We start from the raw sequence: 72,089 nt of genomic DNA, 5'->3' as shown, positions 1-72,089 counted from the left end.
ACCCCCACAGCTCCTGCGCTACCATAACCTTGCCATGTACCTCCAATGCAATAGGCTAAAATATACACAGTGTACATTGAAGGGGTCTTAGTGCAGAGTTATAGACTAGAGCTACAAGCAAATATGTGAGGAGACAGGGAAACAACAGAGAGAATTAAAATCCATGGCGGTTGTTTTCTGTGAGAAATCCAGCATGATAATGATTCATGTTCTGCCAGTGCCAGGTCGTGAAGGTCAAAGTACTTGGGACACCAGGTTAAATGCCACAGTACAGCAGACTCAGGGTGTGGACATGAGAGATGACAAGCTTGCAAATAAATGGCAGGCTATGAGTTGCAGGTGGAGGGTCCTTAACATTGCCAAGTTTAAAGCACCTTAAATGCAGTGCAACAGGTGCAGGAGTCTTTCTTTTTCCACCATGAGGTTACACTGTGTTGTTCTTCCTTGCACATCCAGAGATCTGTTGACTAGTATAATGGTTTTTATTTGGTACATCAATAATAGCATACAATTGATTTATCATTTAATTATTTTAATTACTGAAGTAGAAGTTATTTACTAATTGTTTGGCAATCTAATTATAAAATTACTTTTTAATCTGTTTTACCTCCTTCTTATTTATCTTTTTTTTGGTGCTTACTTACTACAGACTCACACATTATTTTTTTTTAACCCAGATTAAGGTAACTTTTTCCTTTCATATTCTAGGTAAGTGGATTTACAAATGAAGTTGAAAGAAAGAGCCAAACTCAGGAAGATGTAGAAACTATTTTGCCTTCAGGGTAAAGGCAGCTCCACTCTGTAGACACAGACACTTTTAGGAACTTTTAATGAGACTGCAGTAGCGTATATACATTTGCTTTCAATTTATTTTCACAGTAGTTGTGTTTTGATGCCAGTTTTTTCTGCATGCTGTAAGGAAGACGAAAGGCTTATACTACCTTTTGTGCCAGTAACAGTTACCTATTCTCTTTTTAAAATAATTTGTACATTTTGGTCTGGAGTCTTTGAAAGAATAATGTTAGCAGAACGTTAAAAAGCATGTAGTTAATGTAAACAAGCAAAATGTTTAATGTAACATTTGTGGGGAGATTTCTATGAGCTTTAGACCTTTTACTGTGCCAATTCTAATGCTTTTCATTTTATGTTGCTTTGTTTTATTGAAATAATAGGGAGCGATTAATGCCTGGCAAATGGATCAGTGCTCTTCTGAATCCTTTTTCTTCACTTCTGATACTCATATTACAGAGATGAATGCATTTCAAGCTTCATACCTCTTGGAGGGTGGGTTGGGGGGAGGGTTAAAAATGTTCCAAGGCTCTGTATAATTCTGACATCCCTTTCCAAGCTTTGATACCACCACATGCTGCTTTGGCTGTTACTTCCTGGGCTAACATCAGTCTGTATCACTCCTAATGGCCCACCTTCACTTCCCACTCAAACCAGACACCAGGCACTCTAATCTCTGCTGCTGTTATGTCTCACTGCATCTTCCTTCAGAGACCTGAAGCTTGTATTCCCTGATGCCAATTCCTCTCATGAGAAACTGCCTGCAGCAAATGACTAAATGTTATTTGACTCAAAGTCTAAATACTGGCTGGCAGGATTTTTTCATGAACTGTCTGAAAGTACTTTGCATACTATTATAGTATGGTTTGAGAATGGATATGTTACCTAGTGACTGGACAGTTTTACTTCTGTGTTTCACATCCATGCATTGGAAACTCCCAGTGCAGATTTATTCCTCACTGTATTTCAAAGTATTTGCTTCTTTAGGTTTCCCATTTCCTTCTACACTGGGTAAATTCACATAAAATACTGAAGAAAAAACCAGAAACATTCCAAGACTGATGCTGTGAATTAATTTTCAACATGCATTGCCGACTTCTGTTTTGAATATAATAAATATTTTTCTACTCAGAAAATAAAGTGTTTTATTGAAAGTGAAATGTGTTCAGAAAGACTGACAGCTGAGGCTAAAATGACACTTCAAAAGGCACACACTAAATAAGGTTAGGCTTCTCTTCGTGAAATATCTATTTATAAGGGAATAGGTTCCTGAAGCAAAATTGCACCTGTATTTAATAGTGTGGAAAACTAAGGGTTAAGCAATAGGTAGAAAACGATAACCTGAAAGTCAGTTAAAGGTGAATTCAGGACTGAAGTGCACCTGGAAAAATAAGATGTGAGTGTGGAACATGTCAAGATAATGAGGTATGCCAGCAGACTAAGTTGCTACCTGGAAGCTGTGTGAGGTCAAAAAGCCAGAATGTGGCTCCCTGAGGAGAGACACATTGATTGCCACATCTTCATTTGTGTGCAGCAAGAGGTGCAGAGAGTATTTGTAATAATGTCCCTGGAAGAACCCTTATTCTGAAGAAGAGTCTGAAGGCAAGTAATAAAAGAAGGTTAAATAGTTGGGTGTCAATGGTAGAAGAGGTTATGGCTTTTGGGGTCAGTCTAGAGATTTTATCATTTTAGGATGTTGTGTGTATTGCAGCTTGTGCTGTATAATATTTGTGTAAGTGTTGAGAGTTGAGAACTGGCACTTCCCCCTCCCCCCCCCATTTTTCCCCCCTCTCTGCTCACATTTACAGTGATGAACTGTCACAGCACTCAAAACTAGCCAGCTGCAACGAGGTCTTTTACCATCCCATACCAGGTTAATTTCAATAAGTAGTTAACACGCCTTGCCCTGGCACAGCCACCAATCCCCCACAAGGTTTCAAGGGTCCACCTACTGTTCATGCTGTTCCTTCATACTCTCCATGTCAGTCTCTCTGCTGCCTTCTCCTTGTCTTTCCTCACCCAGGTGTCTCTCTCCTCCACATCTCTCTTTCTTGGCTGCTCCCCTTAGAGCTATTTAACCACTTAACAGGAATCAGCCACAGCTGCATCTTATCTACAGCAGCCAACCTGCCACCTCTGAAGCCAGCCCACAGTTGTATATTATCAATGTTAATTAACCCAGCTTTATTCCTTTACAATAAACCTGAATTTAAAAGTATTACTCTCTGAGTTGGTACCTATAAATTGTAAACACTAGAGATAAAATTTAAACCTCAGGTCTAAACTAAAAAGATTTAAAATGCGAAATATTATTTAAAGCAAAAATTCATCGGTGTAAATAGTGATTTAAAGATGTACATCTGATGCCTCTGATTGTCTTTCTTGCTTTTAGTGACCTGAGCCACATTATTCACATCTAAGTTTTAAACATATGCAATTAAAGATGAGAATGCTTAGAACTTCCATTTTATGACTGGAACTGGGGGTTGAAGAATGTATGTATTAGATCAAATCAGAGCAGCTTTATTTAGAAGACAAATTGTAAAATCTTAAACTTTAACAATACTTGTATTCAGTAGGGCTTGTAATGATACATAAGTTACGCATAACTGTAAAATAATAAGGCTATTAAAATAAAGAATGAGCAAAGGAAAACTCAAATGTCCCGCTGTCTAGTAATAACAAATACTTCCCAGGTCATTCCTAGTTATGCTAGCGCTGTCATAGGAGACAGAAGATTGGGGAATTTCCTCAAAGTCTGTCAGAAAACTCTGGCAGTTTGTTTTGAATCTCAGTCAGGGACAGGCAGGAAGGTAGCAGTAAATGATGTGTTAAAGGAAAGGCTGTGAGAAAACCATCTGAACAAGAAAGCTTCCTGAGAACACGGGACTCTGGGCAGAAGGTAACACCTACAAAGCTCCCTCCTGTCCTTTCTCCTACCACCCTCAGTGAAGCAAGGGTCAGAAGAAGACACTTTCCTTCCTCAGAAACATCCTGTATGCCTTTAAATACCACGCAACCATTAAAGCTAAAAGGTTCTAATATTTTTACCTGTATTAGCTTTTTATTTCATATGGTGCCTCTATTATTTTCGTTTCTAAAAAAAAATCATGTGTAATATAAACTTTAATTTTGTTTTCAGCCAAAGAAATTTTCTTAGCTATTTGTAAAGCAAATTATACTCTTCTAGTTGTCTTGCCAAGTACCAAGTTCATACTGTAAAATGTTCTGTACTTTTTTTTTTAGATTAGTATCTCTTAAAAACCTTAATGTTCTTAAGAATATACATGATATATTTTTTCAACTAATTTAGCTAATATTTTTTACATATCTTCATAAAAAAACCCAACATATTTTAAGAAAACCAACATATTTTAAGTTTTGTCACTTATATACCTTAATTATCATAGAATCATACTCATAGAATCATGGAATACCAGGTTGGAAGGGACCTCAGGGATCATCTAGGCCAATCTTGGCAAAAGCACAGTCTAGACAAAATAGCCTGTCACCCTGTCCAGCTGAATCTTAAAAGTGTCCATCATAGTTAACCATGATAGCTATTTAGAAAAATTGTATGATACAATAAGAATAAGTGTATAAAATTATAATTTTACAAAAAGAAACGTCAATACGTCACTTTATACGATTAATTCATTTTCTAGCTATTTCCTGTACAACAATGAACAGCATAATTTCAGAAAATATTATAGCACTTTTAAGAGGTTTATTGTTAGAGAAACAAACTAGTTATCAAGAATTTCCATTATAAATCAGCATGAATTATTGTTCTTTTGTGCAACATATAATTTGTATCGCATTCTTCATACAACCAGTCTGCAGGACGCTTTGTAAGATCAGATAAAACAGAGAATCACAAATGTACTTTAAAATGAATGACAAAACCAGTAAGAACAAAGAAGAAAATCCAAACTTGAATTAATTCAAAATCCCCCTAAAAAAAAAAAAAAAAAAGGTTTTCCTTCAGGTAAACAGAATTACCAGTATTCTAATAATTCCAGTCTATATGTAATTAAACATGTGGTATATATTTTGAGCTTTTACTTTGCCAGACTTACAGGAATTTCAAAACATACACTGTTTGACAAACAATTATTAGAAAAGTGTTAAATATAAGTTATGCTATGCTTTTCATAATTTTACTTTTCACATGTCTGTCTTCTGAAGGCAACGTTACGTTATCCAAACACAAGACAGCAGGAAAAAAACACACAAGAGAATATGTAAATTGAATTCTTAGAAATATCATTTATATTGCACAATGTAAGTAAATATTTATGTGAAATAAAGGTGGGACAAATAAATAAAAGGGGACTATCAAGACTAGCTGCCACACACATGACTACAGGTTTTCAGAGGGCAGTTCCTACTTTATCATCATCATCATTATTATTGTCATTAATTTTTGAAACAGTAATCAATTGTAAACATGCAAAGAAAGTTTTTATATGGAGTCTGCTATGTTGATAGTAATCTGTTTAACTCCACAAAGGTAAGATATTGTGTGTGTTTTTACGATGATGCAAAGTAGCACTTAGAAACTTCCAGCTTAGCTGAGTGGAGATTTATTTTTTGCAGCATAGAATTCAGCTCATTCTTTGAATCAGTTGGTCCTTCCAGTGTCGTTAGGAAGCTGAAAGCAGCAAAAGAAAGATATATTCTATGAGGTCACTTTTCCACAAGTTCACCACCCCTTACACTCCAAATGCCCTTTTTCTCTGATTTCACACATTTTGGAAACTTGAGCTCCATGTGGTAACAATTTGTCACTTAAAACAGCCTTAAACATTGTAAAGCTTACGCTGTGTCCTGTGTTTGACATGTACCAATAAACAGTTCTAAAAAACTGAAGCAATCTTTAATGGGCCTTCCTTTGAAGTGTTAGGAGAGACTACAAGACCCTCTACAGATCCTAATGTACCACCTATGGTTAACCATACACGTCATGTTCACTTCACAAACACATCTCTTCCTTACTGTGCCAGAGCATGTTTGCTTATTGTCTGCATTGTTCTAGACTCAGTCACTTCAGTTTGCTCTGGGAGAGCAGTGAAAACTTCTAGTGATGCAAACCCCTGGCATGTTTGTTGGTGCTTGTGTGTGCAATTCCGTAAATTATTAAATACTTTTTCACTTACAAAACACTGAATGAAGACAGTTTTAGTCTTGAATGTCAGTCAGTCCAGTAAACCTCACTACTCCTTCTTCAGTGCAGATGTATGTAATGCTCATTCAGCCTCGTACAGAAAATGTTCTGCAGACACAAATAAACCTGATATGACTTATGCCCATCTTAAGAACACTACTGTAATAAAAAAAAGATGGAAAAATGCTAACTTTCAAGTGCCCTATACTGTAAAAGTATTTAAAATTTCTTGGATCAAAATTAGCTCTGTTAATACCTACTAGCCTAATGCCTTTTTTATTACTTGCAGAAAGCTAAATATCTGAGCTGCAATCTATGGCCTCAGACCTGTAGCAATAGCTAATGATTTTCTGCTATATGACGGAGTGTGGACTGCCTGGACTATGTATTAAGCTCCTCTGTCTAAAGTCCACTTTGGCCTTTTCTGTTTCTTCTTTTTTTCTTTGCCTTCTCTTTTTTCTTTTCTTTTCTTTTCTTTCCTTTTCTTTCCTTTTCTTTTCTTTTCTTTTCTTTTCTTTTCTTTTCTTTTCTTTTCTTTTCTTTTCTTTTCTTTTCTTTTCTTTTCTTTTCTTTTCTTTTCTTTTCTTTTCTTTTTTCTTTTCTTTTCTTTTCTTTTCTTTTCTTTTCTTTTCTTTTTTCTTTTTTCTTTTCTCTTTTCTTTTCTTTTCTTTTCTTTTCTTTTCTTTTCTTTTTTCTTTTCTCTTTTCTTTTCTTTTCTTTTCTTTTCTTTTTTCTTTTCTCTTTTCTTTTCTTTTCTTTTCTTTTCTTTTCTTTTTTCTTTTCTCTTTTCTTTTCTTTTCTTTTCTTTTCTTTTCTTTTCTTTTCTTTTCTTTTCTTTTCTTTTCTTTTCTTTTCTTTTCTTTTCTTTTCTTTTCTTTTCTTTTCTTTTCTTTTCTTTTCTTTTCTTTTCTTTTCTTTTCTTTTCTTTTCTTTTCTTTTCTTTTCTTTTCTTTTCTTTTTTTCCCTAATAGTACAAAACCTGAGATTCCTAGCACAATTGATATACTGCTTAATGAATATTCAGTTGAATCCCCATCGGCTTTGTGTTACTAATATGTCCACACAAGTGTGTTGAAAACAGACTTCCATGAGAGCTTCTCTAAAAATAATTTCTAGCTCCCATAGAAACAAGTATTTATATAGAATATTAGTTGTAGAGTATGAGAGTATTGGAAGTCTAGTGGAAGACACTGTATTTGAGGAGTTAGTATCCTTAAGACAGCCTTGACTGTCATTTTGGACCTTGTGCTAAGGCTTGAGATACCTGTATGTGATCAATAAATATATGTGATATAAGTGATCATGTATAATGCCAGTTACATAAGAATAAATGAGAACTTGCTGGAAGGCTCTGGATATGTACTATTTCTGGTTGCATTTCCTAGATATATGTAGGTAAATCTGCTCAGGTGGATATCAAGAAAAAGACCTGTCATGGAAGATGTATAGTTCTGTTTGTTACACTAGATATAAAAAGCCACTGTACTATGTGCGGGGGTGAACCTCTCCACAGATGGGATCTGCACAGCATGCTGTGGGTATTCATTTGGGGTCCATCTGATGCTGTAGCACAGCAGGATTTCTAGCATTTGAAGACTTACTTGCTACTATCTTTGCCTTCCTACTTTCTATCATGTTATTACTATTGTTACTAAAACAGTTTTGTTAGACTGTTTGCTGCTGTGCCTTTCTTATTGAGATCCATACAGGACCCTGAATGTCTCCTGTTGCAGAAATATGAGTGATGACTGTCTGTTACTCAAAGCCTTTCCCAACAAGTTTTCCTGGTAGGTTTTTAATCTTCCTGTAGTAAGCTGTTTTGCCATTAACAAGACTGACATAGTAGGCAATCTTAAAAAGTAGATGAAGTTAGTGTCCACACCCCAAAAATACTGTGTACTCATTACCAAGTGAAGGACCAAAGTTACTGTAGCCTACATAAGGTGATATGACTATAATCATCAAGGTCATTCTGATCATTTATGAAGGTCTTTCAAACAAACACATTTTAAGTCACTACGCCTACAATCCCCATGAATAACATGAAGGTGACCTCTGTGTCTTCATTGGGTCCGTGCTCCACAGTCTCTTGTTCAGAAAAGATAAAACCATAGCAATGCATATCTCTTCCTTCAATGGATCCTTCCAAAAAATTAGTTTCAAAGCATAGACAGTCCAGGTTCACATGCTAATGTAGTCTGTATATCAGTTTAGCCAATTATCAACACTTAAATGCGAGATACAATAGAAGTTTCAAAACCCAAAATTTTGCTTGTTTCTTATACTTTGCATCAGTGCAAAAAGTACCTTCCACTAACACTTGTTGGAAATATTGAGTAAATTCTGGTAACAGTAGGCTAAGACGCTCCATAAACTACCACTACACATTCCTCTTAAAAATACTGAGAACAAAGAAATTTGATATTTTCAGGTGAGCACTTACTTTAAATATTGCTCTGTCTGTCCTCTGTATGTCACTTCTGCTATCCAGAATGTCTTCCTTCCCTGAGCTGTTTTACAAGGCTAGGTATTTTTTGGGATCAAATCAGGAGGGAATTGTCAATATTGGAATTTCTTTTGCTATATAAATTGGTTAACCATTTTCTTGTGTCAAATCACTTGCAGAAATGATGGTCAATTTTTGTGTAATCTGTACTGTTCTGCTGTTTCAGAATACAAATTCTAATGTAAAGCCAAATCTGAGTTGTTGTATACAAAGCTTTAGAAATACAGAAATACACAACTTTGACTCAGTAACACGCTAAGCCTTTTAATTCACTGAACTCAAAAGGGACAGGATTCAATGGGAAAAGTTATGATTACTAGCTGTTCAAAATGTGTAGGTAAAGTAAGTAAAAGTTTTGGTTCAAAGAGCTATTGTAGCCCAAATATTATCACTACATTGACTGTTAGCTAGCACTTTCTTTTATCTCACCATCCAATGGTTAAAACAAAACTGAAAGTGGAAAAAAAAAAAAAAAAGTAAAACAAGCAAAAAACCCAATTATGTTGCAGTCCCTTTGAACTGATGCAATCTCAGTAAAACTATGCTGTGATAATTCTTCTATATTTATACCACTTAGACATTACTAATGACAAGAGAGCACAGGCAGTGGAGAGTCATTCTTCAGAGCATTCTTAAGGTAATCCTTAATGAATATATGGGTAGATAGGTATGTTCAGTTTCAACTTCTATTTTAACTGATCATAGAATCATTTAGATTGGAAAAGACTTTTGAGATCATCAAATCCTACCATTAACCCAGGACTACCAAATCAACCACTAAACCATGTCCCTAAGCACCACATCTATGCATTTTTTAAACACTTCCAGGGATGGTGATTCCACCACCTCCCTGGGCAGCCTGTTCCAATGCTTGACAACCATTTCAATGAAGAGATTTTTCCCAACATCCACTCTAAACCTCCCCTGCTGCAACTTGAGTCCATTTCCTCTTGTCCTGTTGCTAGTTATCTGGGAAAAGAGACCTACTCCCACCTGCCTACAACCCCCTTTCAGGTAGCTGTAGAGAGCGATAAGGTCTCCCCTGAGCCTCCTCCTCTCCAGACTAAACAACCCCAGTTCCCTCAGCCACTCCTCATAAGTCTTGTGCTCCAGACCCTTCACCAGCTTTGTTGCCCTTCTCTGTGCATGCTCCAGCATGTCTGCACCCCTCTTGAAGTGAGAGGCCCAAAACTGAACACAGTATTTGAGATGTGGCCTCACCAGTGCCAAGTACAGGGAGATGAGCACTTCCCTTGTCCTGCTGGCCACAGTTTCTGATACGAGCCAGGATGTTGTTGGCCTTCTTGGACACCTGGACACACTGCTGGCTCATATTCAGCTGGCTGTCAACCAGCAATCCCAGGTCCTTTTCTGATGGGCAGCTTTCCAGCCACTCTTCCCCAAGCCTGTAGTATTGCATGAGGTTGTTATGACCCAAGTGCCAAACCCAGCTCTTAGCCTTGTTGACCCTCACACAATTGGTCTCAGCCAATTATTCCTGCCTGTCCAGGTCCCTCTGCAAAACCTTCCTTCCCTCAAGCAGACCAACACTCCCCCCCAACTTGATGTTGTTTGCAAACTTGCTGAGGGTGCACTCGATCCCTTTGTCCACATCATTGATAAATATTAAGCAGGATTGGCCCCAGTACTGAGTCCTGGGGAACACCACTTGTGACTGGACACCAGCTGGATGTAACTCCATCCACTACCATACTTTGGGCTGAGCCAGCCAGCCAGCTTTAACCCATTGTGAAGTATACCCACCTAAGCCATGAACCATCAGTTTCTCCAGAAGAATGCTGTGGGAGATGGTATCAAAGGCTTTACTATGGTCCAGGTAGACAACATCCACAGCCTTTCCCTCATCCACTAAACAGGTCACCTTGCCATAGCAGAATATCAGGTTCCTCAAGCAGCACCTCCCTTTCATAAACTCATGCTGGTTGAGCCTGATCCCCTGGTTGTCTTGCATGTGCAGCATGATGGTGTGCAGGATGATCTGCTCCATCACCTTCCCTGGCACTGAGGTCAGGCTGACAGGCCTGTAGGTTCCCGTATCCTGCTTTCTGTATTTCTTCTAGATGGGTGTCATGTTGGCTAACCTCCAGTCTTCTGGGACCTCCCCAGTTAGCCAGGATTGTTGATAAATGATGGAGAGTGGCTTGGCAAGCTTCTCCACCAGCTCCCTCAGTACCTTGGGTGGATGCCATCCAACCCCCTAGACTTCTGTGTCTAAATGGAGCAGAAAGAAGGTAACTGACCATTTCCTTGAAGACTGTGGGGACTTTATCCTGCCTCACCCCTGTCTTCCAGCTTAGGGGGCTGAGTACCCTGAGGGTAACTGGTCTTGCTATTAAAGACTGAGGCAAATTAACTCAATAAGTACCTCAGCCTATTCCTCATCCTTTGTGGCTATGTTCCCTACTACATTCAATAAAGGATGAAGATTATCCTTGGCCCTCCTTTTGTTTCTAATGCATTTGTAATGAGGGTTAGTGATCATGAAACTTCACCCAGCTGCTTGTAGAATATTTCATCTGCTTCTTCATCCTGGTTGGGTGGCCTATAAGACTTCCACCAGGATATCCACCTTGTTGGTCCTCCCCCTGATTCTTACTATAAACACTCAACCCTGCTGTCACCATCATTAAGCTCCAGGCAGTCAAAACACTCCCTGTTTTGACAGACGTACCCCACCGCCTGTCCATTGCCTATCCCTTCTGAATTTTGTAGCCATCCACCACAGCACTCCAGTCATGAGAGTTATCCCACCATGTTTCCATGATGGCAACTATGTCATAGTCTTCCTCCTGCTTGATAATCTTAAATGTGTTATTATATATATCTTGTCAATGCAGATCAATATATAAGCTCCATAAAAATACAATTTCCCTTTATGAAGTATGGTCAACATTAAGACATCATATATGACAAACCTATTTGTTATCTCATATTGCCAGAGCACTAAGAATGGCAGTAGAAGTATCTGAATATTATAATTTCCATTTGTGACCCAAGGAAAGACTTATTAATCTGATCTGAAGATTCATTTATTTAATGAGACACATGGTACAAGTCTTAATTTCCTTACAGCTCCCAGTCTGTGGTTTATTTCTTCACTCATTCACATGCAGAGCTGTAACAATACACTGGGTTATAAAAGAGCATTCTTCAGTTGTATACTGCGTAATCTACTTGTATGTAAATTAGATGATACCGTTAAAAATTATCTCTTTTTAAAACTATTTTTTGATTTATTATGGTCTGTGCATCTGTACTTTCTATGGTAATGATTAGCAAATTCACTTAACCATTTTCTCGGTTAAGGCTTTTAGAATGCTTCAGTCATATTCACTGAAGCAGCACTGTGATGTAATAGTTCTGCATTTATGGTTCAGATAATTTAAACTCCTTTTACATGGTTATATCATGTCTTCAGTTAGATTTTTCAGTTCCATCAAGATCATAAAAATGTCAGGTAAAATAAAATTATAGATTTTGTTATAACATAGAAGATTTTATCATTGCTCTATTTCACAGTATCATCCCTCCTTATCTCTCCTTTTGGCATTGTAATGAGAACAGTTAATTTAAAAAAGAAGGGGGGGGGGAAAACCAAACCAACTTTGAAGTGTCTTGTTCCCTCCTTTGTCACTCCTAGCTTGACTCTGGAATCAATATTATACAGTTTAACCAAGTATCACTTGAAAATTGAGGAGAATATCACTTTACCATGGAAATTTGGAAACTTCTTAATAAGCTTCCTTTTAAAAATTGTTTAAGATTAGCTATTAAGCATATGACAATATGAAATGATTGCTAACATAACTTAAAACTTCTAGACTCTCTCATGCTTGCCCTCTGTATAGTTTTGGGTGAGATGAAAAGGATACTCACCGGATACGTGTTCTGTGGCCTCTAGATAGAATCTATTAAATTACATATTTGCTTTTGTTCCACTAAGTAGAAATTTGATGTCATAGGAATTTTATAACATTAACAAACATCTTCTGTTCATTGATGCATAAAAGAAGTATAAGCTACAAAGACTGTCTAGGATAGATAAAAGAATGGTGAAAATGCTCAGCAATAAAACAAAATAAAACCTGTCTTAGTTGTGAGGCACAAGCTTCAGACTGCTGGAGCAGGACTGAAGAACCTGTTTGACAAACCAAGTTGAAGCCAGCTTTCCCAAGTATCTTCTGTAAAAACAAAGAAATAATCTATATAACAAATAAGTGTAAGAATACAGCTGAAGTGGAGGAGTCCTAATTCTTTCAGGTTAGTTTCATACTGCACCACGAGGAGATGATAACTGTCTCTGTATACACTATGTGGACAGTCTCAATCCAAAAGCAAGTTTTAGAAACAGTACAGATGACAGATGCCTGGAGCTTGAACTTTACATGAGATGCTGCTTCCAGTGAGATGAACTGGGCTGGAGGAACAGCCTATTAGGAAGATAATCATGCACCATGCACGGGGTAAAATGACCTGTTTGGATGGGGGACCTAGGCAATCAGTGGGGAAACCAAATTCACATTGTGCTTCTGTTTATAAACTCTCGCAATAGAAAAATGAGGTCTGGTCTGGAAAAAGAGAGCTACTGAATTAAGACAAAGATCCTTGTAAATGTACCTAAAAATGCATGGGGATCCTTAACTACCACAATGGATATACCTAAGACTTGTAACTGTGAGCAGCTGCAGAGCACAAAAGAAACATGACTTTCTATGCAGCTTTCACAGGCTAGCTATCTCCCTGATTGCAAGGGAAGTTGAGACTGAGGGAAAGTCATAGAATCATTTTGATGATGTTGGAAAAGAGCTTTAAGATCATCAGGTCCAACCATTAACATAAAACTGCCAAGTCCACCACTAAATCATGTCCCTAAGCACCACATCTACATCTTTTGAATACCTCCAGGGATGGTGATTGCACCACTTCTCTGGACAGCCTGTTCCAATGCTTGGTAACCATTTCAGTGAAGAAGTATTTCCTAATATCCAATATAAACCTCCCGTGGTACAAATTGAGGCCATTTCCTCTTGTCCTGTCGCTTGTTACAAGGGAAAAGAGACTGACATCCACCTCACTACAATCTTCTTTCAGGTAGTTGTAGAGAGCAATAAGGTCTCCCCTGAGCCTCCTTTTCTCCAGGCTAAACAACCTCAGTTCCCTCAGCTGCTCCTCATAAGACTTGTGCTCTAAACCCTTCACCAGCTTCACTGCTTTTCTTTGGACATGCTCCAGCATCTCTGTGTCTTGTAGTGTGGGGCCCAAACCTGAACAGAGTATTCAAGTTGTGGCCTCACTGGTGCTGAGTCCTGGGGGATGATCACTTTCCTAGTCCTGCTGGCCACACTATTTCTGACAAGGTGACTGTGGTGGAGTGAGTGTGCAAAAAAATCAGTTACGGTAAAAGCTTTAACCTGATTTGTTCTTAAATAAAAACTGGTGTCCAAATCTACTATAGATTGTGAACTCGTGTCACTCATGACAGAAAACCAAAACGTTAATTTGAAAGACAGAAAGGGAGTACAAGGTATGAAGGAGCTGAATCTTGATTTGGATGGTCCAAGATTAAATGGAGAGATGGTTCATGGCAATTCCATCTGTATTTTGAACAGAACTTTTTATTTTCTTCCCAGGGGGATACCCATTATCTAGATACAACAAATGAGCTGCAGAGCTGGGCTGTAAGGAGAGGATTAAAAAAAAACCCAAAACCCCACACTGTTATTTTTCCTGTAGGATCTCTGTGTAGGCAAGAGGGAAAATCTGGGCAACAGCAGAAATGAAGAGATTATGCATATGGGCTTAGGATGTTTGTAAGGTTGTGGTTAGATACTGAAGGTGAAGAGAGAGAGATCATGCTGAAGGCGATTGTTCAGGACTGGCCCTATTTATCAGTCTTCTAAACTCTCCCATCATGATGATCTGTAATTCCCTAACTTACGTGTGTGTGTGTGTATGTGCATACACACAGATATATAAATATTTATACATGTTCTGTTGCAACAATGCTGAAAAAGAAGCTAACTTCAAACTTCAAAGACTTGGAAGATTTGTTTTAGGAGAGAGGTTCCCTGCCCCTACCAAAGTGTTTAGTTATTTTATCATTCCATTTCAGTTCAACAGATTGGGCTATAAAATGGTTTGGGACACATTCTCACTATTTCATTCCAAAACCCCTGTAGTGCTCTCTGCATGTTGGTGGAGTATCCCAGATTGTGAGAAAAAGGTTCTGAAGCATTTTGCAGAGTGTATGTATTAACTCTTTATGAGTTCATTACAGCAGCTGTGCGTTTTAAGAGCTAATAATGTTGGAGACTAAGTACACAACTTTACCATACTTCACGCTTTAAACTTCCTTCAGTCTACTTTCAGTCCTTTTAGTAACTGCCTTTCACATCTAGCTAGAACACTTGTCTTCTTTGTGGGAAAAAGTGCCTTCTTTTAGATCTATTTATTGTTTTTCATCAGTAAAAATAACTTTATAGTAGTACTAAATTGCTTGTTTATAGTCACCCAGATGTAGCTACTTATTTTCCCTTTACAAGATTAGTTGTGAAACAGCCTCCCGTCAGTAAAAAGAGAGAAGAAATGGCAAACAAAAGAAGCGGCACACATCAGAAGATACCTTGAAGTAGGGAAATACAATATAAGGAATGAAGTCTTAAGCATCCTTTGGTAACACTTGGATTACAGCTATTATTAAAGGAGGTAGAAACACACTTTAGAAGACAACAAAACAGCACCTAATAGTTTCAACATAAAAACTTTCCCTGTGAAGAACTTTCAAGTCTATATTGACAGCAGTCTGAGAAAATTCACCAAATCAAGATGCTCAAGATGAATTGTGAGATGAAGAGAAATAGTACATTGTATTCCTGGAAGATATTCTTGACTGTTAAATTTCAAATAATAACAGCCTATGAAAGAGGCAGGGAATCTACCTCTGGAGACAGTATTCTTGCTCCTAGATAAAGCTGAGTGTCAGAACAAGCCTAAAACAATACATGTATTGCAGACAGCCAAAATGAGAGAAAGGGAGAACAAGGTAAGAAAAAGCATACAGCATAGGGCACAGACCGTTTTCATGAGCAAAGCAAATGAATGGAACTGGAATCAACTAGAAATGATTTCATACTATAAAGTGGAGGACTAAAATTCAGTACCTTTTTTGAAAGAGTATGTATTATTTGAGAAATAATTCCATAAAGACTGATCCAATTTACATCCATTCTTAGAAAGATTATCACCTCTAAGACAATTTTTTTAAGGACAATGATTTTTTTTTTTTTAATTATTTTAAACCTCAGAGACTGAAGAAACAACATCTGATAGCAAAAGACCTAGTTTTGTGACGTTGTAGGAAATGGAATTTTAAAATTTATTTCAGGTTTATGTTCAAAAGACAAGTCTCAAAATAACTGAATCAACAGAATTTTTTATTCAATTATTTTTAAAAATAATTCAATCTTACTAATAGCTTTGGGTTTTCTATATTAGATCAATATTTACAGTTAGTGGAAGTAAAAATTAATAGCCTTGCAGACAATGAAGTATATCAGCAAATTTAAAACATAAATCAGCCTGTGAATACTATTTCCAGTTCTGCAATTTATATCATAAACTATTAATCTATCCCTAGACTCCTCAGAAATACAGAAAATTGGAATTAATAAAATATTATCTTGTTTAGATTTTCAAATGTTTAAGTGAAGATCTAACAATCACGAAGGACTTCTAACTGTTCTTTCAACTGAATCTGATTAATTCATAGAAGGTCACAATTTTTCTTAGTTATCTTTTTGTTGCTGGTTAACAGAAAAAGCTCTTCATACTGTCACGGTTTAACCCTAGCCAGCAACTGAGTACCATGCAACTGCTAACTCAAGCTCCCTACCCACCACCCACCCTGGTGGGATGGGGAGGAGAACCAGTAAGAGGTAAAATCTGTGGGTTGAAATAAGAACAATTGAAATAAAGTAATCATAACAACAACAACAACGATGATGATGATGATGATGATGATGATGATAATAATAATAATAGTAATAATAATAATAATAATAATAATAATAGAGAGAGGGAGAGAGGAATGAAACCCAAGGCGGGGGTGGTGGGTGGAAGGAGGGAGTGGGGAAGTGATGCACAATACAATTGCTCACCACCTGCAGACTGATGCCCAGCCAGTCCCCAAGCAGTGATCAGCTCCTCCCGGCCAATTCCCTCCAGTTTATATACTAAGTGTAATGTTCTATGGTATGGAATATCTTTTTGGCTAGTTCAGGTCAGCTCTTCTGGCTCTTGTGTACCTGCTCACTGGCATAGCATGGGAAACTCACCAAGTCCTTGACTAAGAGTAAGCATTACTTAGCAACAACTAAAACAAAACATCAGTGTGTTACCAATATTGCTCTTATACTAGAGCCAAAACACAGCACTGTACCAGCTACTGAAAAGAAAACTAACGCTGTCCCAGGACACATGCTTCCCTTGTTACTTTCAGTTTCACTGGAACTTTGATTTTCCTGTTTCTGTCCCTGCCTACTCAGGTGATGTTACAGTACTCTTTCTGGATATCCTGTCCTCACTTACACCTCCTGTACACTTCATGTTTTATATTTTATCTCAGTCAGGTGTTCACTATTCAGGCAGCCTGGAGCCCTGTTGCACTAGCTTGACCTTCTGTGCAATGGTATGGACAATTCTTGTTCTTGAAGGAGGTTGTCTAGGATCTCTCCTTCACCTCTTTACTGTTCAGGGCAGTTTCTCCTAGGAAATGCAACCAGATTCATGAACAAAATGAAACCTTCAAATTAAATTTTGCAAATTAAAGTTTGCCATTCTGTTTTTCCTTTAGCTGTCTTATTCAAGAGTGGTAAAGTCCTTGTTTAATCAACTTGTTGATCATCAATTATCAATTGTTTTTTTACATTCTCCAAAAATCTCCTGGATTTCTTGTATTCCTTTCCAGGAAATGCTGTGGTGATGAGTCTCCCATGAGAACAAGGGCTTGCGGGCAGCTTCCCTCCATCCCTCAATCCCATCCCCCACCCCCGCTCGGCCCTGTGGCTTCCTCAGGTTACACTAGGTGCCTTTGGTGAGCCAACTAGGGCGTGTGTGTGTCCTGGGGAGGGTACGGTTAGTACACAGCGTTTTTTCTCTGCTGCTCTTTAATTCTGCTCCTTATCCTCTGCTCCAGCAGGAGCTCTCCACCCCTGTTCCTTCAGCAATATCCATCTGCTCAGGCGTGGGGTCCTTCCCTAGGCCTGAATATAATTTAAAATTTTGTTACTCTACCATTCATTTTAGTTCCTTCATATATGTACTTAGGAGGTTTTTTACTTTACCAAAACCACACTAAATGTAGGTGGTTCTAAAAAAAAAAAAAAGGAGACTTGTGGAATATAGATACAAAGATAACACTTTAGCAGTAATGATTTTGGATAATAAATCTGAAGAAATAGTAGACTTATTTGGCTAATAAGTCCTAAATTCCTATAAACCAGTTTTTTTCTTAATCTGTACACCTATGTCATGCTAAGCCCATTTCATTTTCACCCTGAGGCTGCCTTCCTCACTACAGTTCAAAACCACGGCAAGTCCCTTTCAAATGTGAACAATTTTGTATCCCACAGAGTTTTTTTCCAACAAAGATTTTAAAGAAGAACAGGCATCAGGTTCTATAATTTTTCTCCCTCTCCAATTACTCGAGAAATTTACAGCTGCTAGGTTTTCAAGAGGATATCAGCGTCTTTTTTGATCTAATAAAACCAAAATAGAACTAAATGAAACAAAACTTGTCTTATAGAATTTGCATTAATTATTCCTGGTTTGTTTCCCTCCCAACCTTGCAACACATTGACTTGGGAATTCCATCTTCACTATGTCCCACATAAGGTGTTAAACACATAACTCACAAAAGGACCTGAGAGAAGCCATGCTGAAAGATTAAGCAATGTATTTTGAGTTTGGGAAAAAGTGTTTCATCATATCTGTATTTCTCACTTCCAGACCAGCACACTGTTTTCCACCTGTCTAAGTTTCCACAGCTAATCAGGCAATCTGTTTGTACATTTTTCCTCAAGTTTTCTTTCTTCTCAAACACAAAAACAACCACAATGCTGGGAAGAGGGCATAAATGTTCAGATGAATTTCAAAGTTGGTGAGTTCTGAATTTATTTCTGTAAATGCACAGTCTAGTACAGAATTTTTTAAAATTCCCCCTAGACTGTACTATTTGCTAACATACTAATTTTCTTTCATTTCTATTTACACAATTGTTTCCAATGTGGATTGGAAAACTTTGAAACTAATAGTTAGTAAAGCCCCAAGTATCTAATTTTTTTTCCTTTTAGTTGCTGGGTGTTTTAAAATTCTTTTAGGTCTGTACGACTAAGCATTTCTCAAAATCCAACTTTATGAGCAAGACTGAAGGACCAGCAGCATATTTTCCATTTTCCATTTGCATAAAAATTCTGTTTAAGCAGTAAAAAAATTGGAAGAGCTGTGGTTTGAAGTTAATCTCTTAAATCATCATGGATTCCAAGAAGGAAACAGTCACAGGATCTTTCAGAACTTTATCCATTTTGCTTTATAATGGTTATCAAGATTTTTCCTTTTGTTTACAGCCTATATCTTAAAGACTATATTGTCTGTATTATATCTGCATGACATGTGACACGGAGTATTGTAGCTGATAGTATCTGTCCTGCTGCCCTTACAGCATCTTTAACTGTATGTCTTTTAACACTTGCCATGTGCATGTCCATCACGTTTATTCCATTATTCCACTACACAGATGTACATTAGCTAGGCACCGATCTATGATACCCCTCAGTGGCCAAATACAATGTTTGAAGCCCTGCACTTCTTTTCTTCTGACATCTTTCTTCTCTAGTTCTAATGTCTCTGTTGAGACTGTAGACTTTCAGGTTGTTCATCTTCTTTCCCTTGGTTCCACAACTATCCCAGCCTAACCATCTGATAAACAGTATCTCACATAAAATACCCTGATTTTCAAAGAGGATACACAGTACTTACAAGCACACTTCTTTCAAAAGGAAGGGAATGCATGGCTCTAATCTGCCTTCTGAGCAATAGGGCCAGAGCTGGCATGAACCCAGCCTGAGCATCATTATAAACAAGTATTCTGTCTGTGCAACAAGGTTTATGAAAAAGGCATAAGGTTGATGCCTACACAGGTAGGATTAAATCAAGCATAATTACATGTAGATGCTTCAGAGGAAAAGATGAAAAGAATAAAGTGAACAATATACAGGCAGGAGCAAAAGAAAAGTCTCAAAGGAAGATGTCTAAGCAAACTTTAATTATCTGGTGTTTCCTATGGGCTAAGACTAGCACTATTAAGAACCTGAACTTAGGTTTGTATCTGTGGATATCCAGGATCACAGGAAAATGTCAGTCCTGCACTGCAGGGATAGCTATGCTTCATTATTACTAGTTACGTTAAACAATGTATTAGTAAAAAGACTTAGGATCTGTCTTGCACCAGGAGGTTCTGGTTCATTATGATCCCAGCAGAAAGGCACTTAGACATTGTAAGGCATCACTTAAAATGCTGTTTATTAGAGCTAACATGCTGCAGTAGTAGATAGTCTTATGCCACTTTAGATTCTAGAAGTCCTGAGCAGAAGAATGAAACAAGACTCCATGTGTAGCCCACCATTCTGACCCTGTCCATAGCAGAGATTCTCGCTTTTCAGCTTTAGGTATCCTACACAAATTATCTGTGGTTAGTTTCTTGAAAGTGTTTATTGTTAGTGTTTTATCCATACTCTTCTTTGTAAAAAATTATAATTTACATTTCTGTCCATAGGATATGGGATAAATGTGTCATTTTAAATATAGAAGGGACATACCTCTATCTTTTCAACATGCTGTGTTTATTTTTGCTTGTTTTCCTCATTGTTTCTACATATTCATAAAAAAATACCTCCTCCTCTTAAAAAAATCAATATAATTGAAAAACTGCCTTCTTGTTTTAAATGTATTTTCAGTCAGTTATATTAATAATCACTCCAAAAAATTTCACTGTTCATTAATCCTATTCCTAGAATGCAAAACCCATGTTGAAATGCCAATATCTTGTGGAATGCAAGATTTGTTAGAACAGGCTGCATATAATTTTCATAATAATTTCTCACTTTGGATATTCTTTCAAATTTATTTTTTCACTCAAAAAAAAATAAGAAAAGCCAGTTCTTAGTAAAGCATTTGAAAACAGCTAAAACCAGAATTCCATGGCAGCTACAGGAAGCCTCTGTTGAGGTCTGGAGTGGTGCTGCTGTCTATGTCATAATCTATGTAATTTTGGAGAGGATTCTGTATTCATTTTCTGCTACCTTAATATTGCCCAGGATTCCATTTTCACACTTTCTGAAAGACTGTTAGGCAATGGTAATGGCGTATTAGCAGACCACATTTTAATTTTACAAAATTCCTATTGGAACTCTATGATGATGGAAATTATATTGTTCAGTCCCTGAAGACTGTGATTACCTGAAAATTTCACTGCATTTTTTTGGAGAGTAGGTGACTACTGAACACATTTTATGGATGAACAAGATAGCATACAACTAGATCAAGAGTTTGTTAAATACTACACAAACAGTAAAAGTCAACCTGAGACTAGATTTCTCCTTCTATATCCCAGTACAGCACCTGAAGCTAATGGAGAATGAATTACAAATTATGGACAGAGAAGAAACTACCAAAAGAGACACATTTCCTGTCTTTCTTCCTGAAGGCTTGACGAATGTGAGTACATGTGTTTAATCATGATGGAATCAGGTAGTTTTGCTTTATGATGGGATCTTACAGTTTGAATGGCCCCACAACAGGTTTCATTGGACGCCTCATTTATTAGCATATTTCTTTTGGGTAGTGGAAGTATATTATTGATAGAAGGTTTAATAAATATGGAATATTATAGCTTTTACAGCTATAAATCTACTGTGTTTTTCTAGACCAATTTCTTAAATTTTCTTTGTCTTTATCCCTTTATCCTGTCTGTGACACCAATTTAATGTCACAGTCCACTCAGTGGACTTGTGATGGTTCGTTAACTATGATCTCGAAGCGCAAAAATCAAGGCAACCATGCCAAGGGGTTATGCTTCAATCAAGCAGCACAATTTTACTGTTTGCCCGTAAAGTGGTGTGCAATATGTAGAAAGACAGAAAGTGAAGAAAAGATAAAGTGAAAAGAAAAGGAAAGAGGATTATAGCTACCACCACAGGTCCAAGGTGTCCCTATGGTCCCAGGTCCAGGCAGTGTCCCGCCGGTCCTTCCAATTGTCATGATCCTTGGTGGGGAAGATCTCCAAAGTTCAGTTGCTAAGAAGCCATCTTTTATGCCAAGCAACACACCTCGCTCCTTCTCTGGCCCATGGATTATTGCCAGTCTCCATCTTCTAGAGCCAGGTTATCAACGCATATCCAAAGAGGAGTGCCCTGAGGCATGGTTTGCCTTAGAGCTTCAGACCAGGAAGTGTGTTTTTGTATTATTTGTATTATATTTGTATTATAATTTGTATTATAATGATATTATAATGAAGAAGGTTCACCTGAAGTTTATGTTTTCTGGTTCATGGTTATGACCACATTTGTGATCCATCTTCTGGACAGTGGTTATGTGGCCTTATTGTAATCACTCCTTTCAATCCCAGGTGGCAGGGAACGGCATAGTACTCCTCATACCGTGCAGTTCTCCTTCCCAGGGTCTTTGTGTCTTGGTGTCCATGAGGACCACATTCCATCTCCAGGTCTCTGTTGGCAGTGTTGAGACAACATTGTTCTCTTTAGACCAACTCTTACAATATATAACTGAATTATAAAAATATTAGAGGGTAAGAAGAAACACCAGTATACAATATATCTTACATGGTTAAAAGTAGCATTATTTTCTGCAATAATATGCACTATTGCTTTCGTAGTTTAACTCCAGCTGGTAATTGAGTGCCATGGAGCTGCTTGCTCACTCCCCTCTCACCCAGGGGGGTGGGGAGGAGAATCAGGAAGAAATGTAGAACTCAAGGGTTGAGATAAGAAATATTTGATAATTGAAATAAAATAAAAATGAAGGAGAAATAATAATAATTTATAACAGTTATTATGAAAAGGAGGGAGAGGGGAAGAGGAATGAAATCCAAAGGGAAGGGAGGAAAGAAAACAAGTGATGCACAGTACAGCTGCTCGCCCCCTGCTGACTGATGCTGAGCCAGTCCCCGAGCAATGATCGGTTGGCCCCAGCAAAGCCCCCCAGTTCATATACTGAGCATGGTCTCCTGTGGTATGGAATACCTCTTTGGCTAGTTCAGGTCAGCTGTCCTGGCTGTGTCCCCTCCCAGTTTTCCATGCCCCTCCAGCCCTCTCACTGGCAGGGCCCAAGGAACTGACAAGTCCTTGACTTAGTATAAACGTTACCCAGCAAGAGCTAAAAACATCAGTGTGCTATCAACATTGTTCTCACAGCCAAGTCAAAACACAGCACTGCACCAGCTACTAAGAAGAAAATTAACTCTATCCCAGCAGAAACCAGGACAATTGCCTAGAAAAGTCAATATCATGACAGTAAATGAAAATCTAAAAAAAAAATATGAAAATCCGTCAGTATTCTCCAAGAAGAGCTTTCATATTTCATGTAAATCATTTTGGCCTTTATGCCCTCTTAATGGATGTTCTAAGCTCAAAATTGAAGAGCATAGATAATTGGTTTTATAAAAAATGCTTGAATTTGAAAAGAAAGTCTGAAGTAGACTTCAGGTCAGAAGGTACATCTTTTATGTTATAAGTAGATACTATAGTTTTTCAAAGTTTATACATACTACTTCACATAACACATATTCTCTGGCAACTGAGTTTACTGAAGTTCTGTGAATGCAAAAGTTTACTGAACATAAATAACAATTAGAGAATCTAAACTATTCTATAAAGAATTACTCTTTCCCACATATTGTATTCATTGATTCTGTTGTACTGATTATGTCATTAGTCTGTTTCTTTCTTTATAACTTTCCAATAAATGTTTCAGTCTGCTAAGAGCTAGAGCCTCAGGTTTGCCACAACTGGATTTGCAATTTCTTCATAATTTAGGGCTCATCTAGTTTACTTGTCCACCACCTGCAACTTTGGGCTGTATCTTTAAATATTTGTGATTTCTATTATCATTTACATAGGTGTAAAGAACAATGCAGTTGCAAAGAAGCAGTGAGTCAAGTTCAATATCTTTCTGTTGTCAATGTCAGGTTGCTCTGCCAAACCATATTTAAAGACCTACTTTATTCATGATCATTAATCTTTGATCTTAAAGAAATATATTTGACTTCAGTGGACCTCATTTAAGGATTAACGTATTCTGTCTGTAGGGTCTGAAATTTACCCAAACCCAGATGGCAGATTATGCCATTTGAGATCCATTATTCTTGCCTAGTGTACTTTCCTTCTAAATAAACCAGTTATCAATTTTATTACCTTTTTCAAACACTCTGATCAAATTTGTGTCTTATTTTGATCCTTAAATTTCATTATTCTGGCAAACTGGGTTGTATGAACTGCTAAAAGGTGCTCATCAGTGGTGTTTGAAGAAGAATGGAAGTTTAGTCTTCTGAAAAAAAACTTGTATTTTGTTCCTTAGTAGATGTTCTGCACTGGGGGTCCGTGCAAGGCTCTTTCCAGATCTCAGTAAGAAAGGCAAAGAGGCAAAGGTCTACCATAACTGCTTTAATAAAAATATAATAGAAATAGGAAGATAAATACTAATAGCAAGTAAATCTTACATCCTTCAGATGCTGGGAACTCCACTTTCATGCAACATTGGATGATCCTGTGGTGGACATCCACTGCATGCTGTGCAAATCCCATTCATGTAGAGGTTCACCCTCCCTGCCGCCTGCAGTACTGTGCCCCTTTGCATCTACTGTACCAAACAGAACTATCCATCTTTTTTTGAAAGGTAGAACTACAATCTTGCTAATGCCCACAAGAGCATATCTAGCTATACATATCTAGGAAATGTTTCCAGGAATGGTACATATCCTAAGCTTTCCAGTAAGTTTCCGGTTATTGTTATGTACCTAGGGTATATAGTGGTCACTCATGCTAACATATAGGTATGTCAGACCCTAGCACTGGGCCAAAATGGCAGGCAGGCCTTGCTCAGGATCACTCTCTTCAAATACAGTGTCTTCCACGAGGTTCCCAATATGGTAGAGATACTCCAAGATGGCATAGTAGAAAAAGATTCCTTTTCCATTAACATTGGCCATAGCAGTTCTCTCTCCTATACCACACAATGTGGATCTGCAGAGATCTCTTCCCGTTCGGACACATTATTCCTTCCCTACCTTTTGTTTGCATCACCTTCCCTTTTATATTCTGAAAGAACACTTCTGCTGTTAGCATCTTTCTTTCCTGTGTTTGTTTTGTGTGTGTGGGCTGTTTTACTGTTCTGTGACTTCCTAGATTAGAATTTACAGGAATGTCTGTACTGCTAAAAATTGTTCGTCATGGAGAGAGCTTGGGCATTGGAAGTCTGGCTTTTTCTCTCTCTTATTACAAGCTTCCTGCCTCATTCTGGATGAACTGGTCCAAATAGGTCTCCCCATGATCTTTTGTGCGTAGTCCAAGGGATATCTTACGTCATGAACTACTACCAAAATATGGAGCGAATGAAACTGAGTTACGTTTGAATTGATTGTGCCCACAAAACCCTTGAAACCTCAAAACCACCAGTATGCTGCCATGCTTCAGGAACTGGAGTATATACTCTCAGCATTATGATAAGAAAATGCCACTTTGGTGCTTTATAAAGCACTCCTCACTTGGTTTTAGATGTTTTTACTTAATAAAATACATACTCAAAAATACTGGTTTTGTCTTAGTAACAATAGGGAAATGCGTAAGCCAGGAGGAGACACAAGGTGAAGTACTATGTTAGGTGCTAACATGTGGCTAGCAGTGTGGGCAGAAGAAAGTCCAAGACTTCATGCTGTTGAGGTTGCTGATGCCTTCCTTTTAGTAAATGCATTCAGAGTTTGAATGTAGACGTACCCAATCAGCCTTCAAAGTATACTGATTTTGCATTGTACTCAAATATGGGACAAGCAGTAATGAGATTAATGAAATAACTAGCTTTGTTTACAAATAGACCTTTACACAGAGCATAAGGGACAGTATCACTGTTCTTTTTCCATGGTGTTTGGTATCTCAGCACACTAAACATTTATTTTAGGTTCATATGCATGGGAACTAATTTGAAATGGATTTGCTTTAGTTTCATTATATTTGCCATACTTTCTGTTTCTAGTCTGCTAAGATCATTTGGTTATTCTTTATTGTGGAATTTTTTTATGTTGCACAGTGGATGTTGAGACAAGTTCACACGCACAAAGTTTTATAAAGAGTCTGTAGCTGATGACATACGTCCACTCTAATGGTGAAAGTTACTTTTGTGGAAAACTAAGAGTAAAAGGGAGGGGAACAAGACGCTACCACTTGACCAATCCAATAATTGTCCTCTGATAATAGGGTCCTCTAATATTAACATAATAGTAACAAATAGTTATAACCAAAGAGTAGGAAAAGGAGAGAGGAAAGGGTTGATTCTCATGCTGGTGGCATGTGGTCATTTCCCACAAGAACCCACTATAACATGCAATATTGGGACATGCAGGTGTAAGGCCATGAAAAAAAAGCCACATAAGGGCACCAGCATGTGACCATTAAGAGAAGAATACTGCCACATACTAAGAAACACAGCCATAGGAGATTTCTGAGTTGTTAGGGGAAAACAGCCTCCAGAGTTGCATATAAAAGGCCCTTGACAATATAAAGCTAAGGCGCCTAAAGTACAGTGCATAATTTCTGTTTTAGTATCTGTAAGTTAATGGGAGTGTTTTAAATTTACCTTTCAGATAATAAATTATTATCTTAAAGAAAGGCTAACACATTATTGACATTAAGGGAAACTCTAGATGTTTAAGCAATTTCTGTATCTAGCTATATTATATTTTAATATAGTTTATTTGGAGAATGAGGAATACTTGTGTATTACAGTAAGCACTGCACAAATAAACAAGTTTAGAGGAATGAGCAATTATGAGGAACAGATACTCAGAGTAATTCTTGGAAAGCTTTCCACTGTAGATTGCAGTGTATCAAAATAAAGTTGTGTATCAAGAATGGAGGAGCCTTATTGGCTAAGACATTGTAATAGGTTATAGGTTAATATGAGTTATGATAAAAAAAATTTTGATAGGAGAGTCAATGTGATTTTTGAATACAAAAAAAGGCAAACCCACAAACAAATATATCAGACATTATTGGGATGTTCTTGAACTTACAAATTTATCCCTGGTGTAATGATCTGTGAATCCACTTCTATATTTCATAAGGAAATAAGGATGGAAAATGTATTCAACTAAAAGTTCAAAAATATTACAGGCTTGTGAGAAATTTCAACTGTAGGAGTTCAGTCTTTTTAATCAAAAGACAATAGTTGTATGAGATGCTGTAATTTCAGACACGAAGAAATTTGCCTGAGGAGCCGAAGTGCAAAGTAGGACAGCTAAAAGGCTGAAAATTGTCTGAAAAAGACATTTTTATCATTCAACAGAAAATGCTGTGCAGAATTTTCAGACATCTTAAAACACTGAAACTCTTTACAAGACCTTGTAAGGGACTTCCCATCTTCGACAGCTTTAGTCAGAGGCTGAATACTTTGATGTATTTGAAACAAGAATTAATTCTTAGAAATGAAGTTATGCAGAAGATCAAAACTTCGTGACTTAAAAATCTCATTCATTCTTATTAAATGTGCTACTCTATACTTAAAATTATTAACTCCTGCTCTCTATACTTAAAATTATTAACTCCTGCTGCGATGGCTTGGTCAGAGTGAAAATATTTGGAAGGAATGTGATGGATGCAACGCTGGGGATTAATTTTCCTTGCCTGATTTGTTTGACCCATGCAAGTAAGTTCTAATTAGTTTGTTTGTTTGTTTTAAATTTACATAGATAAGCAAAGCTTCATCTAAGAAAGAAAGGGAGTAATATTGTTTCAGTGTTTGGCCTTTATGGTATCATGAGACTCTAGGATTTTACATAGTCATTAGATGCATCCAGAGTACTCCAACTGAAGAGGAACTTGGAAGAGTGTTTGAAGAAAGTTGTTTTATTTTTTAAAGAGCAAAGGGAGCTGGGGCTGGATGTAAGACAGACCCCCCCCCCCCAAAAAAAAAAAAAAAAAAACCAACCAAAAAAACAACAACAAAAAAAGAAAGATCACAATGAGGATAATTAAGCCCAGGGAATTTTTCCCAAGACTTGACTGGACAAAAGCCCTGAGAAAGGTGTCCTGAATTCAGTGTCCATGCTCTGAGTATGATTTTGAAGTGAGTGACTTCCCCAAGCCCCTTAAAACTTGAATGAATCTTTGATTCTCTAATGGCATTATTCACTTATTTTTCTATTAAGAAAACCATTTTATATCAACATAGGTTTGTGGGATTTTTCTCTATTGTGTTTTTTTCTCAATGCTTGTAATTTTCCCAGTATTTCCTGTTTTATTATCAGAGACAGAAAGCTGACCTTGAAGTCATATTTGAGATTTTGTAACAAAGATTAATACATTTCTGTTTGTTCTTGAATATCACATACTTTTTTAACTGAATCAAGATGCAGAAAATAGCATATACAAAGAGATTTTTCTTTAATCTTCTATATAGCTAGCTTCTATAACTTCTATGTAGCCCTTCTATCTAGCTAGCTCAATATAATATTGCATTTACCCAGCAAGAAATCTTTAAATACAATTTCATGCAAGAGTACAAAGTATATTAGATATAAAATGTTTCAACAGTCCATTCATTAGAAAGAACATTCCCAAAATAAAGTTTCCACCCCAAAAAAGAAACATAGTTCATATCCAAAATATGTCTTAACGTTCTTCTTCTTTTGCCTGTACAGATGGTTTAACTGCAGTGGCTTTTGTAGTGCATAATATATCTGCATCACAGAGCAGGTATCAGTTTTTCAGCCACACTTTCTAAATTCTGGGGATAGGTGTCTAGCACAGACTTACAGTCAGTAAATACAGGTTGAACTGATTTCTGATTTCATTTGAGATTTGTAATTCATAGAATATAATTAAAAAAAAAGGCCACTGTGTAGTCTTATGACCCGTGATATCTTTATGATGTTGGAAATGTTTTTACTTGTTTCTATAGAATAATCTCTATAAGAGAACCAGTAGATGAAAGATATACTGAATTTGACTCAACATACATTATTTGCAATCTAAAATCAATACAGGGCTCCTGAAATAATATTCTGAAGTGTCACAGACTAGATAAGTTTTGCTGCAGTGGTTTGAGGCAATTACAATTTTTGTAAGGATAAACAGCAAACAATCAAATGATAAGACTTGCATTTCATTTTGACAAGTTTAAAAAAGACCGTTCTCTAGCTTTAACTCACTTCCTCTGCTTTTTCACCATCTAGTTGCAGTGTTTTTAATTCCCACATTGCATTACATATTTTTGCCTACTCTCACTATAACCTCCCATGGCAAGCACCTGTGATCACTGCACAGATGATCCTGACTTCACAATAGAAAAGTATTTTTTGAAGAAGGGAAAAATATCAAAAAGGTAATGTTCAAAACTTCCACCAGTCTTACGAGGAAATCTCTGGATCCAAGCTATTTCAGAGCAAACATCAATGTGTTAAGAGAGAGAGAATACAGTATTTGAGTTATCAGATATTTAAGAAGTATCTTGTGTACCTCAAGCTTCCTTCTTTCTCTGCAAAACTTGTAAAAAATATTCCTTGCACCAATACAAGTCCAGTCTGTGAAAGTCAATAGTGTGTGTGTATATATATATAAAAATATATATATATATATACAAATGCAGAAATACTTTTGTTTAAACTATACAATATAATTTGCATAGTTTGGCAGCACCAGCTAAACAGGCTATAAGAGTATAATTTTTATTTTGCAGTGTCATAGAGGAATATTCAATTCTTGGGACCTGTAGTGAGAAGGGACGAACTATTCTTCAGAGTTTTCTTTAGCCATACGGAAGACTATAAGCATTACTATAAGTAAAATTAATACTTTAACTGAACTGGGGGCAGGCATGTTAACTTGATGTGCCGGTTGTTGTTGAAGAGGCAAGTCATGGAATTTTAAGTGAATTTTAATCATATGCACAATTTCACACAGCAGGCCACAGACAGAAAAGGGCGTGTATATCGTCTGTCATAATTATTTTGAGAAAATGACTCACAGGGACAGTCATAATGAGTAAATGACAGAGAGTAGTGACTGATTCCTCATAATCAGGGCTGAGGACCAATCACCAAAGTCACTCAAAAGATGGTGGTTACCATAAGGATACAAAGAGTAGTTAATCAGAAGTTGCATGTACTAACCCCATAAACCCACACACAAACACACAGACATTTAGGTTGTATAGCTGAATTTATAAAAATTATAACCTTATATTTACAAAGTCTGAAACTTCAACCTCACCCTGACAGATGTAAAAAAAGCCCTCAACATTAATGGCACAAAATTAGGATAATTAAGCTATTTATTATCATGAGAGGATTCCAAGTACCTATGTTGAAAGGGCATTATAGTATTTGGTGCAGGTACCCAGGTGCTGGCAGTATGGGGCTGCAGGGGCCTGTGAGAAGAGACTGGGGCTCTCCTGTGACTGACATGGTTTGGTTCCAGCTGGCTCCAACTGACCCACCACAGGGCACCTGTGTGGAAATACATTCAAGCAAGGGTAAAAATTGACGGACAGGCAGGGGAGAAAAGAAAAAAGAAACAAACATACTTACAAACAAAACAGAGAGAGAGAGAAACAAGAGAGGGAACACTAAGGTTAGGAGAGGAGGAAGTACTCCATAACAGAAAAGATATCCCCTGCAGTCCATGGAGGACCATGCTGGAGCAGATACCCACACTGCAGCCCATGGATAACCCCAGGCCATAGTAAATGGCTGTTCCTGAAGCACTTGTGGCCTGTAGGGTGCTCATGCTGAGGCGAAGCAAAAGAGGGAGAAGTAAGGAACAACAGAGTGAAATCATTACGTACTGACCGTAACCCACGCTCCCCATCATCCTCGCGGCACTCAGGGCAGTGGTATATCAGTCAAAGTGAAGGAGTGAATTTGAGTTTGGGAAAAGGAAAGGCATTATTTAAATATTTACCTTTTTGTTTCCCACAGTCTTTGTCATTCCATTATTCTTACTTTCTTCCCCTGTCTCACTGAGGGGTGGGGGGCAACAAGGATCTATTTAGTTAGTTAAAGTACATCATTACTGGTATCAGTTCAGTTTTTCCCTTAGCTAGCTATAAGCTCTGTCTCTTGATCAGCTCGAAATCAAGTAGCAAACCAAGCAAGACTTGTTAATAATCCTCACAAATATAGGGAAAGAACAGATACAGGACTCTGGCTTCTGTGATCAGAACTCCCAGTGTCTACTTTTTCTATTATCCCAGTGGAGCGTATGTTTAGCCATCATAGCTGATTTCTTCTCATCCAGTGTTCAAGTTTTGTGATGAAGAATGAAGACTTGATGCAAATAGGGCTAAAGGAAGGTTTGTATAGGACTTCTAGTTAGTACATGGAAGCATACAACAAAATTTAGATCTTCCACTGTAAAAACAGTTTTAAAGATGAAGGTTATGAGAAAAATATGGATACTCTTGGATTTGAACTATTGATCCAAGGTTTGTAGCTTATTCAAAAAAATGTACAACATGTTAGATATTTCTAGGACAGAACTAGAGCACAGTAAGCCTCAAACGTTTGAGAATTACATATACTGTCAAGCTGTTATCCTGCCTACAGTTGTCAGTATTCTGATCATGTTGCAGTATCTTCTTATCTTGATAATGATACTTTTCATCTGGGTAACTATTCAAGTGTGTGTATATTGTTTGTCATCTCATTATTCACTAAATGCTTTCAACTCTACTACTGTTCTCTGCTCCTAATTGAAGTGATTTGATGTTTCAGGTTTAATTTGGCTTTTCTGCTGTTTGTTCCATTTTCCCTTTAAGTTGTTCATACTAGTCAGTTGTTCCAGCCATCTGAAGCTGTCTTCATTAGTAACGATCACTTTTTGTTTCCTTCCAGTATGTGGAATCCCAGCATTATTTTAACTTGAAGAATTCCTAATAATCTTCAGCTGCTCCAATAGTCAAGTTTATTTCTCATTGGCTTGACAGTGAATGTCTCATTATATGGACCTGACCTTTTAGTCCATTTAAAATCTGCATTTCTAATCTACATGATTATGCTTCTGAGTGTATTATTTCTTGACTTAATTGTGGAGCTGAGTTGAAGTAAATTTGTTGCAAAAGTGTCATAACAATCTGTGAAAACTATTAACTCAGATAAACTTTGTTCAAATTAAGTTCAAATAAGATGAAAGAGGCAACTACAAAATGTGGAACCCAAATACATTAATAATTTCAGAAAATATCTGTGTTCACTGAATGGTATGAAGACACTATGGTGATGAGAACAGCTTGTCAGCTTTGCAAGTCTCTTTGCTACAGGACCAGAATGGGTCAACCAGTGGAAACAAAACCTTCTCCTTTATGATAAAGCACAGCATATGCCAGGCACCCACTGGTTCTCTTGCTCTCTTTTCTGCTCCTTTAGCCATTCATTTGATACCTCTGTTACTTCATCTATCCTACTACTTTATGAGATATTGCCCTCCAGCACAGGCTTTAATGAATCCTTCCAGCACTGCAGCATAAATTAAGACTTGAGTTACATCAGAACATCTCCAGTTATTTTAGTGTCCTTTTAACACAACATGCTGCCATTTTTATAGGAAATTTGGATGAATAACAGCAAACTTGGATGAATAATACTTTAAAAAAATCCCCCATGGAAATGAAACATGAGAATCTGTACCATTTATTGTCCGTGCAATTGATGTGAATCTTCTCTTTAGGATAACATAGTCACCTGCATGATATTACAAAGATGTAATATATTGACAGGAAGATACAGAAAAGGAGGAACTCAACCCTGGCTAGATTAGCAAATCCCCATCTGGCTATTTTTCTCACAAGACATCCTACTGTCAGAAAAATAATGCCGTTTGCTGAGGAGGTGCAGGCAACCTAGCCTCTCTGTTGGACAGCCAAGCAGTTAAAATCTGGCTGAACAGTCCCTTGAGTAGTTATGTACAGATCTTTTTGTAATTTTTTTAATTGTTATTTATTTATTTATTTATTGAAATGATTGATGAACGTGGCTGCAGTTTGAATCCTTACTGGGCTTCACCAGTGCTTTACATAAATGCACAAATAGGATTTTCTTAAAAGCAGGGTTACTATACTTTAAGAAATTCTGCAGCTATTTGCATTCACATGAAAAGATTATGACCACTTCTGTATGTTCAAAATTATAAAAGAGATTATAAAAGCAGTATACAGCGGTGTCTATTGTATGGCACAATATTGACAGAATAATGCTACCTAGAGTATAAATAATTTTCTGGTCTGAGTTTTGGGCTGGCAATACATTAGCCCACTGTTAAGAGATACAAGATCTAATGTGCTAAACAGAAAAGATTATGATTTATGTTCAATATAGGTTAGTCTTCAAAAGGTAGTAAGTGACACCAAATCTAATAATTCAGAACATACAGTGTATTTAATGTATTATGTCTGCTTTGGTGAAGACAGAAGATTTTCTACCACAAATTCCTTAATCACAAGCTAGAATTGTGTACACCATATCTAATAACGTTGCTCAGGAGTGTAAATGAAGCATATGAATAAGTGTTTTGCTAGATCAGTACTTGTCAGAAGGCCACAGGAAGAATATAGATTGTTGAGAGCAATTTTAATATTTAGATACATTTTGCTATCTTTTCATTGTTAAGTAAACATCACAAAGTAAATAAAGTTCACAGTGAGCATTTGATTTTTGATATGTGACTTCTGAGTTATATTAATTAGTTGTAGGGACAAAAAATCACAAGGTACCATTTTTTTCCCTAATTTGTTTTTATATAAATCTTTTAAGCAAGAGTAAAGATAAAAGCTAGACTATTACAGAGACAAGCAGTGCTTGATCTCACTGGAGACGTTCAGAAAGTGTATATAGATTATTTTTCCTTTCTAAGGTAACCATTCTTCTCTTTCAAGTCAGCAACACAAACTAATAAATAATAAATACCTGAGGAAATTAGTTATTGCACAGAAAATACAGCCAGTTTAAGGGAAAAGCTCACATGATAGTCTGGAACAGTTTACCAGTTACATTGTTGTTAGAGCGTTAGAGTCTTTGGGATGACTGATCTTTGGTTTACCAGTATGTGGTTAAATCAGCATTTTTAAAGCAAATAATAGCTTATGTTAAGATTTATGTTAAGTTTTGTTGTTTTATTTCTAAAAAGAATTATTAACGTCCTGTATATGTTGTGCTAGTTACACTTCTAGAGTTGTATCTGGAGTGAAGTGCAAGAGCATGTATGTCATAAGAACAGAAGAATCTTATCAACATTTAAATAAAGGTGTCTTTGTTGCTTACTCATGACTACTAATTCATGAGCATGCAGGCCAATTTTTGAAATGAAAATTCATTTGCAAGAGGAATACATACTTTTTATCCAAAAATATGTTAACTGAACAACTTGGGTTTAATTTTTTATGTGGGTATCCCTTAGATCCATTTGACCTGATCTACATTATTTTCTGTGGCTGGCATGTTACGTAGTGATAGTGTAGATGTGCTAACATGAAATTGGATGCATTTATCAGCATTGCCTTACACCATCTTGAGATCTATTATGTCTAAATTAATTGATATTATGATTACAATGCAGGGTTTTAATCTGAAGATAAGTGGATGATTTAAGAACATTTCAGATCTCCTCTGTTCATTTTTATGCATGTCTAGTCATAATACTGATACATAATATTTATGTGCATCTTCAGAACAAGTATTTTGTCTCCTGTTCCTGGGACATAATTAAGAACACTGGCAGCTTAATACATCTTGGCTAAGTTAGTATTAATCACAGCAGCCACATTTCAAGATTGGCCATTTTATTTCTTTTAATTTAAAACAAACAAATATCTATGCACTGTTATTTCATGAGAGCACAGAATGTGCTTCTGTCAGGGATTTGGCCATGTAAAAGTGATAGACTTGGTATCAAAGCACAATGATTGCTTTTCGTTATTGGAATGTGCTTCAACTCATAGGTAGAGTATCTCTTCGCCTTGCTGTTTTGGGCTATTTTTTTGCTAGGCTCTGAAAGAAAAGAAACAAGTTGATACTGCGTTTTGACTGTATGCATTATATTTAATGGCATGATACTAGACTACTCTTCTGGGAAGCAGGTCATCTGAGCTCATATTCACCTGGAGATGAATACAAATCTCATATCACAGAAGAAGACTTCACTAATGTTTCTGGTTTAGGCTTTTTTTTTTTTTTTTTCTCCCCTTAATTAGTTCAGTCCTAATGAGACTGTTCCATTCTTTATGGAAAAGGAGATATTAATTCAACTAAAGACTGGATTTTACAGGGTTTCCCCAAAAAGAGAATACATTTATATGAAATGGGTTTCATTGTTCATTAAGAAATTGCATGGTGATAACTAGGTACCTTGGACTGATTCCCACTGGTCGGTAAAGATTTAAAACTTCAAGAGGTCATACAGTTATATTCTCTTCTCTTTGTTTTCATGCTTCCTCCTTGGCCCTGTAGCTTTTGTATTCCAGCCTGGGGGATAGAACCTTCCATCAGAAGATGGCACATTTGAACTTTACTGGCCAAAGTTAGAACTAATCCTCAGCTTCCATTCTACTGTAGGCATTAGGCTGTATTTAATGTGAACCATCTCCCTTTCTGGCTGTAATTTTGCATTAAAGTGGCCTTGGGGTTGTTGGGTTTTTTCTTATATGGATGATATGTGCATGTAAGATATTTTTGAAAAATCTGATCAGCTTGGGCCGGTCTGCCCAGTGTCTGCCTGATTTGTGAGTGCCCACACAGACTGAGTTTGTGAATAGGCTTGAAAGCTTAGATCTGTCAACTTTGTGATATTGCTGGTCCTGAAAAACTACAAAATCTAGAGTACAAAGTCTGACAGAATTATCTACAATAGACATGTACATTTGTAAGTAGTCATTTTCTGCAGTCGCAGTCTTGGATTTAGTTACTGAAATTCTATTTAAGTTGACTTTACATAGTGAGGTCTTTTAGGTGTTTTGAGAGACACTGTTTAAGAGAGTTGTCAGATTACTTCTCCTCCATAATACGAAGGTCTTCTAGGGGTCTAAGATTCCTCATTTATATTCGCTGATAATCACAGCTATTAAAAGTATTTCATGAAATAGAAAGTGATGCAATTATATTTTATATTCAGTGACTTTGGGATAGAAGCTAAAGAATATAATTATATAAAATTAACACAAATGTGCATATTAGTTTCTTGGAGATAATAATACCCATGCCCCTACAACAAATCCAACAACATGTGTCATTGCTTTAGATTTTGTTATTTTTTGTGGGTTTAATTAAAAAATATGTAAACCCCTATAACTTCGGGAAATACTAAGGTACATGTTTATTTGTTTGATATAATGCTTATATTTCCATTTATTGGGGCTGGTATTACTGACTACTGTCACTTTTACTGTGCTAATGGTAATATAACTAACTGACCAGAAAAACTAGCACCGTTATACTGACTTGTTCAACAATCATTTATTTACGATGTTCTAATTGTATTAATATCCTAGAGAGGGAGTATATTTCTTGATAAGGTTTTTACAATATTCATTATTCTAAAGTCATTACAGTGGCTGATTCTTCATTGTAAATACACAAACACATGTATATTAAAGGCTTCCCAGCTAATTGCAGTTTTTTATTAGTATAGTCAGCTGCCCTACAGACTGAAGTATCTTCATCAATAAAGTCATACTTTCAGTGCCAGCATATGAAAGTATGAATTCCTGAAGTTATGAACAAATGTATGAAATTGGCATTTGTAATGCCAAGAAAAGGTAAGCTGTGTTAACTTGCAAGCTTCTAGTATTTGGTGCAAAAACACAGACAAGGTTGTCTCAGTTTCCCACACATGGGAATCTGATGCTATTAGACATTATAGAAGGCGTTCACACAGGGCTTGCACACATAATGCAGGACTAATGAGAGACCTGTGCATTTCTAAAGCAGCAGCTGAGAGCTCAAGGGGGTCAATCTAAGCACTGGTAAGTGGCGTTAGATGCCTGTGTGTATGAAACTAAATAGGTTCCCTGGTGGAAGTGAACAGAAGGACTCTCCTGTTTTACTGATACCATCAGTATTGGCAATAAAGCCAACGTCCACATTTAGCTCACTCCACATTTAGCTCACGTGTAGGCAGCTTAAATCTCAGAATTAATCTCCTTTCTAGTAACTAAACACGAAATATATTGGTATATAGACTCCTTGTGCCTTTAGAGATGCCCTGGGATATCCTGCTTTAGTTTCACCGGCTGGTACATGTTTACCATAAACTGTGCTGTGTCTGTCTTGCCTTGCAAATACCCTGGCAGCAATTAGAGCCATTGTGATGCATTGACCTTGACCAGATGCCAGACACCCATCAAGCTGCTCTCTCACTCCCCCTCCTCAACAGGACAGAGGAAGAAAATAATATGAAAAGCTCATGGGTCAAGATAAAGTCATGGAGATCACTTGTCACTTAGCATCATGGGAAGACCAGACTCAACTCTGAAAATTAGTTTAATTTACTGACCTCTCTGTGGGCTGCAGGTTCCTTAAGGGCTTATCCACCTGCTCCAACATGGGCTGCAGTGTGGATATCTGCTCCAGCGCCTGGAGCACTTCTTTGCCCTCCTTCTTCTCTAACCTTGGTGTCTGCAAAGCTGGTTCTCTCTCACATTTTTTTCTTGGTCTTCTCTCTTAGCTGCTGTGCCCTTTCTTCAACATTTTCCTTAAGGCGCCACCATCTTGGCTGAGAGGCTTAGCTGTGCCCTGTGGTTGGCCAGATGGAACTGTCTGTGTCTGCCATGGGGCAGCCCCATTACATTTTGTAGCATTTGGTGACTTTTTATGTCATTTGATAGTTATTATGGACTTAATTTAATCTGTAATATGTGGCTTGTATTGGATAGTTAAATGACAGAGATGCACAGACCTTGGGAAGCAGATTTTTCTAGGCTGGATAGCAGTGAAGGCTGATTGCTGCCCCTCTTGTTGGAGTATGGTGTGTTCCCTCAGCCCTGTCCTACCCACAAAGACTAAATGTACATGGAAGGTCCTCTCCCTTTACATATTCTGTCACTGCAATATTAATTCTAATACTCTCTACTTGAAATAGCCAAATCATCAGGTAATATTGACGTACGGAATTAGACTCTATAACTCGAAAGTTATAAAGTAGGTATGTTTATTGCGCGCAGATGCACAGGGGATCGCTCCTCCACAAGCGTGCATGCCTGAAGTGATGAACCATCTCACATTTATACAATAAAACAAATGAATATTCAATTAACGCCTATACATATTCATTACCTAAACCCACTTACTCTTGCTTCGTATGTTAATTAGCTTATCAGTCCTTTGCCTGGAATGTGGTGGTCTTGCAGGTTTGTAGGTGATTCATGTCCTTGTGACCATCTGATCTTCTCCAGCAAGAAGCCTTAGCACTCCCTCCCTCTAGATAACATTGGAATGTCTCTCTTCCTTTTCTCATCCTTTTTATAAATAGCCCCTTTGTCAGAGGAAGAAGGGTAGGTGTCTCCTCAAAGCTGTGTGACTATGTGACCATACACCACACCCATGACCAGTCACCATACCCACATTCCTTGAGCAGACACATACAATCACGATCGATGTCCATTGTCCCCATTTCACACTATTTCTCCATATCAATATGTTGTGCTGTGTGTGCTGAAATGATATTTTTATGCATAATTACTGTTAATACATAGTTCCTGATGAAGCAGATGGGGAAAAAAACCAAAACCCACAACTTAATGTATAGAAAGATTTATCTCTGCATGTGAGAAAAAAAATTAAAGTTAGTTTTGAATGCAGAAAACAATTAGGGGTGATCTGTATGTGTAGAAACAACAGAAGCATTCTTTGTTCAGGAATCCTTGATGGGAACGATCTTAAGTAATTTCCAAACTTGACTTTGGGGAGTAAGGTATTCAGTTATTAGTCACGTCTTTGAAAGTCAGACCTTTTACTGTGTCTTTGGCTATTCATATCATGTTATTCCCAGTTAAATTGCAAAGTACAGTTATCTGCTTTGATGACAGATTTTGAAGTGCATTTGACATTTGCTGCCACTAAATGTCTTGCTGGTCAAAAATTAGCACTTTTTATTTGTGTGTTAATTGAATGGGATTGTATTGTTTTCTCTATAAAGACTACATTTCAGCACCATTTTATAGAACTGTTTTGCTTTTAATCCCTTCTAAGTTATAGAGAACTTTGACACATTTTGTGCACCTCCACTTGTGATCAAATTTAATTAATCTCTAAAATAAACAGTAACACCTTCTACTAACTTTCTATGGAGATGTATCTATTAAATCTAAATATGGTCTTTAGTAATGTAGTATGTCAAATGAAGTCGAGCAGACCTTATTAATGACAAGGGACCTGTCTGTTTCCCCAAACTTTACTTACTAGAAGTTTTTTAAAAGTCAAGCAAATTGGGATTCTTAACAAAAAGAGTACTTGTTGAAGTTGATGCCAAAACGGCACAGAGTAACTGCTCAGAGACGAATTTTGTCTTTAAGCAATAAAGGTATTTATTTCATGCAACGTTGGGGAGCTAGCTAGCCGATTACAACCAGACAAACTAGCTCCGAAGTTTTCAGTGAAAAGTCAAGTAATTTATGCAGTTTTCATGAGAAGTTACAACATCTTTACATAATATTCATTTGTTTTTTGACACCTAATCATTCTGTTCATAATAGGTGGGATCTAGGTGGAGTAGACCTTTCAACTTCCTTTGTTCAATGATTTCCTGACTCTTGATCTCCTTATCTACTTCAGGTGCCCACCTTATCTTTTCTAATTATTCAGAGCACATTCCTTTCTCAGCACACAGAGCATCACCCAGAGCATTGTACCAAACTCACCCTGACTAATCTTTTTAAGACCTTGCTCTGTTTCAAAGTATCCCTCTAAGACAGTGGTAATAACTCTTCAGAGAAATTTCACTTTTATTAATCGGCGTATCCTGCTTAAAGGAAAATTAAAATGAGATAAGTGGAGGAAAATTTCTCATAGCATCATATTCGCGATTAAGAAAACAAAGAGGGAGAAAAAGGGGAAAAAATAAACAATTTACTTCATAACTACCTTTGGTTAAAATCCAAGTTAGAATAAAACACAGGCAAAGTCATTTAAATAAAGTGTTTTCTATGATTTTTCTGATGTGGTAGAAACAATTTTTATATATTTCTTTAATACTGCTGTGTTCGCAGTTCAGTAAACGTGCAGCTTAAGCAAAATAAGTGTGTCAGCAGTTGATTACAGATCAATATTTCCACAGTATTGCTGAGTGCTGAATTAAGAAAGTTGTCTATTTCAAAGGTAAATAATGCTGATGACTGAAAGAAAACTGAATTTATGTAGGAGAAAGTTCAGTCTTGGAAATAGCTAAAATTTGTGCAGCTTGTATCATGTAAAAATTATGGTTTACCTCTTCTATAGCTAAACAATAATACAAACAAAAGATTTACAGCATGAAGAATTTGTGGTGACGTTTTCAGTGTGTCCCTCTTAACTGCAGAGCATGCTGGACTAAGAAAGAGCTGTACTCTTACCAAATTTACACTGCATTTCAGACAATTAAAACAATACATATCCCCAAAAATGTTGATTTAAAATTAGAAGTCAGTCTGCTTAGCAGATGGAACAAAGCAAGCAATAGATTTTCCCTTCAATTTATATAGAAACGTTGGAAACAGCAGGCAAAAATCTTTTGTTAGAAAACAGAATGAATGTTCATAGTATATCTGTGACTATGTACAAAAATAGGCACGGCTGTGAGAAATACTGAAAACAAAACATGAGTGTATTTCTACAACAGCATTTCTTCTGTCTATTTTTCATTATATTTACAATATTTACTGCATAGCATAACAACCAAGACAAAAATCTGCCTGCTGCAAACCTAGAAGAGGATAAAGGTGTCTGCCTTTATCCTCAGCAGGTTTGCAAAACTTCTATCAGAGGTAAATTATGCACCCAGTGTTCAAGTGGAAGGAGAAGTGATCCATGTAATCCTGACAAAATTCTGGAAGTCATGAAAACAATGGTTTTTGTTGTTTTTTTTTTTTAAATTAAAGATAGCATCAACATCTAAAACTAATTGAGAATCCCTATAATAAACTGAATACCTCCCTGAGGAATAATTCGTAACACCACTCAGGGGACTTACTAAGTTGGCAGAGACATGTACCATTGTATTATCAAAGCAAACCTTCAGTTTCTGATACAGTGCATTGTCTACATGACAGTGTCATTCTGAATGTATAACAACATCAAATCTGTTTTTAGACAGTAGTCTGTCTTTTTCATTCATTGATATTAGTGGCAAATTATGTGAGTGAAAATACTTCAGTGTACAATGAATCGTGATATAGCTGTGGATCCTGCTGCATACATGGTAACTGGAGGCATGAGGCAAATAAACAATGGCTAAAAACACAGATATGAAAGACATTTTCCAGCTGTAAATATATGACAACAAATAAGTATATATAATTTTTATACTCTGAAGATTGTCTCCAGGTATTTAGTACTCACACGATCCCTAGGAAACCTGTATTTATAATGCAACCTCCAAAACAGGTCTTCCTCGATGATGGGCTGATATTTTAAATGCTGCTACAGGATCCAAAACTACAGACAGTTCAGCACTGGTAGTTAGAAACTACTGTCCCATGTAGCTAGCCAAGTTCAAGACTTGTGCCTGGAATATTGTCAAAAACTGTCATATACTCATTAATTTTTGTAAGTAATATGAATGTGTTTTTTACTGCTACTAAAGTAGCAATGAAGTAAAGATGTTTGGTGGCAAACTAAGAACTCCTATGTCCTGATGGGAACAAAGATTTTTCTCTCTCCCTGCCTTCCCTGCCAGGGAGAGGAGCAGCCCGTCACAGCTTTTGCTGCAAAAACCAGGGAAAGTTTGTTTTCTTTTTTGCTTTTCTAATAGGAGCTGCAAAACTTAATTGAATTCCACAGCTTTATGAAAAACAGTTGCCAAAGGCAAGAGGCAGTTAAAAGTGCGGTAAATAAAGGCTGGTGGTGTGGTAAATATACACCGAATTATGAGTCGTTATGAATGAAGCTTATGTAGTGCTGGGGGAAAGAGATATTTCCCACATGGTAATGCTCAGTGTAAGAGAAACACTCGGGTTTAACATCTGGAAACTTTTCCAAAACATTAGTATGTGCAGGCTGCAGGTGGACATCATAAAAGTACTTTCTGTATAAGTTCATCTGAATGGGTTCTACAGGTGCCAGTATATGTGGATGGGAAAACAGCTAGCAGAAAATAGGCTGAAGAGTGGAAAAATAGATGTTGAGAGGTAGTATGTGAAAGTCTGTAATATCTGATGAGATCTGGAGACTAGCAGTCCTGCTGAGTCCACAAGAGCAGGTAAACCCAGAACATCAATAGTTTGTTGCCTGTATCCAAGGCCACCAGTAAACACCAGCATTGCAATGGGTTTGTGTAATTCAGACCGCATCCAGGAAGGTGACGGCTGCTATATGTGGACAGGTTCTTCAGGGTTATATAAATACCTGATGAAAGAAGGACCTTCTTCAAGGACTTTCTGAAAACCAACCTAGCAGCCACACTGTGACTCTCTGCTGCTGCGTAAACAGCTAGGGCTGGCCTGCCATCTGTTGCTCCAAACAAGTAACAATGAGTAATTGTATGTATACATCTATGTGTGCCCGAGTGCTAGGGAAGGGATATGTGAATGTATTGTACAGTTATCTGCTCTTAATAACAGCTTAATTAATAAAAGTTGTTCTAATAACTATTTTTCATAATTAATGTCTCTCATAATTTGATCCCCTTAACAGGGAAAAGGGAATACACAGCAGGAAATGAGTCTCTCATTCTTTTTGAAGAAAGAAGGAGCAAGAGGTTGGCCTGAGATTTTAAGGGTGGGATTGTGATTAGTGCTTCTAGGAAAATGAAGGGAAAAGATGGAATGAAAAGGGAGGTAATAAAATGGTTATGAAAGATAAAAAATATCTGAGTTGTTGAACTGATTCAGCGTTCCAGGAAATGTTTTTTAACTTTTCATCCATCCAGTTCACAGACCATTGTCAGAAGTAGGGTGCTGGACTCTGGACTTTTTCCTATGAGGCTGAAATCTACAGGAGTAAGGAGGAGATAACTGAATAAGACTGAACTACTTGTCATGTGTCCTGCACATACACTTATCAGAAAGATGTTACTTCTATTTATTTGTTTATTTAAACAGAAAGCCATGTAATCCCAGCTGAACTTTTAAACTAAGCATTACTGTGCTTCTGGGTTCCATTTTATGGAGGATATTAGATAAAAGACTACAACATAAACTATATTAAAATGTAGGCCTTACGATGCATCATAATGCCTGTGTGTTTTGGAAAGAACAGTCTTTGCAAACTTTCTGTTTGGAACAGGTAAAAAGAATGAGGTTTTCTTCCAAGTAGTTGCCCTCACAGTGTCATAAAATGATGGAATGGGATTTGTACCAATCTTTCAGAAACAGTAATTTCATAGATTAGCCTGAGTAATACCGGGGTAGGGCCCATCATCGTGACTAGAGTGGAAATATCTGTGCTGTCACAAAGCATGCACTGTGATGAGAATCACTTGGAGACAGAGTATATGAAACAGATAAAAGCTCAGAGAACATATTTTGAATTTCACTCTGTTTTAAAACAGTGGTAGATGGGGAGTTCTTATGTACTTAGCAATTTCACAGTAGAAAAAAATCAATCTTATCTGACTGACTGTATTTTGTCAGCAGAATTGTACTTTAATATAAGCTTTACAAGACTGGGATTTATTCTGTTCCCTCTGAGAGTGATGTCAAAAAGTTAACATGTAATTTTGATTGGCCTTGCAAGGAATTTATTTATGCACAAATTAAGCTAATGATAAAGCATTTGCTAAAATTAACCATCAATATGCTTGAATAATCTTCATCCAAGATCCCTAATAGACCTAGCTTTGAAATTTTTGTCACTAATGTTAAAACTTTTAACAAATCTTCAAAAGTCAATGGTTTATAAAGATTAAAGGACTTCAATACAATTCTGATATTTTTAAGAGCAAGAAAGCATACCACTTGGGACTGCATTTTTTCTGTCATGGACAAAATATTAGGGTGGTTAAACCAGAACAACAAGACGTTGTAAAATGTTAAGTTTTCCTGTAGAAACCAGATCTAATTAAATTATTTTCATTTCTTTCATTGTGGGAAAGATAGATTGAAAAAGCCTTTGTTGATATACTTTGGGCTTCTCCACTGCGTTCAGTTTTGTTTCTTGCCACAGTCAAAAGCAAAGACTATTTTAACTAATCTCAAATTGTAGTAGTTCGTAAAACAGAGTTTCATTAACAATTACTTCTGAACTCTCAATCCAGTGTCATTCCAAGTTTTGTTAAAGGTTGAAATGATGTTACAGGGTGTTGTTTCCATACTTCTAGAGGTCAAAAAGCTACAGAGTATCCAAACAAGTGACATAGAAATCAACATGACGCTGTTACAGTGTGAAGTTACATTAGCTGAGCTTCAGAAGCTTGTTAGAAAGAAAGGGAAAAAACCCAAACAAAACAACAAACCCAACAAATAAACTCAACCAACCTGATTACTTTAAATGAGATTCAGTAAAGCTGTGCTGCAAAAAGTTCTACAGGTCTCTGACAAAGTCACGAGTTCTGAAAGCTGTAACTGGCACACAAAAATGTAAATCAGAAATGAGATGCAACTTCATAGCTCTAACTGTGAAAGGATTAAAGGCAGCTGAGATTGTGGCACCGTCATGACCTGAAGACTAAAATAAGTCCTTATATCTTTCTGAAGTACATCCTGTAATTTATCTCCTGAGGAAACTGTAAGGTCTGTTTACAGAGAAGATAATTGAATTGAATGATTATGTAGTTTTTACTCACCTTAAGACGTACAAATCTATTACTGTTTATCCCATATCATCAGGGTTTATTGAAGAAAACATTTTCTTGCTTTTTCTCCTAAACTGTGTTTTAGTGTAACCTTTCATTACAGGAGAAAGTACAGTTACTATTCCAAACAATGAGGTGTTACAAGCTTACTTCAGAGACAGAAATTCTCTTAAATATGTGAACATTCTTCAGTCTTAGTATGCAGCAGAACAAATTTGTTTCTGTTCCTTTTGTAAAAGTTCTTGCCAGACATGCTATAATATTTATCTATGTTACGTATTTGTTCATGCTAATTAATTGTTCTTAAATAACGTTGTTACACAAAATGTTTAGCTGTGTGTCTTACAGACATTTTCAAGGGTGTTTTAGGTTTGGGTTTGATTTTATTTACACAGACTATGTTTGTCAATACTATTGCTACAAAACAATTTCTTGAAAATGTAGTATTTTCACAGCTGTGCTGACATTGTACTCAAAATTGATTCAGGAATTTCTTTTAGAGAGGTCCTTGTCTCATTGTCCTACAACCAGCGTATTATTGAACTAACACCAAGTCTCAGAAATGCTCTGCTATAAAAATATTTTAAAATTTGATGTAATAAGATAAAAATGAAGGAGAAAAAGAAACAAAGATTACATACAGTCGGTGAAGTGATAAATGACAGTCTAAAAATGCACATGGTGGTGTAGTAAAGAATGGTTAATGGATAGGCTCAGATGGAGACAGGGCACGCTATTCCCTACTGATGGCAACAGATGCACATGCACTTCCTGGCTATGGATATGGACTGCAGCTTACTTTGAACAGTTTAATAGGATAGGCAAGCTGTGGCATGTTTCAATAGAAGTCCTGTTTCGAACAACTGGTAGACAATATCTGAAATGTGCATGTAGTAGCATACTTGTCCCACAATCAACATGCTGAGAAATCAAAAACAGTGTAGTATTCCTATCAATTAATTCATCTATTTGCTTGACTCTACTTCAAACAATAAATCCCTTATTAGCATACTATGGAATTATCAGTAGATCATTGTGACTGTTTTCTTTTTGTTTCTTCACTCAGTTGCTGAATTGAAGTAAAACAAGATGGTTAGGCTTTAACACAAATGATATTTTTTTTATATTTGGAGAGAATATAGGATTTTTTTCATTTTTGATTGAAGAAAATGCTTTGCTCCGGGAAAAAGTAAAAAAACCCCACCCATATATTTAAAAGTTATTAATATTTGTCTTTCTTAAAATTCTTCAATTTTATTTTAAAAATGCATTTTTCAAATATTGAAACATATTTTTGTATTTTTAATATTCTTTAACCACAATACTTCATTTCTATGCAAAATATTTCACAATTTTAGTATTCCAGACCTCTACTTTTCCAACTACAGCAGCCATAGCTTTTCCTTCACTTTTTCCTTTCCATTTTTTTTTACTTATACCACTGTAATTTTGAAGATCTTTTTATCCACCAAAGATACATCAAGAAGTCATAGTCATTGTGAAACTTCACTAAACAACCCTCATGTAGGAAAACAAGGTTTTACTTCAATCAGTCATTAATGATGCAATTTACCCCCAAGTATAAGGGTACAGTCTTCTTTTCTTGCACTATGTTTCAGGCTTCATTAAGTATTAAAATCCCATTCTGTAAAAAAATACATATCACTTGCAAAAATGAAACAATCATGTGTTTTAAGATGTACAAAAGGAGGTATAGGGAATCCTTGAAATATTTATAAATTTCAGATTTTTTTCCTTTCCTTCAATTAAATCAGTTTTGCTTACGAGTACTTCATCTAGTATTGAAAAAAGAAATCTTCATTCAGTATTTCTCGGCAAATTTATTTCAGTTGCCTGATGCAGCAGGAAGAGAAGTGAAATCACTCTGAGGATATTCAGTTTTAAACAGAGAGAGAGACACACACACAGAGGGAGAGGACACCATTTGTTGCCTGTGAGGAAAGTTGCTGTCCTAACAATTTTTGTACCTTGTCTTTGTGAACTGAAACACCAAATGTGGTTTATTTTACAGACTTTTATTAATCTACTTAAAGACTTTTAATTCATTGGACAAGCATTATTAAAAACTATTCAAACCAAAATAGGCTATCATTATCATTATACTAAAACACATTCTTTGTGGTTATTTTGCAATTCCATATGCTTTCTTTAAATAGCAGAATTGCAAATATGTATTTGTCCTACCCATTTTCTCTGAGATTGCTGTCTATGCAGGATCTTATATTACTCCAAATGTGTTTTCCTTATTCTTTTGCAATTGGTATGGGTGTTATACTAGAATTAGGAATTTGGGGAAATTATCTGTGTGCTGTGACGTGTAACATTTTGTTGTCCAGTGTTTCAAGGTTTATGAGTATACTTCATCGCAAAAGTGTGGTTTCTTCAGCAGATATATGAAATCAGAATTTTTTTCCTCGTTCCACTTTAATAAGTATCAGTTAAAGGTTATATTTCAACATCTCTTCTTTTTTTTTAATTAAAAAAACCCCAAACATTATAAAATATGTAAGAAAACAGTGCTTATGCAGATCGGTTTTTATTGTAGTTGTAGATAGAAACACTCTGGAAAAAGTTTATAAGTAACTGAGAAATTTTCAAAGTATTTTAATATTTATTTGCATATAGTTTACTTCTTCAGTCATTTTAAATACAGATATGTTTTTTTTCAATGTACACCCAAACTGCTAACATCATAAAACTGAGCATTTCAAACACTATGGTAGAATTTCTGAAGGAATATAAGAGAGAGAAAATTATAAAATAAGATTAAGCAAATGCCAGGTTTTTTTGTTTTATTTTTAAGGGGTTTGGTGGTGTGTTTTTTTTTTTTACTTTTTTTTTCAGAATAGTCACAGACTGCTGTTAATTGGCTTTAGCTAGCTGTTCTGGGTTTGTTTGTTCATTTTGTTTTGTTTTCTTCTTCTGAATTTCCAAAGCAGATTTCACTCCTGCTGACAGACATCTGCTGTGGCAATGTTATCATAACACTGTTTAAAATAAAAGAGCCTAATTTATTGGTAAACATCAGGAGAAGATGCATCATAGTAAATGGAATAACTGTACCTTGTTAAAATTTACTCCATGGGGGAGAGACACCTTAAGGTATCTGCCAATTAGTTATCAATAACAATGAAGGAACTCCTACTGCAGAGGTCCTGAGAAGGTCTTCCGTGAGAAATCTGGCTAGAAGTAGAACATTTGCTTGCCAAAACATTTTGTTTCACTGCTATCTTTGGGCTGAAGAGTAACTAAGTAGACTACTAAGTCTCTGTGACCAAATATGCTAGTGTTTTTCCATACAGCTTGCAATTCTGTTATGATTTAAAACCTTTGTGTTTTCTCCATAGCTAAGAACAATGGTTAGGGTTTACACCCTTGAAAATATTCTAAGTCGTATATCGTGTTCATAGAACAGTAATCTATTTAATTCCACTAAAGAAACACAGTTCAAAGGTGGGTGTTTTTGGTATACAACTAGTCTGAGAGGTGGTTTAGAAATTTCTGAAGATTAAAGACAGATTAGCATTTGGAAATCAATTCAATTTTTAGCAGCAAAAGGAGCACGAAGACATTACATGCAGTAAAAGGTGGATGATTCACCTTGGAATTTGATTATCTGTGTGGCTAACAATTTTGAAAGTTTAATTTTTACTTAATCAGGAAATATTTTGCTTTCTTTTTGAGTATTTCAGCCTTATATAATCAGGTTTCCTTTCTGTATTTTTCCCTCCTCCACTTACTGCACCTCAAATTTCAAAATCTGATCTATATTTTTGTGTGCATTAATTCTCTTTCTTGGTTGAGAAGAAGAGTAAAAGATGAAAGTTTAGAATTGTATCATATATACTCGTCAAGAAAAAAAAAAAAAAAAAAAAAAAAACAAAACAAACAAAAAAACCTGTCAGAGCTGTTGAGCAAACACAATAATCATGACTAAGGCTTATATCAGTAACAAAATCTAAACATACATGTCATCAAGTAGATGAGTAGATTAAATTCCCTGTATTGCAGTTTACAGCATCTCTAATTTTGTATTGGGGATGTTTAATTTTTTATTGTATAACACTATAATACTATAATATACATGCGTATATATACATACACGTACATGTGTGTTAGATTTCATACTGTATCTGTTTATATACACTGTTTGGCATTACTAATTTTGCTCTTGAAACTCACAGAATGAAATACAATCTTTCTTTTGAACCAGAAACTAATTGTTACAATACTGTTGAAATTTCTGGCAAATTCTCCATATATGTTGTCATAAATAGCGTAAGTTCTAAGTGAGCTATTAATTATGTATCTAATTATTTACAAGTCATATGTCTCAGAACAGGCGCAGAAAAAGATACATGCTGAGTGAAGAATACCCTAGAGCTCAAGAAATGTAATGGCACATATGTGCCATCTTCAGGGCTTTATTTTCATTATCTTCTTCAGGCTAAGCACTTCATGTCAGGTTTTGAATGGTGAAGCAGGATTTATTTTCTTCTTTAAAACACCACCAATAGAATATTTCTCATGGGATTTAATATTTCATATATATATATTCCATGGTCTAGCTGATGACTAGATTCATATTTCATTGGAAAGTAATGCAGTTCTTTGGGAGGGGGTTAGGGAGAGGGAAAATGAATTATTCCACACTAGAGAAAACTTTGAGAATTGACACTTCATTCTTTGCTTTACAGTGTGGAATATCAGGACTGATTATTATTTATGGAAAGTGAAGAGAGAAATTGGTAGTCATCAGTACCAATGATGTACTGATTTCAGTAAAAATTCAGTAAAAGAATTTCAGGATATAAGTTGAGAAAGTTTTCTGAGAAAACTGCTCTGTTGAAGTTCTAGATTATTAATGTAAATGATCATCTCTCAGATGTCACTGTTTCCCAGTGCCTGTCATGCCACGTATTAAAAAAAGAAAATAATCGGGCTTGTTTTCATAACTTACTTGCTAGTGTATTTCTTGTCTTAAATGGCTCTTGAGAAATACTTCTTATGTGAGAGATGTTGCTTCTGAAACATGAAAATGGCTTAGTAGTTATTCTGGAATCATTCCCTAATTTGATATTTTTTCCTGAGGACTTAAATATACAGTGATTAGAAGTATTAGACAAATATTTCAAATGCAGACACTATGACAATAAGCTTAAAAATATACATTCAGTAATTTAATGATATCCTCTGGTCTTGCTTTGTTTAATAAGCATATTTTAATTCAAGTTTTAATTTCACTACTACACTGATTTAAAGAAAAGAAAAAATATCCTTCCTGTTCCCCAGATATGTATCTATTTAACTAAACCTCTTTTCTTTAAAGATTATGGTCAATCAAATGAAAATCGGAGTAAATTTGAGGGGTTTAAAAATACCTAGTGATGCTACTAAAACAGATAACCAAAAATTGTATCCTTGAAGTTTTTAGATAATATAAAATAGAAGGGAAAGAAAAGAAACATCCTTCTAGCAGCTTTATGCCCAATCCTTAGTATTAAACTTTTTTTTTCTGTTAAAAAAGCATATGCTTTTTAAAATTGAAATTGGTAACTATGCTTTCCCATCTATGCAAATATGGCTGCATGACTTGGTAGAAATATCTGTACATGCATCCAATAAAAAATTCAGTTAAATCAAGCATGCTGAGATATATTCTTTAAAATTCTCTAGTAACTAGGTATACATATATTTATTTTATTATACATTTTACAGTTAATTTTTGCCAAGTAAATGTCTCAGATAAACAAATCCCAGTCAATTTCAGCATGGTTCTTTACTGGGAATACATAATCCTCCTTAGGTTTTATACATAGATTTGGTCATTTGACAGTAATTACAAAACTGCTTTCTTCCATATGAATTGTAGCCTAATTAAACTAGCCTGCAGGCAGCCACAGCAATGATGCTGGTTAAGCAGCATTCTCAACAATCCCAAATGCTACTATGTTCTTTCTGCTTTTGCTGATTTCACACATTTTCTGCCAAGTTAAGTTACTGAGGCAATGCTGTAGGGGAAGTTTTCATTGCAAATGCATCCTTTTCTAGATCTCTTACAGAAATCAGAAAAAGAGCTAGCTGACCAAATGTAATAAAATGTCAGTTAATAGGTATTATTGGTTACAGACCTTATTGATTACAGAATGAATGTGAATTTGAAATCACAAGTGAATGGATCAGTGAATGTATTTTGGAGATTTTTAATACTTTGCTTTGCATTTTTGATCCTGTGGATGACTAAGCATAAAATTCCTTCAGTACACTCTGATGTTGTTCTCTCTGATGGTATTGATCTGGAGACAGGTTACTTGCCATAGAACAGATGTTCTAAAATCAGTAGCTAAAGATTGATGTAATACTAGTAAATTACAGCATTCTTTAGCATGCTTTTAAAATTTATGATGATGATCATGAAATGTAATTTAAAATGACACCCTCAATAACTTCGTGGTAGGCATAGTTATTACGTGGCATACCTGTGATGCTTTCTCTGCTTTTTTTAAGGGCATTTAGAAAAGCGCAATTAGGAGATAGCTTCTGTTTGTACCTTTGGAAAGCTGGGCTGTATTTTCAAGACTTTAGCCATAAGGTTAAGGGTAGTGATTCTTGCTCTGTATGCAGCATGTGTTCACATCTAAATGTGTTGAACATGTCCACATTTAGATGAATCTGATCATTGGTACCTCTGCTGAAGTGGTTTCTCCCCTTTGTTTACAATAATCTTCATGCTGACCAACAGTGAGCTGTTAATTCAGAATGATACGTGCACATGTGAAGAACAGTTTATCTTCTGAAGTTTCTGCACACGCAGGTTCCCTTATTTGTGGAGCCACATGCTCCATGTATCTTCACTTACGTCACCAGAGCATCAAACACATGTATAAATAGGTATTTTATTATTCTTTCATCTGCATATGTACATGTATTTATGCTATAGAAAAAAGATGAAGGATTTGTAATTTATTTTTAACCCAGATCTTTATACTTATTTTGTTTAGGCATATTGAAAATAAATATACATTTCTTTGAGCTGAAAGCTATGTCTTTCGGCTTTGTTGCTGTGTTTTCCTGTTGCTGTCTTCTCCTTTGGATACTCTTAAGGCTATGTTTTCAGACAGCATTAACATATTTGGACCAATGTTGACCATCAGTAGTGGATCTCTATCATCTCACTTTACAACCTTAAAAATTTAGTTATATCCTGCCTCTCTGGTGCAAAAGGACAGTAAAAAATGTAGGTGTCAGATGGGCGCTTCCTGAACACAGTTTCCATTTTTCTTGGTATGGATTCTCCAGCAATAATCATCAATCTTCAATGAATGCTGGAATTAATTTTTGAAGCCTGTCTTGTGTGCTGTGCTGAATGGAGCACAGAAGACATATTTCAGTACTGCCAACATTTAGTCCTTCAGAAATAATTTCCAGTTTCCATACTAGAAACATGAGAGAATTCTTACTCTTTGGAAGAACTTGTTCTTGTTTTTTTTCCTTATATTCATTTTGCTTGTTTGTTTTGGCTTTGTTGAGGTTTTTTGGTATTTTTGGGGTCTGGAGGCTGCCGATACTCTAGCTTCTGTGGCCATTCAGGATGTTCCCCTGCCTGCCTGATTTTACTCCATAGTTTATTGCTGCAACTTGAGTGTAGCTGACTAAGGTTTCCTCTGACTCTGACTCTCCTTTTCCCCCCATATAAACAACTTGCTTTTAGCACAGAAGATCTTTCCAGATTTAGAAGTATTTAGAAAAAAATGTTTGCACCTATGTTCAACACAGTAATAAGCGAAGGCAATTACCTAGAAAGAGATGTCACTTTTTTCTCATATTGATTTATTTGCTGCTCTTTTTTTCTGATTCTGATCAGCTGAATGTGAATACTAGATAGCTATTAAGAATTTTTTGTGATTGATATGGTGTTCTGATACACTCTAAAAAAGCTAAAACATAAGAAAATTCTAATAGTACCCCCTTTGACCCTCAGCTTTAGTATCTGGGGATAATTATTTTAGATTAAACATGCAATTGAAAATGAAAATGTTAATGAAAATTTAAAATGTCAGTTTACATTGTTATCCAAAACGAACTTCAATTTTATGCTAGCTAGAGTTGCAATGTTAGAATACAATCCCACAGAATCAGATAAGTAACCTTTAGTAAAATTTCTACGGAAAAAAAGTATTTTTCAAATTCAGATAGTGGTCATAACTGTGCATCCAAGGCAACACGTTTCATCCGGAGCTGGAAAGGCCAAAAAGAACAGGAAAAAGTGACTCACCAAGATAGTATGCCAAAGGGATGTTTTATGTTTCAGATGTTACCAGAATCAAAGAACAGTTGAGGTTGAAAGGGACCTCTGGAGATTATCTGGTCTGACACTGTTGCTCAAGCAGGACCACCTAGAACAGGTTGCTCAGAACCATGCCCAGACAGCTTTTCAGCGTCTCCAAGGGTGGAGATTTCACATCCTCTCTAGGCAACCTTTTCCAGTGCTCAGTCACCCTCACAGAAAAAAAGTGTTACCTGATGTTCTGACAGAACCTGCTGTGTTTCAAGCTGTGCTTATTGCCTGTGGTCCTGACACTGGGAGCAACTGAAACAACTCTGACTCCATCTTCTTTGAACCCTCCCTTTGGGTATTTACATAAATCCCCTTTGAGCCTTCTCTGCTCTGGGCTGAAAAGTCCCAGCTCTCTCAGCTTTTCCTCATAGGAGAGATGATGTTCCAATCACTTAACCATCTTAATGTTTTTTGTGGACTTCTCTCTAGTATGTCCATGTCTCTCTTGTACTGAGGAGCTCATAACTGGACACAGCAGTCCAGATATGGCCTCACCAGTGCTGAATAGAGGGGCAAGATCATTTCCCTTGACCTGCTGGCACCACTCCTCCCAGTGCAGTGCAGGATGTACTTAGTCATCTTTGCTGCAAGACTGACATTGCTTAACCATTGCTTTTGGTGGCTCATGCTCTACTTGGTGTCCAGTGGACTTTAAGGTTCTTTTTTGCAAAGCTGCTTTCCAGCTGGGTGGCCTGCAACAACTGCTGCATAATGTTTTTCCTCCCCAGGTACTGGACTTTGCATTTCTTGTTGAACTTTATGAGGTTCCTGTCAGCCCATCTCTCCAGCCTGTCAAGGTCCATCTGGGTGGCAGCACAGCCCTCTGGTGTACCAGCCACTCTTCCCAATTTTGCTTCATCAGCAAACCTGCTGAGGTCGTACCCTGCCCCATTATCCAGATCACTAATGAAGGTATTTAACAAGATTAGACTCAGGATTGACCCCTGAGGTACTGTGCTAATTAGTGATCTCCAATCAGACCTTGTGCCATTCAACTGCAGTTGATACTTCTAATGCTATGGGACATCCCACTGCAGCTTTTGCTCTAGAGTTAAATGCAGTCAAGGCACTCTGAAGTCCTGAAGTTTCAGTTCAATTTTTATAAACTTCAAAACATGAGATGGCACAAATATTACATGCCTTGTTTCACTTCTAGACCCAAAGCTGTCAGTGACAAAATCTTATGAAAAATCATATCTATAATCCTAACATTTCAAAATGCTAAGGCTTTTTTTCCTGCCAGGATACATATATTTTTAACATCCTACTCCTTTTTGCTCCTAGATCAATTTATACGAAGTAATGTAAACTCTTCAGAAAATGTATAACCTCTTCCCTTAATTTTTAGGTCCTCGAAATATATTTCTAGCCTGATCATTTGTCAGAAGAACATACTGAAGGAGCCAGAACCGATTTTTTTTCTGCTCCACTTCTGTAAATATTTTCTAATGTGGTAGGAAATATCATTACAGTTCATGCTAAAGTATGAATTATAAAAAATAAATTAAAATGTAAGGAGAAAATTTAGAAGACATGATTGCCAGTCCTTTCTAAATAAAACACAGTTTATGAAAGGAATACCTTGTAACTATGATCAACAATGAGGAAATTTGGCATGATCTGTGACTCAAAAGATGTTCATACTTACATTCAAAGATAGACACAATCACAAAGATTTCTCTATCATTAATACAGAAACATAATTTAGAAGTAAATACTTTTCCCTATAGGGTCATTTTTATTTTAATGAAGTTGATGATAAAGAGCTTTTAGCTTATGTTGATATGAAGCTTTTGTAATAGTTAAAATTATACTAGTTACTATATGGTAATTATCATCATGTAAGAGTCAGCACCCTTCATATGAGATAGGAAATGGCAAAATATACATGCAGACTGGTTATACTTTTCCATTTTGAAATGCTTTATGCAAAGTTATGTAACAAAGATTGTTAGTCTCAGTTTTTTTCATGTTATTTATTTACCTTGCTCCCTTTTCATGTGCTCCTATAAACTGTACTTGGAATTAATCGTAATAATATAAGCTATTTGAAAAAGTACAAAGTGTATTTTTGGGATGCAGAGCTATATAGAAGGGCAGGGTATTGAACATCGTTCCTCCAGGTTTGGTTTGTTTCTCAGATCTCATTAGGAGCTCAAATACAAACTGAGTTTGAGAAAATAATTTTGAACTATGCTTATCCAGACTTTTCTAGCTGTAACATGTAGTAACAATCTAGTCCATTTTCTTGCTCAAGATTAATATGTTCATGAAAATCTGTAATTCAGCCTACCTTTGTTTTGGATAGATGTCGTAAAGGAAGGAATGCAAGTGAGATAATAATGAAAATCCAATCTAAAATCTAAACTTTCCTGTTTGTAGTTCTGACAATATACATTAGAAATAGATACTTTTAATCAAGCTTTGAAACATTTGCCTACAATTCCTAAATTGGGGTATGATCACTCTGTACAGAGCAGGAATAAAAGACAGACAATATCAAAAGGCAATATGGATCACAAGTGGATTGATTTCCATAAAAAATGTAATCTTCTTCACCTTGCCTAAATAACAGAAGATAACAACACTTCTATCTGAAGTAATTTTTTGAGGCTTTAATAACCTCTGACCTCATTACATAAAAACTTTTTGAACAGGATTATTCCATGTCATAAGTTTTAGTCTGACAAGGAATAAATGCTGAGAACAAGCTTCTTTTAGAAACTTAAGGTAAATGCATTTGAATGTACATTCTAATACTCATTTGAGAAGCACATTGTAATAGCAAGTTTTCATGATGAAATTTCTGTAAACATCTCAATGAGTTTTGTTGCAGAATATCCTATTTATCTTAGTGACAGTTAGTCATGTCCATAATAATTTTATGTCTGTTCATTTCAATAAATGGAAATTTTCTTATACTATAAGGATACTAAACTAAAAAAAAAAAAACAACCAAAACCACCATAAAATTACTAAGGAAGAAAGCAGTATTTCTTTGTTTCAAGTGTTCTGTGGGTATCATTTAGTACCTGTGCACTTGTGAGGCAAAGATGTATAGTTATAAGCAGAATATTCAGATTCTTTTACAGGAAAAAGTAGACTTTTTGTTTGTTTGTTTGAGTTTTGATGCTTCATAGTGGGGACTAAAACTTGAATATAAAGTCAGAAATGCAGATTTAAGGACTTGGAAAATATATGTGTAATAGTAATTCTGCCTCTCTAGGACTTAGAAGCCTACTGTAGATATGAACTTGCAGACATTACTTGTTCAAATGAATATCAAAATCAGTTAAGTTTTGCCTGAGCAAGAACTAAGTAATCAGTTCTAAAAATTGTTATGTTGTTGGGTTTTTTTCTTTTAATACAAAGTGAACCAGTTCAAACAGTAGAAAGATGATGGCTGAAAGATACTTTATGGTATGATTGTTGGAGTCATGGACTCTCCTGGACTTTTTTCTTTAAATGTACTAGCCATTTCAGATGACTATTTTATGTTACTTTGTGTGTAATGTTATATGCTCTACAGATCTTTTCAGTATGCATTTCCAAGTGTAGCTGTATAATTTGTTAATTTAATTTGGGTGTGCTTTATTGGCTGAGCTGTATCACCCAGATCAACATATCTGTTGCTTTTTTCAACAGTCGGGGCTTTATATACTGTGTTAATTCAGTTGCTCATATTGACAGCTTAACTGCGTATCTTACAGAAACAGCTGCTTCCTTTGATCTGGTTCAATACTTGGTATTCAGGTTTTTACATATGCTACTTGCCAATCATGCTGCGTGATTTGGTTAATACCTGAATTCATTAGTGTCTGAAATCATTAGAGTTGTTGCCCTGTGGGTATAGCAGTCGACTGGACTTGCCTCTCTATGCAAAACTCAGTGATTTCACTGCGACTTTATTTAAGGTGAAAACTATAAAAAATGTTTTCTATAACTGAAAGAGTAATATTTGTATTTCCTCACAAATTTTTTCGATTGCTTTTCTTCGTGTGTGTCCTTTTTTCTTTATTTCTTTGAGAGCTTTTTGACCTAACTTTCCCCTTTGCTGTTCACATGAAAGTACGTGGTGCAAATCAAGTAATACAAATTTTGTTGCACTTCTACTGTGTTCTACATCAGCCAGGAAAATCTGGTGAAACTTCATTTGGATTAGTTTCTTTTCCCTTTTGAAATTCCCTTTGCTCTGTCAGTTATGTGCACTACTATTCTTGTCTGAACTATATAGTCATAATATTGGCATGACATGCTTGGTAAACAAGTGCCAAGTTCTGCTTGATCAGTAAGAGAAATTATCTTTATATAAATAGAGAATGAAAAGTATTTCAGTAGATTTTCTGGTGAAATACTCTCTACAAATATGATAATACGACAACATCAAAATAAAAAATCTTTGAGAACACATTTAAAAAAAGAGCAACATGTTAAGATTGTGTTTTGAACAAACCCTTGATTTATAAAATACTTTCTATAATGAATGGTTTTGGTAATTTATTGGTAATGCTCCATCATCCAAGAACCTTACTTTTAATGTGTAGATTGTTAAAGAAAAAAATCTGTCTGGCATGTAAGTATATTTTATCTTTATTTAATAATTTATTTAATTTTATTATAAAGTATTTAAATGTAAGCATGCATAATGGCATGGTTTATTTCCAGTAAAAACATGCACCCTCATCTACAGATTAGGAGAGATATAGCCCTGATTTCTACCATGCAAGATGTCTTATTCCATTGCATTGCAACTTCAGCTAAAGTATCTGTTAAAAAAGAGGTTTACACAGAATCAGTACAGATGTATTGCTTAATATACATAAAATGTCTTCCTCTGTATTTTCCATGTGCTTGAGTACATTTTAATTATATTCTAGAAGTACTATATTTTTCCACCTATATCTTTCTGATAAAGAAGAGTGATAAGCAAAGGATGACTCAGTCCTTCACAACAAAGGAAGGTATTGGAGATGTCTCTAGATTTCTGTACTTATACTGAACTACATCCTGAGAACAGAGATATAGTGTGGTTCTGCCTGGCGAATCCTAAAAAAAACAAAAGAATTTTAAAAAAAGAGAGTTTTCAAGACAAGAAAAAGTGAAGAGACATGCAGCAGATGATTTTTAACTGCTAACCAAGATAGACTGATGTGCTGATTGCAAAGCTCTGAAACACGAATATAACCATAGTAAGATTTCTGTTCCAAGAAATGTTATGATTTCATTATTATTGATTATAGAATAGACTAGAAAAGACTAGATTAGACTAGAATCTTTCATTTGGAAGGGTTCTACAATGATCGTCTTGCCCAACTGCCTGACCACTTCAGGGCTGACCAAGAGTTAAAGCATGTTGTTAAGGGCATTGCTGAAATGCCTCTTAAACACTGACAGGCTTGGGGCATCGACCACCTCTCTAGGAAGCCTGTTCCAGTGTTTGACCACCATCTCAGTAAATAAATGCTTCCTAATGTCCAGACTGAACCTCCCTTGGCACAGCTTTGAACCATTCCCACACATCTATGACTGGATACCAGGGAGAAGAGCTTTGCGCCTCCCTCCCCACTCCCCCTCCTCAGGGAAGCTGCAGAGAGCAATGAGGTCGCCCCTCGGACTCCTTTTCTCCAAACTAGATGAGCCCAAAGTCCTTAGCCACTCCCCATGGGACATGCCTTCCAGCCCTTCACCAGCTTTGTTGCTCTCCTCTAGAAGCATCCAAGGACCTTCACATCCTTCTTAAATTATGGGGCCCAGAAATGCACATAGGACTCATGGTGAGGCCACACCAGCGCTGAACACAGCAGGATAATCACCTCTCTGACCGGCTGGTTGTGCTGTGTTTGATGCACCCCAGGATGCGGGTTGCCCCCTTGGCCGCCAGGGCACACTGCTGGCTCGCACTGAGCCTGTGATTGACCACCACCCCCAGACCTCTTTCTGCAGGGCTGCTCTCCAGCCACTCCCCTACCAATTTATACTTGTGCCCAGCGTTACTGCATCCCAGGTCCAGGTTCCAGTACTTGGACTTGTTAAATTTAATCCCTCAATCATAGCCTGATGCTCCTGTCTATTCAGATACCTCTGCAAAGCCTCTCATCCCTCAAGAGTCAACAGCATCTCCCAGTTTTATATCACCAGCAAACTCGCTAATGGTGCATCCAACTTTTGCATCCAGACAACTGATAAAAATACTGAACATATCTGGCCCAAGAATTGAATCCCGAGGAACAGTAATGCAACAATGTACACATAAATAAATACAAACGTATTACAATTGCATGTATAGTTGTAAGATAACAAATACACAAAATTTATTAAAAACGTGGTATTGGAAGAATGAGAAGTAAACCAGAAAGCAGACAGATGAAGATAGTACTAGCAATCGTGTAGTAGAATATTAAACAAAAAAGGATGCTCTGACTGGTTCTTTATCATGGGAAAACACCAGTGTTTGTAATAAATCCCAGGAACACGATGCTAAATAATGGAATATGAAAGCTGCTGTACTGTTTATAGTACAATATCTGTATAATATGCACAGTTTTCATTCCTTTTAGATTTATAAACTCCAGAAAGCTTTCCAGTGGATGTGTGAATTCCTTAGCATAAAATATAATCTTATTTAGCCCTTAGAAGATCATGAATACCTATTCCCACATATGTTGTACGTGAAGTAATCCAACTGCTTCAGAAATTTGCTTTAAGAAACAAAATGTAGAAACCAGTAAGAATTAGAATTATGAAGTTATTTCAAGTAATTATGCACCTTCTTTAGGAGTCTATTGCATCTAAGTATCTTTCTAGTTTTTAACCTTTAGTTTTTAACTTCCTTAAGACTTTTTGCTAAAATCTTTTGTTTACTAATACTCTATTTCCCAAATAAAACTGCCAGTGTAGATCCATTTTGAGAAAAAGTGCATTAAATTTTAATTTCAAGTTCTAATCGTAGCATGCAGCACTGGGAACAGACACTGTTAAATAACCTTTAAGGTGTGAAAAGTGTTTTCATTTGCACAATTACCTCCATGAAAATTATCACTATAATCCAAACCCGTAATTGTTTGTTTGGGGTTTTTTTGTTGTTTGCTTGGGTTTTTTTTAAAAAAATGCATATGGAACTGGTTAGAAGTTAAAAGTAGTAGTCAAATATTTCCTAATACAAGTGACTATGTACAAAATAATCAGTACTTAAGATATAATTACATAAATAGCTGCAAACATAATTACTGAAGAGCAAGGCAACAGTTTGATTGATTTGTTTTATCTGTTCATATAACAATATTGATATACAATGTGTTTCTCTTCTATCTCCAAATATATATATATATATTTTTTTTTTTTGTAGCTCAGCAGTATAAATGTGATTAATGTACCAAGGAAATATTGAAATGAATGAGAAATTTGCTTGGTATTGAGAACAGCAAATTATGCATCTTTATCTAAACTGAGTATAAGTTTATTGCTCTCTTCATTAATACTAGAATATACAAAAACAACAAAAATTTAAAAAGACTGCAATTAGCAAAAGATTAGCAAAATTAAGTTTATTATTCTTAAAAACACTGATATAAAAGTAATAGAAAAGTTTTTTCCTACACAAAAGAAAAAATAATAGAGCACATATAAGAAAACAAAGCATAACAGAGGTAGCATATTAGTAAATGGGCAGAAAGAATGTTTGTACCCTTTTACTTGCAATCTGTGCTCTTTACTGAGTTCCAGGAATGTTCTTTTCATTACCTAAGGGAACAGACATCACTGCAAAAAAGGGGAATTAAGCTATGGCTCCATTGTCAGAAGTGTAGTGCACCTACATTCCTCTAAAAGAAACAACGGGTATGGTATTCGTCACCCTTGGCAAGTATACAGAATAAAAAAAAATGCAGATGAAAGTTCAAATTTACTAAAATTACAAATGACAGAAAGCAGAGCTTTCTCAACATAAAATTAAGAAAAGAAAAGGCCAAGGAGAAAATTAAAATGCTTCATACTCTGTATATTTATAATATAATGCTTCATAACCATTTCAACAGTGAGTTTGTTCTCTATTGCACAATAATTTGCAGTAAGAAAGAGAAAGAGCAAAATATAAAATTATACTGGGATGGTGTAGTGGTTTTGGCTGGGATAGAGTTAGTTTTCTTCATAGTAGCTCATATGGGGCTCTGTTTTGGATTGTGACAATAACAGTGCTAACACAGGGACATATTACCTGTTGCTGAGCAGTGCTTACACAATGTCAAGGCTGTTCTATTTCTTCCCACACCGTCCTACCAGTGAGTAGGCTGGGCGTGCAGAAGAAGCTGGGAGGGTTCACAGCTGGGACAGCTGACCCCAGCTGACCAAAGGGATATTCCATACCATATGACATCATGCTCAGAAATAAAATCTGGAGGGAGAAAGAAGTGGGGGACATTCAGAGTTAACAGCATTTGTCATCCTAAGTAACTATTAGGCGTGATGGAGCCCTGCTTTCCTGGGGATGGCTGAACACCTGCCTGCCCGTGGGAAGTGGTGAATTAACTCCTTGTTTTGCTTTGCTTGTGTGCTTGGCTTTTGCTTTGTCTATTAAACTGCCTTTATCACAACTCATGAGTTTTCTCACTTTTACCCTTCTGATTGTCTCCCTCCATCCCATTGCAGGGGGAGTGAGCAGATGGCTGTGTGGGGCTTAGCCAGGCTTAACTAACAGTAGATGGTTAGATTCTTTAATGGGTTTTCAACATTCACTTGATACTAAAAGCATTTATCTGAAATCAGGTGACTGAAACAGGAAAGAGTAGATAGTAGGCATATGAATGGATCATAAATAACTCTCTAGATACTAGCTCAGAATTATTTCTACAGCCTCTGTTATGCAACACTTCTAGCTATTACCAGTAGAACAAGGTTCTTTCTCCTTACATACAGTGGAAACATGAAAAGGAGTAAAAAAAATGAATGCCAAAAATATCTGCCAAAGCAAGAGCCCTTTATGCCATTGATTTTCAGCTTTCTCTTTTTCAGCTTTCCATTTAATGTGAGTATTCAGCACAAGTACAAAAGCACATTGCTTTCATATCAAACTACATGACTCAGATGACATAAATGGCCTTCTTAATGAGTAAAGTTTTCAGACAATGTCAGACTGGTCTGACAACAACCCTAATTCTTCAAGTTGCTCTTCGTGATCCAGTTCAAACAGAACCCTCTCTACAAGTAGCTGTGTGAAGAGAGTATTATTTTAACATTTAAAAGCCTGTCAAGCTGAAGGAAAGAGGAAGGAAGGAAGGAAGGAAGGAAGGAAGGAAGGAAGGAAGGAAGGAAGGAAGGAAGGAAGGAAGGAAGGAAGGAAGGAAGGAAAGAAGGAAGGAAGGAAGGAAGGAAGGAAGGAAGGAGGGAAGGAAGGATAGAATAGAATTTTGCTTTTATTCCAGACACAGTAATATGTACAAAGAATTAGAGTTGATGTCTTATTGGGAGGAGTGCATTATCTGACCACACCTTTCCACACATCTGACCACATCTGACCACACATCTTTCCACTGACCATGGAAAGACTGGACTGTAGCAGTCAGTGGGGGGTGGAGGGGGTGAGGGGGTGAGAAGGGGAAATGACACAAGAGAGAAGCTGCCTAAGTTTTACATTGAGGGTGAAGCGTATGCATCAAGATTATACAGCTGATACCTGAAGTTTAAAGAGAATGTCATGTAACTAAAAAATTAAGAATGCCAAAAAGGCATTCACAAAGAGATCATCACAACCAGTGTCTGCAGTTTCAGAAAATTTTATGTCATTCATATTTGGGAATATCAACAATGATAGAAATATATACTGTAGATACATTACAGAGTTGATATGCTAGCGTATTCCAAATGGTGTATGGAAGAAAACTTGATTATGTCCCTAACTACAAGAGAGATATAAGTATATCTGATTATCTTAGACATAGATGGATTTTATAGTAATAATTTTGCAGAGTTAAAACAAATGACCACTATGAAGATCTTGTGAATCATTGTGCAATGTAGTTATGAAAATGAGATTCTCAGACTTCCATATAACTTATCGTTAAGGAAAAATGCAGATGATGATTTTACTTTTGAATCTCCTTTTCATCTGTGGCCTGTTTGTATGCAAATAACTGAACTAATTTCAGATAAGAGGATTCTGTTCAAGTGCAAAATCTCAACTAGCCTACTTTCAGCAAAAATGGAACTTTTTATGAGTGCATTTGCCTAGACAATTGCTCTTTCATTAAAAGAGTTTGAATTCAAAGACTGTGAATTCCATTTAACAGGTAGAAGAAGTATTGCTTTAAAATTATTGCATTAGAAGAGCACTTTGTCGTAGACAAAATTTCATCATAACGCATTTAATGGTTGTTCATTTTTGAAGACAATCAGCCTGTCAGAAAAAGCAGTTTTATTTACTCTTTATCTCATTCAGTTATGACAACAGTCTCAGAGAAAAGGTGCCTGAGTGAAGAGGAGAGGATATCTGAATTAGTAACTTGTAGTGTATTATCAAACTAAAGGCAATGTTAGATTTGACTTTCATCATAGTATGCAATGGGAAAGCAAAAAGTGTCTGTCTTCGGACAGCATTGGATCAACATCACACACATTTTTTTATTCTCAACAAATATTCCAAGGATCGGATGTCTGCAGGAGGAGCCACACTTTTTCTGCTTCCCTAAGAATTATCTATTTACTCAACTACTAGTTAATTAACTATTTAACTTTTTTTTACTCCAATACTAGATATTTGCTCAATTACCTATTTACTCTCATATAACAGCTGCTTATAGACTAGACTAACAAAAGCATGTAAGGGAGTAAATTTCTCATGCTGGAATATAACAGTGTTTTTAATAAGCAGAGTAGTGCTGAAAAATATTTTGACGCCATTCTAGGGAAACCAAAAGACAGTGTAGTCACAACCTAATACAGACTTACCATCTTGAGTCAGTTCTTAACACAGAAATATGTATAGAAGTCCTTGTTAACATAATACACTTTATTAAATGAGATTATTATACTATATTGCAAATATATTTATTGTGTATTTATATGTATATTATTATGTATTTATATGTTCATAAATTGTACATTTATAATATAAATATTTTTTCCTGGGGAAAAAAAAGATCTACATTTGCCAAACTGCCTTATAAGTGATTGTCCATTATATTCTGAAAGTGCATAAGGTACGAGCACACTATTCAGGTGTCTATTTTGGGGACATTTTCTGAATAAACTAGAATTTATTACCATTTTGAAAAACTTTTTGGTATGGCTTTGACTTTTTCTGATTCTTCCACTTCTTCCTTCCATATCTTTTTCCATTCAATTTATAGTATCTTTTTTTAAACTTTCAGTCTGAGCTCTCCCTTGTATTACTACCACTGCTATACCACCAATTTTAGAGACAGTTTAGCTGATAATGAAAAAAAAAAATTAAACAGGCATTCTTGCCCATTGTTTTAATATTGTAAGAATAATTATTTCATCATGTTTATATTGCAATATTTTTAAATTGAATGAATGATAAATTTTAGTTTCTGTTCAATGCTGTAACAGCTTTTAAATATAATATTAGAAAATTAGTTGCAAACCAAGAAATCGCTATGGATGCTGAAGACTACTATGGGATCTCAGCATATGAGATGTGTAAGTCACTGGTAAATCTTTCACAGGCTTACCTCCATTATTTATGTAATACTCCACATATGGGCAGAAGAAACATAAAATATTCAAAGTATACAAAAAGTTTGTCACTAATGAAACAATGGTTTCAGTAAGGTTTTCAATCAATGCACTTATGTAACAAACTGCAAAAACCCCACAAAACATAGTATTGCTGTTTTGGATGACAACATCATAGAGTAATAGGCTGAAAACAGCAAAAGAAATTGTAGACACACACAACTGTGGTCCTAAATCAAGTCTTCCAATTAGATAAATCTGTATGATATACCTGTATGAAATACTGAACTCTCTCATCTGTTTTTTGTCTATTATTTGACCTAATCTACTTAAAAGTTGAACATTGTATATCAGTGATAATTTCCATATTCAATTAGTATTCTACAGAGTAAAAAATGGAATTACTTTTAGTTTCATTTGTTATGAATTCAACTGTTTTCAACAATGCATAATGTTTTCTTACATTACATTGATTTGTATTGCTTGTTTAACTCTAAAAAATCTTGCAACACCATACACTAGGTTCTCAGTTGCCACACTACAACCTTGTTTTGGTTTTAATAATCTGTTAAATACAGCCTGTAAAAGTTAAAAGTGCACAAAATGTTTATAGATATGCCTGATACCATGAAACAGTCAAGATATACAGACTTATGCTTCTCAGGGTGTTTTGTTGTGGCAACACAGTGTTTATGGCAATACAATGCTTACTACATGATATAAAAATTGAAGTTCTTTAATAGATGCAATTTATGAACGGTTAAATTAGTAGACATTCTTTTCTGTTGCATCGATGTGTAAGCTAACAGGTAGTGTCCTTTGAAAGACTCTTTTGTTTATTATACTGAGTTAAAGCTTATATTAATATAATTTTACTTGTTTTATTATGACAATGAGCAATTTGCCTACACTATTACAGGATGACATCTTTGTTCCAGAATCAATCAACAGCAATTCAATATAACACAAAGCAAAAAGAAAACCCGAACCCAAAAAAAGCCAACCAACCAACCAAAACCCCTTACTCGGACAATACAAGGTGTACCGACATGGAAATGACTGAAACAAATAATAAATTATCTTTCTTTAACATTGACATTTTCTGTCTCTCACCTCTTCCTCCAATGCCTTGCCACTGTTTACATGAAAACTACAGCTAAACAGGTTGCCCATAGAGACTGTTTCCTCTCTGTCCTTAGAGGTTTTCAAAATCTGGCTCAATGCAGATCTGAGCAACCATTCCTGACCTCAGAGCTGCCCCAGCTTTGAGTAGGAACTTGGACTAGAGATGTTCTAAGGCCCATTGTCACTGCAGTGATACTGTGGTTCCAGGGTTCTACAGTTCCGAGTCCCTGAATCCCTCAATCTCATTGTGATTGTACTGAGAACTTGAAGGAGTAAATGTTTTGAAACTCTCCTCCCTTTCTCCATCCCCTTTCCATATTTCACTTACCATTTTCCCAGTAAGGGAGGACTTGAGCAGTTGCTGATAGGATCATCCAAGAAGGTGGTGAATTTAGTATTAGGGAGTTGTCCAAACCCATCAGTAAAAGGGCCAAACCTAAACTATCTTCTCAGTTCTAAATATATCTTTCTAGATACACTTTTCTGCACGTGTGGAAATCTGTGCACACAAGGATAAGTTACACAGTTAGACTATCAGAAATTCTGCTTCTGTGTCAGTTTACAGATTTTGTTAATCATAGTAGCAGCTTGTACTTAAGTAGAAATGAAAAGGAGAATAGAAGAAATGATGCTAACTTCCAAAGGATACTATGAAAAGACTATTGTCTATGCTGCTTTTATGCCAACACTCAATAGAAATCAAACTGAAGAGGGGTTATTGGCTCAGCACCTCTATTTCCTTACCTACCCTAAAAGCTTGAATGCTTATTTTGCTAAAATTTAGGTAATTCCAGTTTGTTGGACAGCTGTCAATACACAAGATACTGTCAGATAACACTGTGGGTGGACCAGTGGGAGGTTATTTGCTTGATATAAATGTCTTGCCAAAGTTCGGTTATAAGCTTTAGCTACTTGAGGAGCATCTTCCGGCTCTCAGTTTGCTAAACTGGTGCCATAGTCACTGTGAGTTTATTAGCTGAATACCTTAAGCTGTCCATATCAAGGGCAGTGTTTTGTGAGGATTCTGGATAAGCATCAACCATATGTGATTTTAACAGTTCAGTCCATCCAGTATTCCCAGTTACTGTCAAAGGACAGTCCTGAGTTATGGCACTGCCTAGCTGGCAGAGCTTAGGGCACTTTCTGACCGCTCAGCTGTTATTTTGAGGCATGTGTACTTCATTAGCTTTTGAGTAAACAAGCAATTTTCTTTCCAGGAAAGCTGATTGTGCACAATGTATTGTTCTTGATTTTGAAGGGATAATGCTGGCTTTGGTTTTGCCAGCCGTTCCTTCCATCTCAGATGGAGATAGGAGGGATTTCCACAGAGACAAAGAATGTAAGCTTTTGGGCAACTGTTGTAACCCTACACTTTCATATATATGGTTTCATATATAAACTTTTTCAGGTATCTAGAACTTTTTTTTTTTACCCCAGCAAATAAAATGAGTTGCTGTTTTCTCATATCCAAACATTTAACAAACCAGACTAATTTCTTGTCTAATGCATCCATTTGGTGTTGGTAAGGGTTTAAATTTGGTGAAATAAAATAAATTTTTTATTTTCATCATTAATACCCTCATTAATGAATTATTTTTCATTCATACAGTTGTTAGATTTGAGAGAAATAAAACGTAACTTAGGACAAAACAAAACAAGAGGCTTTTTCCAGAATTCTCATAAGTTGCTATGCTGATGAGCTTATAGTGAGGACCTAAGCTTTTAAAAGTCACTGAACTTGGCCGATGAACTGGCAAGAACACTATCAGTGGGGGTCTGCTGATCCTCATCTAAAGCTTATCTGATAATGTCATGACACAGACCTGTGTGTTAAACTGATAGTTCAGTACCTCAGATTTTTCAGGCTGACACCCAGTTAAAATTGGCTGTCTTTATGTTAATTTGCCTTACATAAGATAATGAACTTCATGCTGAGAGGCAAGAAAATGTGCCAGGAATATTAACAAACATCTATGGATATTTCATGTTTAAGACAAACAAGTTAAAAGCCATGCAATGTGAAGCAATCTCCTGAGTGGTTTTGAACACCCTTGGTTAGGGGATGTAACCAGGATAGAAACAAAACAAGAATTGAATGTTTATGAAAAAATGCTTCTACATAATCCTTTGATGCCAAGATGAAGATTAAGAACATTACTTTTCTGAATATGAATGTTTAACCAAACGCTGAGGAACAAGAAAGCAGCTATATCTTAACCTAGTTCTAAACCTTTGCATATATAAACATATATGCACATATCTAAGTAGCAAACTCATTATTCCCTACTGTTCCACCTAGGGATCACTGACCGGCTTGGGTGTAGCTATAAACAAGCATGAACAATGTAATTGTACAAAATCATATTCTCAGAGTTGATCCAAATTGTGCTACATGGCCTCGAGTTTGCCTAATGTTATCAAAACTAAATTTTGCTTGAAGCTCTCTTTTCCTCTGGTGCTCTGGTCAGACAGAGCTGAAGCCTATGACCCTTGGTTATAAGAACTCATAAACTCATGCTGTGGTCTTTCCAAACCTCTAGTATTTGCAGCCCTCCTTCCAGCATAATTTTAAATATAAATGTCCCTCAAAGCTACACTTCCAGAGCTCTACTGAAATTGAATTTTATCTTAAATTGTTTCTGCATTCTCCCAGCCTTTAGAATTGTCTGCTATTCTAATACTAAAGCATTATGTGTCCTTAACACTTCCCTTCAATACACTGGGATACACTATAAGTTTATAACTTCTACGCACTTCTTAGATAACCATATATGTCAACAAGAGACTGTCAGAAGTGCTGTTTTAACAAATATTTTTTTCATCTTTTGGGGTGCCTTTTTTTTTCGTATCCCCCCTCAATTTTTTTAATTGCCCAGGAAGAGAGAATGACTTCAAGTATTCTTTAAGGAAGAAAAGCACATGCTTTAATATATTTCCAGTCTCTTGTCTTCTGAAATAGAAAACAAGCAAGACTATTACTCTGTGAAGCATCAGCACAAAGTGTGTGTACCCAAAGGGATTAAATGTCTGTCTTAACATTTAAAAGGGATGCACTTTTTCCTTAAATGAAAATTATTTTACATCTGCTTACAGTAATTTGCAACTGGCTATAATTTAAATGTTATCTTCTATCAGTTTTACAATATATCAACACAAAAGAAGAGCATTTCTGCACAAAATGAAATTACTTTTTCCAGTCTGACAATCGGTAAGCTTTGTCCATAGAGGAAGCCTGCAGCACACATAAAACATGATTTGATTATGTAATAAATTTTTTTGCAGTATTTTGATTACTGTTTTATTCCCACTTCCTTACCAGATAATAAAATGACAAATTTGTCTTATTTTGGAGTTTTTCCTTTTCTTTTATAGGGTCAGCTAATCGTTCAGAAAGATGCATTTGCAACTTATTAGCTGACTATAGTTTGCCATTTTAGCAATCTGGGCAGTTAACGCTGAAATTCAGAGACCAGAATGCTTTTCTTCTAACATTTTCAAAAAACCCCTACACTCATCTTCAGACTTCAGACACATATTATTTGGGAAGTACCTTTTTTCGTCCTTTCTTTCATGCACTACAAAGCTAAAAAGAGTGTGAAATGACCCAGGAAAAACTAATTCCCTGCCAATCACCATGCATTGTAATAGCAGTGTTTCATGTCTGGAAAAACAAAAGTAACAATAACAACAAAAAATACCTGACTGTATATTAATGGAACAAATAGTGATATTAAAGAACAAAAAGTTACAAAATGAAGACAACATCTCACCATAAATAATATATTAGTGGGAAAATTCCAAATCTTTCCCCTGCTTCTATGACAAAGGTAGATAGATAGATGGTTAGTTGGTTGGTTGGTTTTGGTTTTTTTTAAGGCTAAAGATCTTGGATGAGCTTGGCCTTTGGATGACAGTGTTGCCTGTGCTGCATAATCAGAGAAAAATGGTCAGGATGAGTAAATCCTATTCAAATCTCACTATGTGCGTGAATCCCTACATTAATATACAATTAATATGATATGAATATGAACTGACCTTGGTTGTGATTTCAGACTGCCAAAGAACCCGAGAAAACCAGGCTGTGATTTGACGATAGCAAGATAATAGGAAAATCCAGAGATATTTTTTGTGGCCTGATAATGACTGAAGCAACAAAGTGACACCAAGTAATTTGAACAAATTAAACTATTTGTCTAAGAACAGGATAGGTCAATGATGACCAACTCCTTCAATGAAAAATATATTAAATCTGACATACATTAGATTGCATACTAATATGTTTTGGAAAGTGTCAAGGAGATATTACTGATTAAGTAAATGGCCAGCACAGCTAATTTCATGCCTTCAAAGAAAAATAGATGCAAGTTACAAAGGCTGTTGTTTTGGGGTTTTTGTTTCTTTGTTTGTTTGTTTGGTTGGTTTTTTTTCCAGATCACTTATTCCTAGAACTCTCAAACAAAATCAGTAGGAAGAATTACAGTGTGACTGGCCAGAAGGGAAAAAACCATGCTTTAACAAGAGGGATAGTCCAGCCTAATTGCTATGAAAGCTAAGGAAGCTGGCACTAGCAGAGAGAACAGGACAACTTAAGTTCTGGAAGAAAGCAGTCATTAGCTGGGGGAAGTGTCAGATACAGCAGAGCACCTGGGTTAAAAGAGAACAAATTGATTAAATAAAAAAGAAAAAGAGTTTCCTTAGTCAACCTATTATCTTCTTTCCCAACTCTTAAAATGGGTTGTATTTTTTGTCATTCCAATTGCTCCATCTGACTGTGGTACATTTTGCTTCACAGAGAGAGAAAACACAAATATGTAGACATTTAATTTTATGCATCAGGCAAGCTGTGACCAACTTTCCAAGTCATTAATAAATTTAAAGAGAAAATATTCTTTATAAATCTATCTTAATCAATAAAAATAAATTGGAGCTACTTTGATATAGATAAGCTTTTATCCCACAATTTTTTCTGATTGTCTTTTCTGATGAAAGACCTCAACATCAAAAACTACACTAGATATTTTAAGAATAAAAAAATTGGAAATCTTGAGTTTATCCAGATTTTTAATATTTTTTACAGCATGGATTTTATGTATTCTGATATTAATTTTCTGTTTTAATATGATTTTAAGTAAAAAAAAAAACCCAGCAAAAATATCATTGATACAAATATGGTAACATATTCTTAAAATATTATTTCATAATAAATTTTCCGATATGAAAACTTTCCTGACCCCACCTTATTCCTGATCTGTAAGAGAACAAAAATTTAATTCAGCAATGGCAGTAATCAAAAGATACCAAATTGTTGCACTGTAATTGATATCCCACATTTATTCAACTACACTGACTCACAGTAAGGAAACAGAAGGTGATCTCTCATTTCATTTTGGTATGAATTAAATTCTGACCATTAAAAAGATAATCCATCTAAGTAAGACCACAAATTTGATCAGCCCCTTCACTCTTCCCCTTCCTTTATTGCAGATTTTCTTCAGCTATAAAATCATGAAAGCAAGATTAGCATTTCCCTTGTGATTTAGACAGAACCTGCCAGGTTTGTGGTTTTTTTTAATGCCAGTTTATACAAATAAGTCAAGATTTTGATGGAAAGTATAAAGTATTGTTCAGCTTTCTATTCTTACTGATACTAGTACTATGCTTTGAATTGCTTACGCTGTACTGCAAGTGAAAAGTGATTTGGCCAGCTGAGAATTGTCATGTAACTAGTTTTTCAGAGACTTCAAAGCTGAGATACTTTGTGTACTTTTTTCAAAATTCCCCTCTGGGATTTCAGTAGCCAAGGAAATCAAACAATATGAAACGCAGTAAATTCTGTTCTCAGAAGGGAGGATGTTATTTAATGTTCAACAGCATTATATCCCTGACAACAAGGTCTGGAAATCTCTTGGTTTAGTATCTTTTTTATAGAGATTAAATGTTCTACAGCCTACATTTCCATTTGATTAATTCTGTGTATAGTCTTCTGGGACAATTCATGAGTCATTTAGAAAACCTGTTAAAGGAATATTTCAGGTTGCTGCCATTTTAATAGTGGCTATTAAGTACAAGTAGATTTTTAACATTGTTCTCCAGCTCTCATGGTTTTACAATGTTATCGGAAATTCTCTGAAATATTTTAGTGGTGAGAACTGAGTAAGATATAAAAGTAAATGTTTGAGATTTAAA

The sequence above is a fragment of the Falco peregrinus genome, chromosome 4, assembly GCF_023634155.1.
Source record: "Falco peregrinus isolate bFalPer1 chromosome 4, bFalPer1.pri, whole genome shotgun sequence".
Classification (NCBI taxonomy): domain Eukaryota; kingdom Metazoa; phylum Chordata; class Aves; order Falconiformes; family Falconidae; genus Falco; species Falco peregrinus.
The sequence above is the reverse complement of the archived record's forward strand: the minus strand, read 5'-3'. Positions refer to the sequence as shown.